A 65,156-nucleotide genomic window follows, 5' to 3' on the forward strand; every position below is an offset into this window, starting at 1 on the left:
AGAAAAATCTCTTAAGGCAAGAATGCAGGAGGAGATCAAGAGGCAAGTGCAGCTAGCAATGAGTCAAATGTAATGGCAATCAATGCCGGGAGTCACCATTAGCCCCGTTGGTCAGATGAAAAGCAGTTGTGCTTCCACGGAGCTGCCAGTTATTCAAGGTGACGCTGGGTTGTGCTTCCCTGTTGATGACATTACCGAGCCTCTAACAACATGTGAGCTGCACATTCCAGATGGTAATAATGCATCAATCATGGTGGCTGTCGGGGTTGTATCTCCAATAGACCGAACGAAGACACCAAGAATCCATGGGTCAGTTATTCAACCTGGATATGCTAGCGTCTCGGTCGATAGAGTGCTCAAAGGTTACAACAATGTTCCTCTTGACATTGAAGGCGGTGATAGGGAGAAGACACTAGGAGAAGCGGAGAAGACATTTATTCAATGGCGCAAATGCTTCATCATCATTCTTGGGGCGCCACCGCTTCCCCTACCTCACCCTAGGTACGAATGAAAGTGAATGAAATATTATTTTCCATTAATTTTATATTGGCTTCAAAAATAATTGACCCACAACTTGTTTTTGTAGCAGGGTCTCCCCCCAGCCTAGCACAATCATTCATTCTCCATCTCATCATAGCGTCGTGGGGGGCGAGACGACTTCATCCCCACGGCGATCTCCAACTCCTACACCGGCCCCATCGCCTCCACAACGATCTCCAACTCCTACACTGGCCCCACCGCCTCCACAACGATCTCCAATGCCTCCACGTCGGACTCCAACACCGGCCTCATCGCCTCCACGCCGGTCTCCAACACCGCCCCCCACCCCTCCACAGCGACGCACTACAAAGACGTCTAAGGTCCCTGCGGTAAAGAAGACCCAAAAAAAAGAGTTATTTCTCAAGAAATACTTCCTGAAAAGACTGATGAGCAAATAGCAGCTGAAGAAGACAAAAAAGTGAAAGATTTTTTTATAGATATCCAAAAGCAGAGACAAGCGAAGCTTAAGGAGAAGCCATACTTTTACATACCACGAGATCAGCTGAGGCAGAAGCTTGAAGCTCACAAGAAAAAGATGCTTGAAGTTCGTAAGCCTCCGCCACTATCAGACTATGACCGCTCCCTCGTGAAGTCACATGATGCACATAAGAAAAGGAAAAGAGCATCAGGGAAGGATGTCCCATAGCTCGGACAACAGAAGCAACCAATGCAAAATCTTGTTGTTGCTAATGAATATGATTCCAACATAGAAGTCTATCAACCAGATAACTCTGGAGAAGTGTCGGTTCAAGACCTTAATGCTTTTTTTGAACTAACTGGTTTAACCTTGGATCAATTGACGGGCAAAGCTCCAATCTAGAACCTAGAAGTTGATACCTGAAAGACTTATAAATTTGGCAAAAGTCTGTACAACCCTGTGGCTCTGAATGAATTGGGTACGCAAATGTACTTGCTCAACAAGTGGTACATGCAGGCGTGTGGCAGGGGTGAGCAATGGATCTTTGTCAGATTTAGAGACCATCATTATTTCCATGGCGATGACATCTTACATATTAGTTTCGAAGAATTGCATCAACTATACCACTTGGACGCTCTGGATAAATCAATCATTAGCTCCTTTTGTTTATAAGTGATTCTTACTTTTATTTAATAAACTCACTTCCATACGTACGTGTATATAATTATCCTCACATGTAACTTATATTTATATACAGATTCCAGATGTCAGAGCTCCAAAGAATACAAGACACCAGTGTTGGCTTCATTGATCCTTATATCGTATTCAAAACCGATATTATTGTCAAGGAGTACTGGGTATCTGAAGTACAGACGAATATCATGAGGTTCTTCGTGAAGCAGCACGACAAGACAACAATAATTTTCCCGTACAACTTTGAGCAAGTGTTAATAATAATGTAGTCTACACATTTTATGTAATATCAATACAACTTATATGCATGTACGTGTGTGTATAAACCAATGCAGATTTCACTGGATACTCATTGTCATTGAGTTAAACTTAAGTCGGTTACTAATCTTTGACTCATTGAGAAAAGAGCGGGCACTATACCAAGATATGATAGACATTATCTAGGGGTAATTTCGATCTCTCGCGCACAACTATTATTGAATAGACTTTGCCATAATTTATTAACGATCATACATTATTGGTCGCACAGGGTTTGGAAAGAGTTTATTTGGTAACACCGCAAGGATTGCAAGGCACCACTTAATGTAGTTGAAATACCAGTAAGTTGTACTATATATACTTCCCCACGTGTTTAATTACTATATCGTACTTCAATTTACGTGTGAGATGATGAGAATAATCTTCTTCTCGTACAGTGGTGTTTGCGGTAGCAACTAGGTAATAACTTGTGTGGATACTATATTTATGAATTTATCACTACACACATAAGAAGAACTCCTGAAGATGTCCTCAGAGTACGTATATATCAATTTTTTATTTATTTTTAAATGAATATATATATATATATATATATATATATATATATATGTATTAATACTTTTCCTTTTATTTCAAATGCAAGACTGAATGGTTGAAACGAAGGGTCATGCAAAAATACCATCTGAAAGCAGTTCAAGAGTCAATAGCAGGATTCCTTCTAGAAAAAGTGCTAAATCCCAACGGCGAGTTCTACTTTGATCCTAAGGAATAAATGATGTAAATTAAATGTTTATTGATATCGTTATTTTCGAGAACAAGATTATGAAAGTGTTGTATATATACATATATATCTATAATATATATAGTTTCATACTTTATTCGAATATAATAATGCTCGAGATGAGAATTATATGTAATTATATGCGTGCGTGTATTTATATTAGCAGCGTAGAATACGTACATAAAAACATATTATATATTAAATAAATATGTGTAACTGAACTGAAAACAAATTAAACAAAAAAAAGAAAAAGAAAAGGAACCTTTAGTCCCAGTTGGGGTTACCAACCGGGACTAAAGGGTGCGGCCACGTTTGCTCGGCTGGAGCACCAACCGGGACTAAAGGTCCCTCTTTAGTCTCGGCTCGATGACATACCAACCGGGACTAAAGGCCCATCTTTAGTCTCGGCTCGATGACCCAGGACTGAAGGTTCCACCTTTAGTCCCGGGATCGTTGTCCCGGCGCGATAACCGGGACTAAAGGCTGTTACCACCCGGGACAACAAGTCCATCATGTAGTAGTGAATATAATTTGAAAAACTATGTCATTGAAGACGTCTTATAGACTGGACCGAAGAGGGGCGCATATAATACAGTATATTCTTCTCGTTAGCCTTTATTACCTTGTCTCCATTCATAATGCGACCAAAACGTTGACACGTGAGCGAGTTCCAAGCTGCAGGGAGAAAAAGCTAGCCGTGCACGGTCCTTCTCGTTTTCAACAACCTAAACTTGCTTTAGGCACCATATAAGTATACTCCCAGGGGCGGAGCTCTCAGTATGGCAAGGTATGGTGCTCACCATACCTTGAATTCCCAACGATTTTTACCCCCAAATCACTCCATACCATGAACACACAGCACCAAGCAAAGGTGAAGTTTCACTATAATAAACTCCGAGTCCCGGCGTCGGTGAGTTACCGAGTTTCCTTAGGGGCAGACTCCAAGACTCTCTGAAAGACTGAAGACTGAATTTCTCATCAGTCCTAGGGGCGGTGAGTTACAAAGTTCCCTGTTTGTATAACTTTTTATTAGTTGGGATGTTTGATTATTACTTAATTACTAAGTTTGTTTAATTAATTTATGAATCGCAGTGAACATAAATTAATAGCGTGGTACATTGAACGAGAGATACTTAAAGGAATTAATCTTGAAAAGATTAAGAAATCACTTTAGAAAAGAGAAAGATAGGCTGGTGAAATTGCCTACGTCGCCTAGACGCAATTGAAGTTCATTGTCACTTGGTTTGTCTATTAACTTCACTTGTATCTTTTTATTTGTTCTAAATGTTTTTACTTATATAGTAGGTGACGATCTTCATATTTTGTATGTGTAAGAGCCAATTTAGTGAGAATTTTTTTGATATCTATGTTATCGATTTCGCAATACCTTAATTTTTTTCGTCGTCCGCCGCTGTATACTCTCGTAGTTGTACAAGAATATTTGCGTATATGCATACATTTAAATACATGTACATTTCTTGGGAAACTGGCTCGATGATTTCTGCACACAGATATATACTAGCTACCTTGTTTCGATCGAGAAGGCGTACGTATGGCTTAGTGACTTACTACTTCTTTTCTAGGACGACATGCAAGATGATTCTTTATGGATGGTATTATTTATGTTTTGCAACTTATTAGTTTATGTTCTGCAACCAAACGTATAACTTATTGCGTGGTCACTCAGACAACTTGTGACTCGAAAAATTATTCTACATGGCTGCAAATGCGTTGTTCTAACTTGTTTTAACATGTGTCATGAGTTAAGATAATGGTCGGGACAATGAGGTGCAGTGGTGCACGATGTGTGGTTGATAGTGAGGTGCGCGACAATGGCTCTTATCATACAATATACATGTAAGTTTAAACTAATTAGACTCTTATATATAATTTATCACGTATTACTGTTCTCGGAGGAGTGGAGGGACAGAGACGCATCTGGGCATAAACAGTGTTGTGGGCCCTGGCAGCCATCCCGTACCAGAAGGCGTGAGCAACAAGACTAGGCAGCACACGTATACACTCTCTCTCTTTCTCTCTGACTTGTAAGGCCATCCCTTTAAACTATAAAATGGGATGCGCTCTCTCCTGTAAGACACGTCTCTCTCTCTCTCTCTCTCTCTCTCTCTCTCTCTCTCTCGAAGACCATCTCGACGATTCGAGAACACAATAGCTCAACAGCTCTAGAGAGACACAGAGCATACGCTCCTCCGATCGGGCCTCTAATACTCTCTTCTCATTCATTACTCGTTTGTAACCCCACAACAAACTTCGAGCACCTGGGCTCAGGAATAAAGTCACCGACCGACCTCAACTGGACGTATAGGGTCTGTTGCCTGAACCAGTATAAATCTTGTGTCGTTGAGTGCTAGGCCACATCCGATCACAACGCACGACAAAACTACAAATATTTACTTCTCGCACCGACACCCAGACTCTCTGAAAGACTGAAGACCGAATTTCTCATCAGTCCTAGGGGCGGTGAGTTACAGAGTCCCATGTTTGTATAACTTTTTATTAGTTGGGATGTTTGATTATTACTTAATTACTAAGTTTGTTTAATTAATTTATGAATCGCAGTGAACATAAATTAATAGCGTGGTACATTGAACGAGAGATACTTAAAGGAATTAATCTTGAAAAGATTAAGAAATCACTTTAGAAAAAGAAAGATAGGTTGGTGAAATTGCCTACGTCGCCTAGACGCAATTGAAGTTCATTGTCACTTGGTTTGTCTATTAACTTGTATCTTTTTATTTGTTCTAAATGTTTTTACTTATATAGTAGGTGACGATCTTCATATTTTGTATGTGTAAGAGCCAATTTAGTGAGAATTTTTTTGATATCTATGTTATCGATTTCGCAATACCTTAATTTTTTTCGTCCTCCGCCGCTGTATACTCTCGTAGTTGTACAAGAATATTTGCGTATATGCATACATATAAATACATGTACATTTCTTGGGAAACTGGCTCGATGATTCCTGCACACAGATATATACTAGCTACCTTGTTTCCATCGAGAAGGCGTACGTATGGCTTAGTGACTTACTACTTCTTTTCTAGGACGACATGCAAGATGATTCTTTATGGATGGTATTATTTATGTTTTGCAACTTATTAGTTTATGTTCTGCAACCAAACGTCACTACCAGAAACTGGATATTTCGTGAGAGGGACGTTTTTTTCGTGAGAGTGAAAAACAAACTCTCATGAAAATAATATTTTTATGAGAGTGATGTAAATCCCCGCCACGAAAACATATTTTCATGAGAGTGATTCAACACCGCCACGAAAGTTATGATTTTCGTGATAATAGACACTCACGAAAATTGTTTTCATGAGAGTGTTCCACGCACCGTCATGAAAATTGGTTGTTTTCGTGAGAGTATTTAAATACCCCCATGAAATTATTTATTTTCATGAGAGTAATCATTTTCATGAGAGTCAGATTCCACCCCCACGAAATATGGTTACATGTTCTTAGTACAAAAATAATTGCTTAAATACTAGAAATTCAAGAACATGAACAAAGGTTTTCTTCTTTTAATCGGTAGCGAAATTTGGTAACTAGTCTTTCTCCCTCATGCTAACTCCAAATACGGTGATTCTTTTTCCTAAATGTTTCTAAAATCGTGCTCTATCAATCTATTGTGTTCTTACAACTATTATTTTGGCTGTTTTTTCATGTGACTTTGTTTTATCAATTGAAAATTTGAATTCCAAAAAAACACAACTTCAAACAACATTTTGGAGCAGTAAATGATTTCAGCTAAAAAAGTCGTGAACATAAAAGTTGTACAACTCGTCAAGATCTATAACTTTTATTTTGGTCATTTCTTCATCCAACGAAATGATTGTAACATTGTTCACAAAATTTATATATCTCTCTTATACTTTATGAAACCATATGAGACATATGTAAAGTTTATGAACAATGTTACTATGACTTTGTCGGATGCACAAATGACCAAAATAAGAGTTGTAGGTCTTGATGAGTTCTACAACTTTGTTGTTGATAACTTTTTTAGCTGAATTCATTTACTATTTCAAAATGTTTTTTAAAGTATTCATTTTTTAAAATTCAAATTTTAAATTGTTAAAACAAAGTCTTACGGAGAAATGACCAAAACAAAAATTGTAGATATTGATGATTTCTAAAATTTTGTAGTTGAGGAGTTTTTTATTTGAATTCACTTATAGTTTAAAAATTATGTCTTATTCTATTTAGAGTTCATAAAATTTTTGGAAGTGTAATTAATCCTATTACTATGCAGGCCAAAGCCCAATAGCAATGGCTTGGTCAGCCCATTTCTTTGGCCCGATGTATTGCAACCCTTGGATGATCCCCGGATGAATCAGAGCCGTTGGATCGAAAAGCAAAAGTATATACGAACCTCTTCATCCCTCCCAAACCCTAACCTCCTAATCTCCTGCTCTCGATCTCTTCTCCCTTTTCTCTTTCTCTTTTACTCAGGCATATACTGGTTGGTGACGGAGGTGGCACTCTCGCGGCCGTGCTTGACACGACGGCGGCGCGGGGTTGAGGCCTCCCTCGCGCGGCACGACCCCTCAGCGCGGAGAGCTGGGGAGCAGCGGCATCGCGTGCTCAGCTCTGGAGATGGTGCTCCCTCGAGCAGCGGCTCCGTACGGTGGCGGCGCCCCTTCCACTAGGACGACGACGATGAGCAGCCGGAGGACGGCGTGGGTCGAGGTCGGGGCATGACGACGGCTTGTGGCGCGGCACCGACGGGCGCAAGCGCGGGCGCACGTGCCGGATCCGCCGTAGCCTCGCGGGCTCCGTCGCAGCCTCTGAGCGAACGGCGCCTCCGCCGTACGCCAGGTCTTCGTCGGCCCCTGCGACAATGAAGCACAAGGTATGTCATCCCTTCCCTTTCCTTCCCTTCCTCCTGTGCAAAACGCACCAATTTCTGTTCGCTTGCAGATTCACTAGCTTGCAGCGACACCAATTTCTGCAGCTGCAAGTATCTATGTTTTTCTGAAGATTCATTTGTTTCCATTGAATCCTGGGAACTGTATGTATTTGCATAGTTGGGATTAGAGTAGGTTGAATAGTAGTCTCATGAGATGTGTACATGTACTCATTTCCTGGGATTTAGCCTAAACCATACGTAATTTGAGAGTAAGGAAAAACTTAAGCCTATATTACCTGACTCCATAGGATAAAAAGGATTACAAGGGATTTAGCCTGTGTTGGCCAGCGTCCGATGCATGAGTCCATGCGTAGACCATGAGTGTGTGTTGGGCAGGCCCAAGCAGAACACTCTTCTCCATAGGATAGAAAGGATTACATGCGAAAGTTGAAAAGTACAGTTATTTAATTAATTTGTTGAACAGACTGAAATATATTAATTTGAGAGTAAGGAAAAACTTAAGCCTATATTACTAGACTCTATGTTGTGTAAGCATATGTAGATCTATATCTCTATAGCTGTTGGTTGCTCGGCACTGCAAAGGATGCCATTATAAATATACAATATTGATTTTTGCATGATGATGATCTAACTGATAATGAATCTCTATCATATCTATAACCTGTCTGTTACTGAGCTATTCCTCTTACTTAAAAAGTGGATTATCTGCACCTTTATATGATATATTGATTTGATTCATGAACTATAAATATGAACTGGTAGAGCCTTTGTGATTTCTGGTATTCTGCTGTGCATCTTTGGAGGGACTGGAAATGCACTTGTGCTTGTGCAAAAACTGTATTTCTTTACATATTTGATTTGGCACTAGCATGATAATGTCTTTTTTTACATATTTGATTTGGCACTTCAGTTGGACGCATATGCTGAGATGAAGTTTGGATCCAAAAGGGGTACAGGGCCTGGATCCGGGATTAGAGTAGGTTGAATAGTAATCTCAAGAGATGTGCTACAAGACGACAGAAACCTGAAGAACACTATCCTGGAAAAAAGATAGAAAGGTACTCATCCTTCATTTCTTCCATCTTATAAGCCCAGCCTGCAAAGAAAAAGTTCTTTTTTTTCCTAGATGAAGTATTCTGACTTTGTAGGCAATAGCTCTGACAACTGCAAGTCTTTACATGATTCGAATAGAAGATATAAAGGGCCTGTGTCTTCTCTGCAACTGCAAGTCTAAATCTAGTGTGTTGTGTGCTACTGCTAGCGCCTTCTGGAGATAGTTCATAGTATTCCGTTGTTTTTTCAGAAGTCACTGAATTCATGTTTTAGTTGCAGCCTTCTCTCCTATTAATTTCGAGGGTAAATTCTTATGCACTATCCTTTCCCAATTACTTGCAGTGTCTCAAGTTTTTTTGGTGATGAGATGGCTACTTTCCTTTTGTGTTATGGTGGACCACTGCAGTCCACTACGGAGTACCTTGGTAAAGATCTGTTCTTAACTTTTCTAATATTGTTCTTAGCTATGTAGTCTCTCTAAAGTTTGAATTCTGCAAGTTAACCAAACATGTAGTCTCATTTTTTTAAGTCCATAATTAATTTAGCTACTGTATAACATGCACTTCCTGATAATTTGAAGTTTGTTAAGAAATAAGAACATCAGGTTACTATGCTTTGAAGCTATATGTTGTTCTTGATTTTTTCCATATTCTAGCTCTTGATTTGGAATGATTAATTTATCAATTGTTTATGTTTACATATGTAGTTTGTCTCCAACTTTAAGCTTTGAACCAGCTAGTGATTGGGGGGAAGGCTCTCCTTTCATGATTGGTTTCCTTATCAAATAAATAACTAATGCATGTAGAGCTGTTTCTGTTTATTACATGCTGAAATACTCGATGTGTTGATTGAGTGATTTTTGTTCATACTTAGATTTCTAGAACAGCTGGTTGCTATCCATTTGAATTCAGTTTTGGTATTTGATTTTGTTGTCTTGGACCCTGTTTTTCATTAAAGGGAAAAAACTTCCTGCTACCATTCGGCTGTGGCAATGAATTTGAGATAAATCTACATTTTTAGAATTTTTTCTTATACTCTTCATTACAGCTCTGTGCAGGTTGGTTGTTAGATATGGGCACCACCAAAGTTATCGCCACCATCTGTTATGGCTAGGAATGAGACAGGATGTGCTGGAACTTTTGTTGGATTGCTTAGAAGTCTAGGACTATGAGCTTTTATTGTAATGGTTGGACAATTGTGTTGAAATCGGAATATATATATCTGTGTGTGTGTGTGTGTGTGTGTGTGTTGTATTGACATTTGGACCATATATGTGCAATTGGAATTTGGATTGAGATGCTCTTGTTGGGTAATTTTCATGGTGGTTGCTCTCAGGAAATAACTTGTTTTCGTGGTGGTGTTCTCATGAAAATATCAAACTCTCACGAAATCAATCTGTGATGGTGAACTCTCACGAAATAACCAAACTCTCATTAAATCCATTCGTGAAGGTGAACTCTCACGAAATAACCAAACTCTCACTGAAATCCAATCGTGACGGTGAACTCTCATGAAATAACCTGACTCACGAAATCCATTCGTGACGGTGAGCTCTCACGAAATACCACAAAAAACTGTCATGAAAACACTGATGCAAATCTGGTGGCAACATTATTTTCATGAGGGTGGCCGTCACGGTGAACTCTCATGAAAAGAATCTGTGGCGGTGAACTCTCATGAAATTATGTATTCCGTGAGTCTAATATAGTGAGAGGTGATGCGTGATGGTGTACCCTCACGCATTATTTTCGTGAGAGTAAAACCGTATTTCGTGACTGTTTTTCACTCTCATGAAATATAAGGATTCTGGTAGTGCGTATAACTTATTGCGTGGTCACTCAGACAACTTGTGACTCGAAAAATTATTCTACATGGCTGCAAATGCGTTGTTCTAACTTGTTTTAACATGTGTCATGAGTTAAGATAATGGTCGGGACAATGAGGTGCAGTGGTGCACGATGTGTGGTTGATAGTGAGGTGCGCGACAATGGCTCTTATCATACAATATACATGTAAGTTTAAACTAATTAGGACTTTTATCATACAATATACATAAAAAAAATCCACAAAGAAGGATACTTAGCACTATCGTCATGTGCTGGCTTTGTTCATCAGTACCGTTTACAAGGATTTCCGAGCTACAGGGAGAACAAGCTACCGTGCACAGTCCTCGTTTTCAACAACTTCCTTTAGGCGCCATATATTTTTTTTAGAAAAAGGCGCCATATATAAGTAAACTGTAGTAGTTGTACAAGAATATTTGCATACTAGTTAGTTCCCCGAGCAATGCGCGGGGAGGAGCGCGCGGGGAGGAGCGAGAATAGGAACTGATGACCAGGAGAAATACATGAAGTATCATGTGAAGTCAAAATATGCAGCCAAAAATAACCTAATACAGAAAGCATTATGTAAATGCTAAAATGTGGACTCCAAAATTGTTACAGATTAATTAAATCTGTGTAGGCATTCATAATACAAAGAAATAATGAGGCTAATAGCAGGCTGCAGCTGCCTTTTTTTGTCAAACCATTCATATAATGGCATCACACAACGTGTAAATGCATTATTGTGGAATGTTCCTACAAAAGAAGACCAAAAGCGTAGATCAGATTACTGTTGAAGAAAATCTAAGGCTGCATAAATTTGTAGTAGCCCGTATTGCAATTAAAAATTGTAAGAATGGGATCATATGTTGGCAAAAATTCGTATCATATGCAATAGTAATCTACACATGTTGGGAAGAACATTTGGATTGCCAAAAAATATGAAGCTGCACAAACAAAACTGAAGGTATAGAAAATCACTATAGACACATATGTGGAAAAGTAATCGAAGTGAACCTCAGAATTGAGGCACCAAGTAGAATAGATGCAATCACATCCGTGCACATTCCCGTAGTCCAACTCGTTGTCACTTCCCGCTGTAAATCGGATAGCAGCATAGATCATCAGAAGTTTACATGGATAGGCAAGGAAAATTAAAAACCTACAAAAGCTCATATAAGAACAATTGACTGGCTGGTACATAGTCAAATAAATTCAATATTGATTGAAACGCTTCATGAGACCTTACCTGGATGGGCAACAGCTGCATAAATTTGTTGTAGGCTGTATTACACTATAAAATTGTAGGAATGGGACTGTATGTTGGCAAAAATTCCAAGCCTCTGCAATAGTAATTTACAAATGTTGGGAAGAACATTTGGATTGCGAAAAAATAGGAAGCTGCAGACACCAAATGAAAAGTTATAGGAAACCACTTTAGACACATATGTAGAAAAGTAATCGAAGTGAACCTCAGACTTGAAGCACCAATCTGAATAGACGCAACCACATCCATGCACATTCCCCTAGTCCAACTGGTTGTCACCACTTCCTACTGTAAATCGGATAGCTGCACAGGTCATCAGAAGTTTAGATGGATAGGCAAGGAAATCTAAAAACTTACAGAAGCTCCTATAAGAACAACTGATTGATCGGTACACAGTCAAATAAAGTCGATATTGATTGAAACAGTTCATGAGACCTTACCTGGGCAACAGCCGCATAAAATTCTTGTAGCCTGTATTATAATATTAAAGTGTAAAAATGGGACCACAGTAATTTACACATGTTGGAAACAACACTTGGATCACCAAAAACTATGAAGTTGCACATACCAAATCGGGAGCTATAGAGAATCACTGTAAACACAGATATGGAGAAGTAATGGAACTCAGAATTCAAACACCAATCAGAATAGACGCAACTACTGATAAAGTGACAGACAGGGGCACTACATCAGCAGCTGCGCACTGCAAATATAACATTCACGGTATTAATACACGACTGTACGAACCAATCAAGCAATAAGCAGAATATGAAATTACGCAGCAGCAGAACAGGTACTAAAATGAAGGCATACATGCCCATTCCAAATACAAACCATGACCAGTACCACTACATTGCTGTTGGGTAACGAATCGTGCAATAGGCAATGTTCCCTATACTTGGAAAGTGTTCTTTGGCTTTCACGTGTATTTTTCACTCGTTATTTAAAAGTGTATTTGTTGACTGAACCCAAAAGAAAATGAACCAAAAGAACTGCTGAAATCATGGCAGGCAAATAAACACAGCATTATATACATGGGAAACTTTCAATTTTGAGGTATGACTTGCTTGAATACATGTAGGCTTGCTGAGGTAGCCATAGAGCCATCACTTGTTACTTGTTCCTAATTTTTATATTAGGGAAAAAAACAAACTCATAAGAGAATCCAAACATATAAGTACATTTAATCAGATGTAGTACACTAAAGCACACTACTTACCTTAGCTGTTATAATCTGGACCAGGTAACATGTGAAGAGTATATCCTCACTGAGCATTTAAAAATGATGTAAGCAAACAACATCACCATTTTCTTCTGCTGAAACGATTGGCCCGCAAGAAATCAAGATTACTTTTATGGCTACCAAAAGATGTGGCACAATAGATGAAACAGAGGACGAAAATTCATTCATATCAATGAGATTATGTAACTGGGAAAGAAACAGAATTCACCTATTATGTTAATAGGAACCACAAACCATCTCAAATTATCTGTGTAGCACATGTAGTCAGAATGAAGCACCTGGGCAGCAACAAAGATAATTTGAGCCATTACAACACAGGGAAGGGTTGCAGCAGCAGCAACAATTCTGTAACTACACATCTGGTGAAATAATTTATATGCATCAGAATTCATACAGAATTGTTGGCTGTTTTATTTTGGACTACAAATACATGCGCGTGTATACAATTAGGAAATCACAAAATCAAAAACCAACTGGTCTAAACTGATGCATGAAAATACCCCAAACACACAAAAAAAATGGATTCTTCAGGGAAAACAGATTGCAAGGAGGGACCAAAATCACCAGGGCAACTCTTTTAGGCTATGTAGAAACCACATTACAGCAAATGGAGCTGGGGACGCCCGGCGACCGCGGGCACCCGCGTTGGCCGAAGGCGCCGCGCCGTACCGGCGTGCGGCCTGCGAAGCGCGCGGAGGGAGGCATCCCGCAGCGCCACCACGTCGGGAGAGGGGGGCTGCAGCGGGGATGCGAGCGGCGCAGAGGCAGCGGCGGGGAACGGCGAGGGCGGGCGCGGCGGAGGCGCCTAGGGTTCAGAGAGGACGAGTCGAGGGCTGGAGGGGCGTTGGGAGAGGGATGGAAAAATCGTACGACACAGTAAGGGGCGACGTGGCAGTGGAACATGTGGCTGAAATTTAGCGGAGACGTGGCTTGCTGAGGTGAAAGTTTTGGTATATAGGAATAAGGATCTATATTGTAGATATGCATATACTAGTATACATGTACATTTCTTAGGAAATTGGCTTGATGATTCCTGCACATAGACAGTGGCGGATCTATGATGAAAATCTAGGGGGTTTAAGTTCACACGAGGACAAAGACATCAAGCTCAGCTCAACGCTCCAGCATCGTCTTCAACCTCAGCTCAACGCTCAAGCTCCTCCTTTCTATCATCCAATGGCAGACAAATTTAGGGGGAGGCTGAGGGGGGCTCCACAGGCTCAGCCATGGTAGGGGGGGGGGGGGGGGCTCGAGCCCCCCTAGCCCCCCTGGCAGATCCGCCGCTGCACATAGATACTCTTGTCTACCTTGTTTCCATCGAGAAGGGTATGACTCAGTGACTCGCTTTTTTCCCCTAGGACAGGAAAAGCTGATTCTTTGTGGATGACATTATATGTAGACTAGCAAACATATTCACACGTTGAAATAGAATGTATAGCTTATTGTGCTATCACCTAGAAGATTTGCGGATCGAAGATTTATAACGGTCGAGTCATCTGTTCTAATACATTTATGAACCAGACTGATTGGAAATATGTTGTTCTATTTTGTTTGAGCATGGATCGTTAAGTCACATATACATGAGGTGTGAGAGGGCTCTTATCAAACAATACACATGCAAGTTTAAACCAGTTGGGACTCTTATCTTTGATTTGTCGTACTCATAGTAAAAACGAGTATGACTCTTAGATGGAGAGAGAGAGACAGAGTGATGGACTGAGGGACGAAAAAAGAAGAAAAAATCCTTTTAATATTATAGGTATATAAGGATATTACTTTCAATGGTTGGTTCCTGATGTAGCGCTCTCACCGTCCCACAAAGAAAAAACTTTTTTAAAAAAATCCACAAAGAGAGATACTTAGCACTATTTGTCATTGTGTCGGCTTTAATTTTTTTTCATCCCATCAGTACCGTTTATCATTGTCTACTAATATTTTGAGGGTATCCGAGCTATGTTGCGTGATCCTTAATTTCTGTTTTGAGATTGGGCATGTTCAGAACGTGGGAAATTTTGTCCGTTTCTGTGTGTTTTTTATATGAAATTAAGGATCTATTTGGTAGAGCTCTATCTAATTCTGATTCTCCGAGAAATGATTCTATAGTTGAAAGTGATTCTCTTTGATTCCTCTGTTTATGTGTTTTTTATATAAAATTCCTCTGTTTATGTGTTTTTTATATAAAATTAAAGGCTTATTTGGCAGAGCTTCATCTCATTCTGATTTTCTATGGAAGCTGATTCTCCTATAGAAGTGATTCTATGGTTGAAAGTGATTCTCTTTGATTCTTTAGCATAAACTCTTGAAATTATGATGGAGAATCACTTCACAGAATCAGGAGAAGCTACTTTTTTCACCTCTCAGCCTTCTAGTTCATTTTAGATAATCACTTTACGAAATCAGCAAATAATTACTTCTCTCTAAAAAACTATTTGGCAGAGTTCCTGCAGGATTCGGCAGAGAACCAGCTCTGAGAGCTATGCCAAACAAGCCTAAACTCTATGAAATTCCTATTCTAAAAAGGCCTTGAAAATTGAAAACAGATTGCAGGGTGGATGTCGGAGCGCTCTTCCAACTAGTAGGAGCCCAAACGATCGCTCTCTCAGGCGAGGCCTGCTAAGGTCTGGGTGGGCGGACCATCAGCCTGATCGGTTGGCTGGTTCGTATCGTTGCGGGTTCATGAAGAAGTATTACTGACTAATTTATATGAAAAAATACTATTCCAACTAAAAATTTACGATCATTTACAACAAAACCACGTCCAAACGAAAAGGCTCCTTAGCCTGACGCCGATAGATTTTCCTGCCCACGCGCTCCCGCCAGCGCTCGTAGGTCCCACGCCTGCCTCCCCGCCCATGCGTTCCCACCACCGCTTGAAAGTCCCACGCCAATGATAATTTCGCGACTCTGGCAACACGCGCACGGGTGGGCTGAATACTGGACCACTTCATTACTCGTGCATGGAGCCATGCAGAATTCCAAATCTGCTGACATCATCGTTCATGCAACTTTTTAAAAAGTTAAAAATGTCATATTAGCCAAATTGAGATTCTAAATTAAATTCCTGTTGCACCATTATATTTCTTATAATAAATCTTCAAAACAAGATCTCACTTAGATATGTTTAGATAAAATTTTATTAATGAATATTTTTTATATAATATGGAATAAATTTTATTGAGCAAATACAATGTTGAAAAGATCTAACAATGCCTAGAGAGGGTGAATAGGTGTATCTAAAAATTAACTGTAAATACTAAGTTCAAATTTATCAGTCAATGTCGACCCGACAGTTTGGGTCGAAACTCCCGATGTTGTCAGAAGTTTCGGCACAAACTGTAGAAGTCCCAACGCCTACGTGAACTACAAAAGTAGTGTTAAATTTAACTTTGCGGATAAATAATCTTACAACCCCACTTCCTAGTGGTTTAGTGAAGATGTTGGGTCACTCTCTTGACGCCAAAATGCCTCCAAACTATAGATCGAGTCCAAACCCTAAAATAAAGTTGGAGAGAGAGACAAACAAAGACAAGTAATCCTGAGCAAACACAACAACATGAACACGGGACACAAGGATTTATCCTGAGGTTCGACAACTCCACAAAGGAGCTCCTACGTCCTCATTGTTGAGGTGACCACAAAGGTCGGAGTTGAAAGCATCTAGACCCCTAGTTGGGTTTCGATGATTAGTCCCCGAGCTTGCTGGAAGGCGAGGTATCAGCCTTGTAGCAAGGTCTAAGTGAGAAAAATAAATGCCTCTCAACTGTATGTGAGTACAAATCATATGTAGCCGAGGAGAGCAGTCTCCGAGCAATGGTCGAAGAGTGGTCGGGGCAGTCCCCGAGCACGAGAGTCCCCTAGCACGATGGTGGTCTGGACAGTTTCCGAGCACGAGGATAGTCGCGACAGTCCCCGAGCACGAGGGTGGTCTGGTATATCCCCAAGCTTGAAAAGTGTGGCAAAAAATCATATGCCACTTGTACTATTATTTTATGTATTTATTTACATGTTCCGTCAAGTCCAATCTGACACGTCTGGTCAAAAAAGTAGACGGGTATAGCACGTCATACTGCCTTTTTGTCTTGTCAAGCAAACAGTTGCATGGCACCTGTCAGTAGGTGCGTCAGCGTGGGCCCTTCCACACTGGCAACGAAGAGACGCATATATTGGCATAGATCTCGAGGCTGTGAAAACAACCGTCTGCGGCGCGTGCGCACGTCTCCCAAGAATTCCGGGCAGACGAAACAGCGTAACTCTTGGGTTAAATACGGTATAGGATAGGTAAGTTACTAATTACTGAACCCCATTGCCATTCGCAACCGCAGCTGTCTTCTTCCTCTTGCCAACCCTAATACATCCGAAATCGCCACCAATCAATCCGCCGCCATTTCCCCGTTCACCAACAAGGCCAGCGTCATGGCGAAAAGTGATGCACAGAAGAAAGCAGGGATCATGGCGAAGGAATGGTGGAAATCAAGAAGCAATGAGCAGACCATTGAAGACCTCGTCACCATGGGGGTACTCCACAATAAGGAGCTCGCAGGGTGGCATGCGCCGGAGGGCGAAGGGTACCCCGATCCACAACCAGGTGAGATCGTGGTGTTCGAGGACTTCTTTAAACGGGGATTTGGGGTTTCGGTACACCCTTTTCTTCAGGGGCTCTGTCTTTACTATGAGATTGGGATTTGCAATCTGCATCCCAACTCGATCCTCCTTGTCGCCACTTTCATACATCTCTGCGAAGCATATGGCGGCTTCCAGCCCCATTTTGATTTTTTCCGCCATCTTTTGTCTGCGGAAGAAAGGAAGCGGTGGTTCGAAGATAGCCAAGGGTGTGTACCTCAACCTCCGTGACGGCATGAAAGCTAGTACCTGCACTGCCCATGGAACACGTCGCTAGACAACTGATACAAGAAATGGTTCTACATCCGCGAAGAGCCGAACACGATCACGTTGTGCGACGTGGAGTACATTCTAGAGAAGATGACAAGCTGGTCAGAGAAGCCTGAGCACCTGGAATAGATTCTAGAAATATTTGGGATGATCCCATGGAAGAAACTGGACGGTCCGAACTTGACCACGACAAGCCTAATGAGAATGGTGGATGCACACTTGCTACTCTCCTTACACTAATGAGGCCTTAATCTTGGATTCTCAAATCTCAATCACCTCACTAGGCTTTTGCTCTCCTTTACACTCTCAAGGGTGTTTCTCAGCTGAATAAATAGGCAAGAGACCTCTCTTGGACGAGTGGAGTAAGTATTTATACCCCCTCATTCAAAACATAACATTTGGAGGCTGAGTCATCACTCTGCGGGGTGATCGGATGCTTCGGCCAGTTATCCCCGTCACTGTGTCAAAAAGAGCTATTAAGTTCAGACTGGACTCTGGCCTGCGTCCGATCATCACTGGTCGGACGCGTTCGGTCACGAAAATTGCTCTCTAAAACCTTACTGATGTTGACCGGTGCAAAGGTCTCTCCAAAATCCAACCCTTTAACTTGAGAGAACCCCTTTGCAACTAGTCTTGACTTGTTCCTCACTGCAATGTCTTGATCATCTTGCTTGTTGTGGAACACCCACTTTGTTCCAATGACTCTTGCACATTGTGGTCGCTCTTCCAGAGTCCAAACTTCATTGCGAGTAAAGTTGTTCGACTCTTCATGCATGACATTTATCCAATCGGAATCTTGAAGAGCTTCTTCTACATTCTTAGGTTCAACACAAGAGACAAAAGAGTGATGTTTAATAAATAAAGTAAGTTTTTAAGAGCGAGTCATTACACCCTTTGAAGAACTCCCTATGATAAGATCTTATGGATGAGCTTATAGTAGAGGTGAATTTCTTCTATCAACCACTTGAGGGGGAGGTTATGGAGCATCAACATCTTGAGCTTGTGCCACCATTTGATCATGAGAGACATGAGTATCTTCATTTTCTACTCTCCCATCTTTATCACCATCTTGTGGCATATTTGATGAGGAAGGTGGATCAATCACTTGTACATCATCTTCATCATCTTTGGGATTGATGTCTCCAACTGGAATGTTCTTCATAACCTTCCTCAATGGTTCATCACCTATATCATCAAGATTCTCATATGCTCCTTAGGAGCCGTTAGATTCATCAAATTCCACATCATATATTTCTTCAACCAAGCCGGTGGCATGATTAAATACTCTATATGCTTTGGACTTTGATGAGTAACCAACAAGAAAGCCAATATCACAACGTCTTTGAAACTTCCCTAGGTGTTGCCGCTTCTTGTAGATGTAGCATTTGCATCCAAACACCCAGAAGAATGAGACATCCGGCTTCTTCCCATTGAGCAACTCATAAGGTGTCTTGACAAGAAACTTTTGAAGGAATAGGCGGTTGGATGCATAACATGCGGTGTTGATAGCTTCCGCCCATAGAGCTTCGGGTGTGTTGTACTCATCAAGCATTGTTCTTGCAAGTGTGATAAGTGTCCGGTTCTTTCTCTCAACTACACCGTTTTATTGAGTATAGGTTGCGGAGACCTCATGCTTGATTCCAACTTCATCACAATAAGCTTCAATATTTGTGTTGTCAAACTCTTTTCTATTATCACTTCTTATCTTCTTGAGCTTCACTTCAAACTCATTTTGTGCTCTTTTGGCAAACTTCTTGAAACATGATGCAACTTCGGTCTTGTCATGAAGGAAGAATATCCATGTATATCTAGAGTAGTCATCAACAATTACAAGATAATAGAGATTTCCTCCCAAGCTCTTGTATGTTGTTGGTCCAAATAGATCCATGTGAAGGAGCTCTAGCACTCTTGTTGTTGACATGTAAGCTTTTGTAGGATGAGTGTTTGCAACTTGCTTGCCGGCTTGACATGCACTACAAAGCTTGTCCTTCTCAAATTTCACATCCTTCAACCCTCTCACCAATTCATTCTTCATAAGCTTCTTGAGTGAGCTCATCCCAACATGAGCAAGTCTTCTATGTCATAGCCACCCAAATGATGTTTTGGTGAATAGGTATGTCTTCAAGTTAGAATCTTCGGAGGTGAAATCCACTAGATATAGGTTGTTGTATCTAAATCCCTTGAATATAACTTGATCATCATCTTTCTTAGATACAACCACTTCCTTCTCGGTGAACAAGCATTGAAAACCAAGATCACACAATTGATCAACGGATAGCAAGTTGAAACTCAATGAAGTAACATATAGCACATTTGAAATTAAATTTTGATATTGCCACTTTGTCCAATCCTTGAACTTTGCCCTTTGAATTATCACCAAATATTATCCTTTCTTGGCCATCTACTTCTTCATCTAGTGAGGTGAACATACGAGGATCACCAATCATATGTTGAGTGCAACCACTATCAATTACCCAATGACTTCCACCGGTCTTGTAGTTCACCTACACACAAGAGATCAAGCTTGTTTAGGGACCCAAACTTGTTGAGGACCCTTGACTTTCTCAACAAGTGATTTTGCAACCTAAATTTTCTTAGGCCTATTCTTGTTGGGAGGTCATAAGAACATGACTTTTATTTTTCCACTAGAATCCTTTCTAAGCATGTAATGAGCATTGAAAGCAAAAGGCCTAGCATGCTTGGGCAAGGGTTGTAGTGGTGGAGTTTGACACTCATGGGCAAAGTGACATTCTTATCCACACTCAAAACACCTCTTTGGCTTTGGCTTTGACTTGTGTTGTTGTTGGTGTTGAGCTTGAGCTTTCTTCTCTTGATGTGCCAAGTACCCAATGCCACTTCTATTCATCTTCATTACGGTATTCATGAGTAGCTCACTTTAAAGATATTGACCTCTTGTGAACTTGCTCAAGCCGGTCTTGAGATATTCTTTTTTCAACTTGAGCTTCTTGTTCTCTTCTTTGAGTTCATCATGATTTTTCTCCATCTTGAGTTTCTTGTTCTCTTCTTTAAGCTTCTCATTCTCAAGAGCTAGATCACAATCATGGTCAATGTTCTCTATCACAATAGTGTTGGTGGTTGATAGCTTTTCAAGATCTTTCTTGAGCTTCTCATTCTGATTCTTTATCTTGACATACTCATCATAGTTGTCGGACTCAACCACTTGCTTGCCTTTGCTACTAGAACTGTGCTCAATGCTCTCAATAATCAAATCATCACATGATGTAGCTATATCAATCTTAATAACATGGTTAGTAGCATCATGTGGCTCATTGGATAATAACTCATGAGAGACAATAAGATTATCATGATTAACCTTGAGATTTGTATACTCTTCTTTTAGCATATTATAGCTAGTGGTGAGCTCATTATGTATCCCCTCAAGTTTATCATATTTTTCCTTAAGCTCCTTTTTAGATGATTTGAGCTCATTGAGTTTGGATGACATAGTTTTATTTTCTTCTCTAAGCTCAACACTAGATTTTTTCACTATGTCATGTTTAGCTAAGAGTGAGTCATTCTTAAGTTCTAGCTTTTCATTTTTAGCTCTTGTCTTTCTAATAATTTTAGTATATTGATTTAGCAACCTGACAAGATCATCATATGAAGGTGATTCAAATTTATCATCACTATCACTATCATCATTGCTAGCATGATCATCACCACTACTATCATCATCATTTTGTACCTTTCTTTCACCCTTGGCCATAAGGCATAGGTGTGTAGAGGATGATAGCGGTGGTGTCGGTGAAGATAGTGAAGAGTCAATCACAATAGCGGCCACCTTTTCATTCTCACTATCATCATCGAATGAGCAACTTGATGAATCAATATCCGTGAGCCAATCACCGACGATGTATGCCTTGCCATTCTTCTTCTTCTTGTGGAAATCCTTCTTCTTGTCATCTTTCTTCTTGTATGGCTTATTTTTCTTCTTCTCATCATTATCTTCATCACTTGAGTCATCTTTCTTACCCTTGTACTTCTTCTTGTACTTGTCTTTCTTGGGCTTGGGGCATTGATGAGCTAGATGACCAAGTTCTCCACAATTATAGCAATCCATCTCGGAGATTGGCTTCTTTCTATTGCTAGTGAAGAACTTCTTTTTCTTGCCATCAAACTTGACACCGTTCTTGTTGAGCTTCTTAAGCATCTTGGTGGTTCTTCTCACCATGAGAGCAAGACTTGCATCATCAATTTCATCATCACTTGAGCTCTCATGTTCAACTCTTGCTTTGCCCTTGTTCTCTTGGCTAGCCTTAAATGCCAAGTCTTTCTTCTTGGTGGAATAAGAGCCATCTTGTGGTGTGATGTGCATATACATCTCATGTGCATTAATCTTTCCTAATATTTGAGTTGGTGTAGCGGTGAAAAGATCACCTTGATGAAGCATGGTCACAATATGCCCATATTTGTCACTAGGAAGGACACTCAAGATTTTCCTTACAACATTGGAGGGTTGCATTTGTGTAAGTCCTAGCCCATTGACTTCCTCTACAAGAACATTTAAGCGTGAGTACATCTCATTTGCACTTTCTTTAGAAAGCATCTCAAATGAATTAAGCTTTTTCATAACAAGATGATAGCATTCCTCACGCTCACTCTTTGTTCCCTCATGGAGCGCACAAATGTCCGACCATAGTGCATTGGTGTCCTTATGGTTCCGCACACGGTTCAAAACATCTTTGCAAAGGCCTCTAAAGATGGTGTTTCTAGCCTTTGCATTCCATTTTTCGTAATTAACTTCATCGCCTTGAAGGTTGGCGGGATCCTTAGGTTTTGGGAAGCCATGTGAGGCGGCTCTAAGAATTCTAACATCTAAGGCTTCTAAATAAGCCTCCATGTGGATTTTCCAATAAGGAAAATCATCTCCCTCAAAGATAGGAGGAGGTCTATCCTCGTAGGACATCTTTCTCTAGACGGTTAAGCCTAATTTAGTAAGCACGAGGCTACGATACCAATTGTCATTAATCACCAAAACCCAACTAGGGGCCTAAATGCTTTCAGAAGTGAAAGCCCTTCAGAGACTGAAATCATCCAGGCTGCAATGGAGGCAAACATTCATGAATTCATCAGTGGTCTACCAGAAGGGTATGGCACTGTTGTTGGAGACAAAGGGAGCCAGCTTTCAGGAGGGCAGAAACAGAGGATTGCTATTGCAAGAACAATACTAAAGAGGCCTGCCATTCTGCTTCTTGATGAGGCAACCAGCGCACTTGACGGTGAATCTGAGAGGGTGGTTATGAGCTCTTTAGGGGCCAAAGTGTGGAAGGACAAAGATGAGCAAACCAGTATGATTACAACTATCACAGTTGCACACAGATTGTCCACGGTCATAAATGCAGATACGATAGTTGTGATGGAAAAAAGGAAAGGTTGTTGAACTTTGTAATCACCAAGCGTTGATCTCCGCTGAAGATGGCGTTTACTCAAGATTATTCCACTTGCAAAGCAACATGAAAGATTGACCACCATCTATTCAAGTTCCAATGTGGCCAAAGACCAAAGACACTTAGCAAGAATAGCTTTAGGAGATTAAGCATCGCTTAAATGCACTTGCTGTCACTTCACAAATTGTAATAACATAGCTATCTCATATACCGATGATGCATAGTCCATCAGTTAGGGCAAAAAACAACTACTATTTATTACTTGAATGATATCTGTTTGGAGCGCCTCCACTGCCATATGTTTAACCTTATTCTTCCTATGCAATATAAGGCTAGCCAAAATATCGAAGCTAGAATAACAATATTTAAGCCAGGAAAGGGGTTCAGTAATATACTAATATAAGCTGGTTCCCCTGCATGCGGTCCATCAACTAGTTTAACCATCTTTTAAGGTTGAGGACAACTTGAACAAAGCTCTCTACAAGAAACTAGCTGAATATCTATTTTTTTGTAAATAAATAGGCAAGAAATATAACATAGAAAGAAAGAAAACATCATGAACAAAAAAAATTGAGCTACCTAAAATATTACATGCCAAAAATAGAACTACCCAAATTCGGTACAATGGACATTACATAAAAAAAGTTGAGATGCTTTATTTCCAATGAACTATTAATTAACTATGAATCTATAAGATACAGCAAGTTCACATAATGATCATACTATTCACCCAAATCAAAACTGAAATCAGAGAATCAGGCTGTTGGATGACTATTCACTATTGTGAAAGTTCTAGGCACTAACATGATGGCATGTGGTTTTAGAGGACGTAATAAGACTTGCAGCAGAAACTACCTTGTTTATTACTGGACACCTTGCTCTTGTAGTCTTGATGATGCAATTTCCCTTTTTGTATGCAGCAGAAACATCAAACACATTTAGCAAAGCATCATGTATACGTACGAGGAAATAACCGGTGTATTTATTTGGAATTTGGAAGGACTAAGGAATATGTAGACTAAGATCGGGTTCCAATAGCAAAGTGGCATTGCTTTTTTTTTAACGGGAAATATAGCAGGGGAAGCCCCCACTGTAGGATTTTATTAAATAAAAACAGAAACATGTACAAAAGATAGAGAAATAACAACAAACCAACCAGCCAGAGGGCTGAGGTAGCCACGGCGGGAAGGGAACCGCAGGCCAAAAACCAGGGAGGCCCAACAAACCAACCATCCAGAGGGCTAAGGTAGCCACGACGGGAAGGGAATTGCAGGCCAAAAACCAGGGAGGCCTAAGAGAGGAGATCTAAACATAGAAGAAAAGCTACACGTTTATCATCTCTCATTCTAAAAGCCTGAAGTTTGGCCTCTTCGTAGAAGAGGTTTTTCCAAGAAGAGAAAGAAGGCCGACCTCTGTCAAATATGAAGTTGTTTCTCTGCTTCCAAATATGCGAGGCAGCAAAGTGGCATTGCTATTCTGGATTAGACTTGTAGCTGGAGTAAAGTAATGTAACGTGTAGATGAAAACAATGTTGCCGCATGCCATATAATATGGTTACGAGGACAAATGACTCATGCTTAGTATTTCCCAAAGGTGTGACTTTTACTGCAAAACTAAAGTCGGAGACATCATCAAGAAAGTTTACTTTCATGGCCCCGTTCGCTTCGCTGAAAAAATAAGCCAAAACACTGTTCCAGTTGATTTGTTGTGAGAGAAAAACACTGTTCCGGCTGAAAAAACAAGCTGAAAAAGACGAATTATAAGAGAAGCGAACATGGCCATGAGCAATATATAATCTATTTTTTCGAGGCAAAGGAGTCATGAACAAAAAATGAGCAATAGATAATCTGTTTTTTCGAGGCTGGAGCTGGAATAATTAATTATGAATCTTGATAGTATCATCCGTGCAAATTTGTAGCTATGTGGTTGTTATTGTGTGTACTAGCTACTAGTGCTATAAAACTCAGTGTGCCGGCTACTCACTTTTTTGCAAATTAACACAAGATCCGGGAAAAGCAATGCCACTCATCCAAGAGAAGGATAGGCCCACTGAGTCATCTGAACCTAACATTGCAGATGGCAAGAAAAGCACACCAGCAGCATCTATGGCGCCAGAAACACAGGCTGAAGACAGATAGTTTCCATTCTTTGGCCTGCTTTGCTACGCGGATGCACTAGATAGGCTGCTCATGGTATCAGGAACCATGGGGTCCTTCATACATGGCATGGGGCCTTCAATGTCGTACTACATACTAGGGAAAACTCTTGACGTGGTCGGGAACAACATGGGCAATAACGAGGCCACAGTCCATGAACTCTCTAAGGTTACCTCAGATCTGATTTATTTTCAAGCTACCCTGTTAAATGCCATTCGATTCTGCTGATTGATTTTTGTTTGATTTTAGTGTTGTTTCACTAACATTATCTACTTTACATGTTCCTGTTCGCAGTTAATTCCATACATGTGGACCTTAGCAATTGTTACCCTTCCTGGCGGAATGATTGGTGAGTGAAGTCTTCAATTTCTAACTTTCCTATGTTATCAACAATGTAAGACAAAGAAAGCAAACCGGTAATTATGCCTTGTATGAAGCATACTGAAGCTCTTTGCAGGACGGATGCAGTAGTATTTAACCAAACATCATTTATTGGACACCTAAAAAATAATTGGCCAAAAAACTATCTTTGAAGTTTGAATACAGTAGCAGGCAAGCAGCAAATTGAAAAAGAAATAAGCATGCAAATAAAACAATTCATTTGGTGGTAAGAAAGAGGAATACATAGTAATTATAATGTCATTCCCTATGTAACTACTTGTCCACACATGCAGCAAGAACACAGCATCGTGGGAATTGAAATGATATGAAATAGCTTAAGTATTTTCCATGAATTCTCTAATCTTTTCGTCACGAACTCACAATGGCCCTGCTATAGAAACTGCAAGTTGGATGTATACAAGTCAGAGGCAAATGGCACGCATGCGGATAGCATATCTGAGATCAGTGCTCAGTCAAGATATTGGAGCTTTCGACACTGACTTAACCACTGCAAATATCATAGCTGGGGCAACCAATCACATGAGTGTCATACAAGATGCAATTGGTGAAAAGGTATTAATTTTCCTTCTAGTATATCACTGCAAGAGTACTAACCCAAAGAGAAGTACCAAAAATTTGCTCGATGATAACCAATCTTAAAAGTTGGCTTACTATTTTCTTCAGATGGGTCACTTTATGTCAAACTTCTCCACATTCTTAGTTGCTATCATTGTTGCCTTCGCGTGCTGTTGGGAGGTTGGCCTGCTCTCTCTGCTAGTTGTACCTATGCTCCTCATGGTTGGAGCATCTTATGCCAAAATGATGGTCCGCATGTCCCTCACAAGAACATCTTTCGTGTCTGAAGCAACCACTATTGTAGAACAGGTACCTATGCAAATGAATGCCTTGTTAAAGTTAAGTAGGTTTAAATTGAATTTGTAATCACATGATATATTTGTCCACAGAATCTTGCACATATAAAGACCGTCTTCTCATTTGTTGGAGAAAAGTCAGCTATCAAATCTTTCAACAATTGCATGGATAATCAATACACATTAAGCAAGAAAGAGTCGATGGCGAAAGGTCTAGGTTTGGGAATGTTACAGATCGCAACATTCTGTTCATATTCATTGGTAATCTGGGTTGGAGCAGCTGCTGTAATTGACAGAAAAGCAAAACCTGGTGAAACAATTGCAGCCGTCATTAATGTCCTCTCCGGTGCAATGTAATACTGAGAAATCTCCTTTCAGCAATGTAGGATATTGCATGATTATCTTGTACTCGAATGTTCAAATATATATTAATCCTATATAGTTGTCTGTGATTCAGATATCTATCGAATGCAGCACCAGATCTTCAGGCCTTCAGCCAAGCAAAAGCTGCTGGGAAAGAAGTATTTAAGATTATCAAAAGAAATCCAGCAATAAGTTACGAATCAAAGGGAAAAATCTTGGAAAAGGTCACTGGAGATATAGAAATACAAGAGGTGCACTTCACATATCCATCCCGTGAGGATAAGCCAGTTCTCCAAGGTTTCTCACTGGCTATACAGGCAGGCAATATTTTAGCTCTTGTGGGGAGCAGTGGATGTGGAAAGAGCACAGTGATTTCTCTGGTTCAAAGGTTCTACGATCCTATATCAGGTAACATTATAGGGCACATGCTTATCATTGCACAAACATTCATTTATGGATATACTATTCAATCAGTATATATGTGGTTGTGTCCAATAGTTCTTGACATTATGAGATAGAGTTTTTGAGGTTACAACCTTACATGACCACTTCACATATTCAATTCTACACAAACATAGGAATGAAATGTGGGTATATCAAACAAAATCCAATACTCAGAAACAAAAAAAATGGAAAGGAAACTTATGCATAGAATATAACGGTCAAATATTGTGGCTGCTAGTTTTCTTGCAAAAATCTTTTTGTGAATAAGTTGTTATAAAATGCAGGCGCGATTCTCATTGATGGCCAAGACATTAAAACACTCGATCTGAAGTTCCTGCGGACAAATATAGGTTCAGTTTCCCAAGAGCCATCACTATTTTCAGGTACCATCATGGACAACTTGAGAATTGGCAAAATTGATGCAACTGATGAAGAGATAATTGAAGCAGCCAAAACAGCTAATGTGCACTCTTTTATATCCAAACTTCCAAACCAATATGCAACTGAGGTGAGATTTTATTTTATTTAAGCAAAGACCATTGAACACCTCCCGAATCTCGTTTCTTTTATTTTCCATGGTTGTGGATGAAATTATATCAAATTATTAATATATTTAATAGCCAGAAAAATTAAGCTGGACACTGAAGAATTTATTTTGTTGTCAGCTAGGAAGCTCAGTACCAAGAAATCATGTGGAAGCAGCAATATGCTGCGTATGCTCTTTATTAATTTTCATAAAATTTTATTAGACTCCAGAAGTAGAAAATAGCAATCATCGCTTCTTTGATTAACCACTACAGGTAGGAGAAAGAGGTGTACAATTATCAGGAGGTCAGAAACAAAGAATAGCAATTGCAAGAGCCATTCTAAAAGATCCACCAATTCTACTGCTTGATGAAGCGACAAGTGCACTTGATTCTGAATCTGAGAAGATAGTTCAGGAAGCTCTTGACATAGCTATGCAAGGAAGGACAGTTATCTTAATTGCCCACAGAATGTCAACAATCATAAATGCAGACAAGATCGTTCTTGTGGAGAATGGAAGAGTAGCTCAATCTGGAACACATGAAGAATTGCAGGAGAAAAGTGAATTCTACTCAAGTATATGCAGTATGCAAAATCTGGAGAAGGATTCTGGCAAGAGCAAGACAAGGTAGATGCAATCAATTGACCACTTTTTTTTCCACATAGTAAAATGTTCTCGCATTGAATCCATCATGGCACTGTACTGAAAATGCAACAATGTAACACCGAGAATATGCTTTTCTGCAACTAGATCGATGATACCTAACTTGGTTTACATGGAACTGGCGTACAGTTTACTCATTTGTTTATTTGATTGGTAAAACAGATTTATTGATCAAGTCAAAGAAGAAAAGGAAAAAGAAGAATCACAAGATGGAACATACAACAAACCATCTTTCACTTCTAGTGAACAAGAAAAAACACTAGAACAGACCGAGCAACCAAAGCAAGCAATCAGAAAGAGAAGATCAGCTTTCTATAGAATATTCCTTGGAACTTTTAAACTGCTCCCGGAGAAGGTTCTGCTGGGCTCCACAGCAGCAGCAATCTCTGGGATTTCAAGGCCTATATTTGCTTTCTACATCATGACAGTTGGCATAGCATACATTAAACCAGATGCAAAGAGTATCGTCAGCAAGTACTCAGTAATTTTATTCCTCATTGGACTGCTCACATTTTTCAGTAACATCTTCCAGCACTATATATATGGCCTGGTTGGTGAAAGGGCAATGAATAACCTAAGGGAGGCCCTCTTTTCAGGTTTGTTGACGACCATAACTTTGTGTCTCTCACAATTGCAATTAACAAAGAAGAATATGATTTGTTGTTGTTCGGAATCATAACACCATTTCTCTTCAATGAACGCAGTCATTCTTCGGAATGAAATAGGTTGGTTTGAACAACCAAAGAACAGCGTCGGCTTTCTAACCTCACGTATCATCGGTGACACCTCCATGATTAAAACCATCATATCTGATCGGATGTCTCTCATTGTCCAATGTATCTCTTCAATTGTAATAGCCACAGTGTTGAGCACAGTAGTGAACTGGAGGATGGGTCTTGTTGCATGGACTTTGATGCCATTCCACTTCTTTGCTGGCATTGTACAAGTCAGGTCTGCAAAAGGTTTTGCCACTGACTTCTCTACATCTCACCGGAAGCTAATTTCCCTTACTTCAGAGGCTGTCAGCAATATTCAAACCGTGGCATCGTTTGTTCAGGAAGATGAAATACTAAAGAAAGCAGACTTATCACTCCAAGAACCAATGCGTACAAGCAGAGTAGAAAGCATCAAATATGGTGTAGTACAAGGGACTTCCCTCTGTTTGTGGCATATGACACATGCCATCTCATTGAGTTTCACCATCATGCTACTTGATAAGAACCTATCATCATTCAAAGATTGTGTACGATCATACCAAGCATTTGCAATGACAATATCTTCCATCACAGAGCTATGGTCATTGATCCCTCTAGTCTTGTCCGCTATCACAGTATTGGACCCTGCGCTTGACATACTTGACAGAGAAACGCGGATTGTACCAGATGTTCCAGAAGTGCATTCTGAAGAAAGATTAGCGGGTGACGTTGTGTTTCAAGATGTCAGTTTCAGCTACCCTTCAAGGCCAGAAGTGATCATACTAGATGGCTTCAATCTAGATATTGAACCAGGGCAACAGGTGGCATTGGTCGGCCCAAGTGGTTCAGGAAAATCCACAGTGTTGGCTCTTCTGCTAAGATTCTATGATCCTTGTGAAGGACAGGTGCTTGTGGATGGTAAGGACATCCGAGACTACAATTTGAGATACATGAGAAAGCACATAGGACTAGTTCAGCAAGAGCCAATCTTGTTCAACTTGTCTATTAGAGAGAACATCAGCTATGGTAATGAAGGTGCATCAGAATCAGAAATAGTTGAGGCTGCAATGGAGGCAAACATCCATGAGTTCATCAGTGGCCTGTCAAATGGATATGACACTGTGGTTGGGGACAAAGGAAGTCAGCTTTCTGGAGGTCAGAAGCAGCGAATTGCCATTGCAAGAGCTATACTAAAGAGGCCCACCATAATGCTATTGGATGAAGCGACAAGTGCTCTAGACGGTCAATCTGAGATGGTGGTGATGAGCTCCCTGCTAGCAAAAGAGTGGAAAAACAAAGGTGAGCTTTCAAGCAAGATCACAAGCATCACAATTGCACATAGAATGTCCACAGTCACGAGCGCAGATGTGATTGCCGTGATGGATAAAGGGCAGGTGATTGAATTGGGCAGCCATGAAACATTGATCTCGGCAAACAATTGTGTTTACTCCAGACTGTACCATATGCAAAGCAAAGGAGTCAAAGACTAATATCATGATGTGCCGCACAGAAAGTAAAAGCAACTGTGGAGTCAAGATCTGAAGGGAGGGAGGATCTCACTGCCAATACATTCATTGGCAAGCATTTGATGCCCCAAGAGATATGTAACTGCACTTTTGCTTGTGAGAAATAAGTTGGTTGAGTACAAATGCCATCGTATATGAACACTGTTCACTGTTCACTACGTATTTTGATAAAATTAAGTCTGCTGGCCTATTAGGGGCCGTATCGTTTTGTCAATTTCTGCAATTTTCAGAGCCCAAGTCTTCAATCAAGATCCTTGAAACCAATTTCCCAAGGATACCCCCATTCTTACTTCTTAGCATGCATATTCTGCTCGGAAATAGTACAGAACGCAAGATTTAGAGTAGCTGCATAACCAAATCACCCCCCCCCCCCCCCCCCCCCCCCCCCCCCCCCCCCCCCCACACACACACACACACAAAAAGAAGTTATGCAACGAGGGACAAAGTGTTTGGCCCAATCTCATAATTCTAACGATGTTTATTTGAGAGAGAGAACGGTATTAATCATGAGGTTGTGGTTGCATCAACATTTAACATCACAATCACAATCACAATTCACAAAGAAAACGAGGACTCTAACCCTATCCTCCACCAAGAGAAAAACGTCGTACAACCAAACTTACACCATACAGCAAGGAAAGTAGGAAACCGAAGTATTTTGAAGCTACTATTTTCAGGGAGACGAATGGGAAACCTACGCAGAGATTGCACTCACCCGCTCATCAGCCGTACCGCCTCCGATTCCCCTCGCCTCCTGTTTGGTCCCTTCCTGCGTCTCCCTCCGCGCTCCTTCAGTTGTTGCGCATAACAGCTACCCATCCGGAGGCTGGCGGGCCGCAGTCGCTGCTCCTGCTCCTACGGCGAGAGCGTGGCGACTGGCGACCATGGCGCCGCTTCCGTCGGGGAAAGGAAGGCGCGGGAAGAACGGGAGACGGTGTGCCGCCGGAGACGGAGCGCTCTCCGGCGGCGGGGCCAGTTGGTGCGCTGCCCAGTGTGGGCCTCCCGATCGTAATCTGACGGCCAGGAATGGGAACGGGGAGAGTGTGGGACTCGGACTCCCAGTGTGGGCCTCCCGATAATAATAATATATCATTGGAAAATAGATATTAATAAATATTAAAAATTACAAATATCGATAACTTAATCAATTGTATTAAAAAGCACCTATAAAATGTCATTAACGAATGTCATAATAATATTTTCAAAATAAAATTATGAGTGGCAGCTATTTATGATTCTTAGGCCAGCCTTTGGATTGTAGGAAAAACAAGAAAAAGAAAGGATTTCCAATGCTATGGATGAGTCAGAGAGTTAGTTTTTTCGCAGAAATTGCTTGCATAAAAAACGTAGGTAACTTTCTTTTATGTTTGACTTCACACAAAAATCGTGGAAAAACATCTATTCAAACCTCGTGTTATTATTGTGTTTTTCCTACCACGATTGATTCGAACACCTGATTCTCTGAAAAAATATTCTACAAAATTTATGTTTGTTTTTTCTGCTTTGCAATCTCATTCATGGGTTTTTTCCTAAAACCTAGATCCATATAAGGTATCAGCCAATAAATATCATGTGTCAATCATCCTAAGTTTTTAAAGCTTAATATGTATGGAAAAATCTAAAAAGTATTCATAAAAAACAGAAATATGATTTATGTATTCTTCACTTCTCTGTTGATTAAATGGGATTGCCTTAGCTAAATAATAACGGTCCAACCCATTATGGCTAAACCACACTAGCTTGTTGTTTTTGTTCATGTCTCATTTGGAACACAGGTATGAAAAGAAAGAAAAAAATATAGGATATACATATACCTTGACACATCAAATCGTGATGTAAAGGAAAGTTTAGAAAGAAACCTTTAGAAGCAACATTGGAAAACATAGAAAGCAAAACAATAAGGTTGAACCTAATTTCTCTTCCTCCAAAATCCTTTGGAATAGCCCAATCCAAAGGATCTGTTGGAAAGCATTATTTGTTCCAAAAGCTCTCACCGAAAATTTTTCTTTACGAATTCAACCCTCCAAAATTTCTACTCCAGAGCCTTCTTCACCTCAGAAAGTACGATGTGCCAATATATAGTATAATCATACTACCCGCGGTATATACAACTATGGCCATTGTGATATGATAAATTTGCACTGATATTGGCAGCCATCCTTTATCGTGAAACGGCCCACGGTTTTGTAGGACTCGCCCTCCACATTTGGAGGCAGGTGGTTAGAGCCCCGGGGCGTCCACATGGTGCCCCCCTCCTTTCTAGCTCTCGGTCTTTCCATTCCCGCACAGCAAGTGCTCCTACGGTCCTACCACATCAGTGGCAGTGGTGCGGGGGCGGAATTTGGCAGGTTGGGATGGTCATTATCTTACGACTCGCGGGATTATTCCTTGACACGGAGTGATTAGCATGTGGTTTACTGACTTACTGCGTGCGTAGGGTAGCATTCTGATGCTCACTCGTGGGCCCTGAAAGCTCTAGTTTGGTTTTGGTTAATTGATGAAACCCTAAGTGCTAACCTAGTTTATCCAAGTGATTAAGAGATAGGTAGCACTACACCAAGTGATGAAGCAATGGCGAAGATCATGATGATGGTGATGGCATGGTGATGATCAAATGCTTGAACTTGGAAAAGAAGAAAGAGAAAAAACAAAAGGCTCAAGGCAAAGGTAAAAATAGTAGGAGCCATTTTGTTTCGGTGATCAAGACACTTAGCGAGTGTGATCACATTTAGGTTAGATAGCCGTACTATTAAGAGGGGTGAAACTCGTATTGAAATGCGATTATCAAAGTGCCACTAGATGCTCTAACTCATTGCATATGCATTTAGGATCTAGTGGAGTGCTAACACCCTTGAAAATGTTTGTGAAAATATGCTAACACACATGTGCACAAGGTGATACACTTGGTGGTAGGCACATTTGAGCAAGGGTTAGTAACTTCACCGATGGAGTGTCCACCCGTAGAGTGCGGACAGTCCGACGGTGCCATCGGCGCCCTAGACAGAGAAGATGAAGGTCACTATATGTGACCGGACGCTAGTCTCGGTTTCAAGGGAGCATCCGATTAGTGGCAGTAGAGGGCACGTGTTTCGATCTTTGATCAGACGCTGGCACTAATAGTGATTGGACGCTGGTAGGGTGCGTCCGGTCAGTGCTGACGTACGCTGACATGAGGCGCACAGAGGAGACATTGTGTGACCGGACGCTGGGTGAGTCCGGTCGAGCATGACCGGATGCGTCCAGTCGTGAAATGTCACGTTTGGAACCTTACTGGAAATGACCGGACGCTGTGCTCTAGCGTCTGGTCACTTTCTAACTGACGTGTCCAATCATCTCTTGACCGTTGAAATCGGGCGATCGGCGTTTGAAGCCGATGACACGTGGCGCACATCGCACGACCAGACGCTGAGGTCCAGCGTCCGATCAATCTGACCGGAGCGTCCGGTCGGCCCATGTTCAGTGCAGTGAGGAGCCCAACGGCTCTATTTCGTGGGGGCTTCTATTTAAGCCCCATGACTGGTTCAAGCTCACTCTCTTGGCTATTTGCATTATCATAGCAACCTTGTGAGCTTAGCCAAAGCCCTCCCACTCATCTCCATCATTGATCCATCATCTTTGTGAGATTGGGAGAGAATCCAAGTGCATTGCTTGAGTGATTGTATCTAGAGGCACTTGGTGTTCGTGTTGCGCTGCGGATTTCGCTTGTTACTCTTGGTGGTTGCCACCACCTAGACGGCTCGGTGCAGCGGTGGAGGATCGGCACGAGTTGGTGATTGTTCATGGCCGTCTCCGGTGATTGTGAGGGGAGTTGTACCTTCCCCGGCAGAGTGTTGAATGGTAACTCTAGTAAATTGCTCGTGTCATTGAGTTACCTCACTTATGTGTAGGTTCTTGCGGTGTCCAATCATGTGGACGAGGTTTGCGAAACACCTCTTAGCTGCTGAACCACCAAGTGTTGGTCGACACAATGGGGACTAGCGTGTTGGCAAGCATGTGAACCTCAGGAGAAAAATTGGTTGTCTCTTGCCATTTGATATTCTCCCGATGATTGGTTTCATATACATCTTGTGATTGATTCATTCCTCTACACGGCGGTATAACCATCCTACTCACTCGTTTACATTCTTGCAAATTAGTTGTAGCAAGCTCTTTAGTGTAATTAGATTTGAGAGCTTGCTTTGCTTTTTAAGTTTGCTTAGTGGAGCTCTTTAGAGTAGAAAGTTTGAGAGCTCTTAGTGAGTAGTATCATAGCAAATTGTGTGTCTAGCTATCATTGCAACTAGAATTATTGGATAGGTGGCTTGCAACCCTTGTAGAGCTAGAGCAAGTTTACATTTCGCTATTTGTCATACTAATCAAATTGCTCTAGTTGATTTGTAGATTTTTAAATAGGCTATTCACCCCCTCTAGCCATATTAGGACCTTTCAAGTGGTATCGAAGCCGTGGTCACCGTTTGATTGAAGGCTTAACAACCTCAGTGTCAAATTATGGCTCAAGTTGTGTTCAACCATGTGGGGGGCAAACCACTATTCTTTGATGGCACATGCTATGATTATTGGAAGAGAAAGATGAGGATGTATCTTGGTTCAATCAATGATCAAGTATGGGAAGTGACCGAGAATGACTATGCTATCATCGATCCCGATGATCCCACCAACCAAGATAAGATCAACAAGCAATGCAATACAATGGCTCTCAACACCATATACAATGCCATTGATTCCAAGGTGTTTGAGCAAATCAAGGATTGTGAAAGAGCAAATGAGGTGTGGAAGAGATTGGAGAAAACATATGAGGGCACATCGGCGGTGAAGAGTGCCAAATTGTATATCCTCAAGGATAAATTGACAAGCTTCAAGATAAAGGAAGATGAGAGCATTCCGGAGATGTTCCATCGTTTGTAAGTGATTGTCAATGATTTGAAGGCATTGGGAGAGAAGATCAAAGATAATGATGTCTCTCATCGGTTCTTGATGTGCCTACCTCCAAGATTTGAGATGTTGAGATTGCTCATCATAAGAGGAGGATTAAAAGAGATTACCCTCAACCAAGTACTAGGTGATGTCATGACCCAAGAGACATACCATGTGGAAAGGGAGGGGGATGACAAGGAGGACAAGAAGGAAGAAGAGGACAAGAAGAAGAAGAAGAAGAAGAAGAGTGTAGCATTTAAGGCTAGCTCATCATCATCCAAGAACAAGGGCAAGTCAAAGCAAGAATCAAGTGATGATGATGATCTTAGTGACATTGATGATGAAGCCATGGCTCTATTTGTGCGCAAGATGGGCAAATTCATGAAGAAGAAGGGCTATGGTGCAAGAAAGAGAAGAGATCACACCAAGAGCAAAGAGTATGTGAGAAGATGCTACAATTGCAAGAGCCCCGATCATGTTATAGCAAATTATCCCTATAATAGTGATAATAATGAAGATGAGAAGAAGAAGCACAAGAAAGATAAGAATGAAAAGAAGGAGAAGAAGGAGAAGAGAATGACCTTCCAAAAGAAGAAGAAGGGTGGAGGCTATGTAGTCACTTGGGATAGTGATGGTTCCTCGGATGGTGATAGCTCTAGTGATGATGACAAGAAATCTATCAAGAGAGCACCAGCAAGCATCGCCATCAACAAGAAGCTCTCCATCTTCGACACTCCATCAACATGTCTCATGGCAAAGCCTACCAAGGTAAAATATGATGAGAGTGATGATGATGAATGTGAAAGTGACTCTTGTAGGAATGATAATGATGATGATGAGGATGAGGATGAGGAGTACACCAAGGAGGAGCTCTTGGACATGTGTGAGCAAGTGCACGCTTGCAATGAGATAAAGAGAAAGGAGTGCAAAGAATTGCGCAAGAAAGTAAAATTTCTTGAGCAATCCTTTGATGAGCTCAATGCTACTCATGAGAGGCTAATGGAAGCCCATGAGAAGCTTGGCAAAGCTCACTCTAAGCTTGAAAAGGCTCACTCCTCTCTTATTGAGCAAGTCAAAGTGGAGAAGGCCAAGAAGAAGCAAGTGATCATATCATGTGATGTGGGACTAACATGTGATCTTATTGATGAATCTATTTTTGTTGCTCCCACTAACACTTCTTGTAGCACTACCACTTCCACTTCACCTTGAGTGATGGTCTCACTTGTGAAAACTCACTAAAAGTGGAAAATGAGACCCTCAAGAAGGAGATGAATGAGCTCACTCGTGCCTTAGGCAATGCCTATGGTGGAGATGCCCGCTTGCTAAAGTGCTTGGGTAGCCAAAGATTTTCTCTCAACAAAGAGGGATTAGGCTATACCCCCAAGAAAGGCAAGGCGACTTTTGTCACTCCCAAAGTTAGCTTTGTGAAGGGCAATGGTCAGTTTTGCAATAGATGTAAACAAGTCAGGCATATAGAGCAAAATTGCAAGACTAATAAGAACAAGCTACCTAATGTATCCTCAATTAAATTTGATTCTTGTTACATGCTTTTCAAGGGTGCCAATGGTGTGAAGGCTAAGTTCATTGGTACACCAATTGTGGGCCCAAAGAAGAAGGCCATTTGGGTACCAAAGACCTTGGTAACTAACCTTTAAGGAACCAAGCAAGTTTGGGTACCTAAAAAGAATTGATCTTCTTTTGTAGGTAAACTATAAAGCCGGAGGAAGGTATTGGGTGCTTGATAGTGGGTGCACACAACACATGACTAGTGATCCAAGAATGTTCAATTCAATCAATGAAAACAAGAGCAATGAGATTGATAGTATCACATTTGGTGACAATGGCAAAGGCAAGGTCAAAGGGCTTGGTAAAATTGCAATATCCAATGACTTGAGCATTTCCAATGTGCTATTAGTAGATAGCTTAAACTTCAACCTATTGTCGGTAGCTCAATTATGTGATCTTAGTTTCAAGTGCATATTTGGTGTGGATGATGTAGAGATCATACGTGTAGATGGCTCTAACTTGATATTCAAAGGATTTAGATATGAGAATCTATACTTGGTTGATTTCAATGCTAGAGAAGCTCAATTGTCAACATGTTTGATCACTAAGTCTAGCATGGGTTGGTTATGGCATAGAAGGCTTGGTCATGTTGGAATGAAACAATTGAACAAGTTGATTAAGCATGACTTAGTTAGAGGCTTGAAAGATGTCACATTTGAGAAGGATAAGCTATGTAGTGCATGTCAAGCCAGAAAACAAGTTGGTAACACACATCCTAAGAAGAGCATGATGAGCACATCTAAGGCATTTGAGTTAATGCACATGGACTTGTTTGGACCAACCACATACACTAGCATTGGTGGAAACAAATATGGATTTGTGATTATGGATGATTTCACTAGATATACAAGGGTCTTCTTTCTTGGTGACAAGAGTGATGTGTTTGCAACATTCAAATCATTTGTCAAGGGCATTCACAATGAGTTTGAAACAACTATCAAGAAAGTTAGAAGTGACAATGATAGTGAATTCAAGAACACTGGAATTGATGAGTTGTGTGATGAATTTGGAATTAGACATCAATTCTCAGCCAAGTACACTCCTCAATCAAATGGCTTAGTTGAAAGGAAGAATAGAACTTTGATTGACATGGCAAGATCAATGTTGAGTGAGTACAATGTGAGCCATTCATTTTGGGTCAAAGCAATCAACATGGCTTGCTATTATAGCAACCGACTCTATTGTCACCCCATGATGGAGAAGACACCTTATGAGCTTTTGAATGGAAGAAAGCCCAACATAGCATACTTTTGGGTTTTTGGTTGTAAATGCTACATATTGAAGAAAGGCACTAGATTGAGCAAGTTTGAAAAGAAATGTGATAAAGGTTTCTTGCTTGATTACTCCACTACTAGCAAGGCTTATAGAGTTTGGAATTTGGCTAGTGGTACTCTTGAGGAGGTTCATGATGTGGAGTTTGATGAAACAAATGGTTCTCAAGAGGAAGATAAGAATCTAGATGATATAAGAGGCACTCAATTGGTCAATGCAATGAAGAACATGGACATTGGTGAGTTAAGGCCTAGAGTGGTGATTGATGTTGAAGATGACAAGAATCAAGTGCTCTCTAACTCAAATGTGCAAGCTAGTGGTTCTCATGATCAAATCCAAGCAAGCACTAGTGATGACAGTGTGCACGATCAACAAATGGCTAGTTCATCATCTCAACCAAGTGATCAATCAAATGCTAGCAATCAAGTGCAAGTGCTTCAACCAACCAATGTTGCAAGAGATCATCCATTGGACATTATCATTGGTGATATTTCAAGAGGTGTGCAAACAAGATCAAGATTGGCTTTATTTTGTGAGCATTTCTTATTTGTGTCATCCATTGAACCTAAGAAAATAGATGAAGCTTTGAGGGATGTTGATTGGGTCAATGCTATGCATGAAGAGCTAAACAACTTCACAAGAAACTAAGTATGGGATTTAGTTGAGAGGCCTAAGGATCATAATGTGATTAGAACCAAGTGGGTCTTTTGGAACAAGCAAGATCAAGATGGGATAGTAATAAGGAATAAAGCAAGATTAGTGGCTCAAGGTTACACTCAAGTTGAAGGTCTTGACTTTGGAGAAACATATGCCCCGGTTGCAAGATTGGAAGCAATTAGGATCTTGCTAGCTTATGCTTGTGCCCACAACATCAAGTTATACCAAATGGATGTGAAAAGTGCATTTCTTAATGGGTACATCAATGAGCTTGTGTATGTTGAGCAACCTCCTAGTTTTGAAGATGAAAAGAAACCCAACCATGTTTACAAGTTGAGAAAGGCTTTGTATGGATTGAAACAAGCACCTAGAGCATGGTATGAGAGATTGAGGGATTTCCTACTCTCTAAGGGATTCAAGATGGGAAAGGTTGACACCACTCTCTTCACCAAGAAGCTTGGAAATGACTTATTTATAATGAAAATCTATGTTGATGATATTATTTTTGGGTCAACAAATCAAGATTTTTGTGAGGAGTTTGGCAAGATGATGGTAAGTGAGTTTGAGATGTCCATGATTGGAGAGCTTAGTTACTTTCTTGGTCTTCAAATCAAGCAAATGAAGAATGGCACATTTGTGAGTCAAGGCAAGTACATCAAGGACATGCTCAAGAAGTTTGGAATGGATGATGCTAAAGCTATTAGTACACCAATGGGGACAAGTGGAAGCTTGGATAGTGATGCTAGTGGCAATATGGTGGATCAAAACATATATCGGTCTATGATTGGAAGCCTACTCTATGTGAAAGTGCATCTAGCCCTTTAGTGGGTTTTGGATGATTGAATGACAACGTGATTAAAGGACTAACCCATTTGCTTAGTGTGGACAGGTAAAAGGTTATCTCACAGGTACTTAATGAAAGCCAAAATAATGTGTTGTTGTATAAACAATCTAGTTCAAGCACAAGACAACAATGCAAATGGAATTCATGCTAAGGCTTAATTATTGTGGGATTTCCATGTACTATATGAAAGCAAGCTCGTGATTATTAGTTAATGAGACATGAGGGATTGTATATGGATTGGTCTCATATTTGAAGCTTGCTAGATTGAAATGAAAATGATAACAATACATGAATGGATGATTCAACACAAGATGTGACTTGATGGCTTGAAATGGTGAAGATAGCAAGGAAAGGCTTCGAGGTACTAAGCAAGGGTGAAGGGCAAGCGACGGCTTGGCGGCCGAAGAACCTAGCTAGGGTGAAGAAGAAAGTACTTGCATTTAGTTGAGGTACTAATCAAGCCAAGATGGTCATATTGATGTGAAGGATCAAATCTATAATGAAGTATTTGATGGAAGTGACTTGATACATTTGGGATTATTCAAACTTGATGAATGGAATCAAGTCACATGCTCAAGATGGCTACGCTCAAGTGAAAAGATCAATATCAACATGGTAGCACCCTTACTTGATAAAGATTGAAAGGGACGGCATCAATTCAAAAGAGAACAACTCAAGTGGTACAAATTCATATTTTCGTTTATCTTGAGTTTAATAGGTATGCCATACTATTAAGAGGGATGCATCATGTTGATAGATAATGTTTCATAAGTGCTCAAGCCAACCCATGTGAGTTTTGAGTATTTGAGCGACAAAAGTGCTAACTAATTTCTTGCTGGTCTGGCAATACCGGACGTGTCCGGTATTCATACCGGACGTGTCCGGTATTTGTCCAGCAGCTGTAAAACTATTATTCTCCGGGTTGGTTCATCAGGAGTCCCAGCATGGGTCAGGAGTTCTGACGTCTCGCACTTCAACTGACTTAGAGGGTTCACTGTCCTGGTCATACCGGATGTGTCCGGTATTCATACCGGACGTGTCCGGTATGGATGACCAGAGGCCAACGGCTAGTTTTCAAAAGTCGTGAGGGTCGGGAGTTCCGACGTGAATCGGGAGTTCCGATGATCAGGAGTTCCGATGTGCGTCGGGAGTTCCGACATCTCACTAACCTTAACTTAGTTACATGTTTTTCAAATATGCTGAGGGTCGGGAGTTCTGACGTGAGTCGAGAGTTCCGACGGTCGGGAGTCCCGGCATTCATCGGGAGTTCCGACACCTCACAACTTTACTATAACTTAGTTACCATTGGCGCAGTGTGAGTCATACCGGACGTGTCCGGTATGCATACCGGACATGTCCGATATTGCAACGGCTATAAAACGGCTAGTTTTTCAAGGGGGCTATAAATACCCCCAAGCCTCCACCTTTGGAAGCTGCTGATTCTGCTGAGATAGACACACGTTTTTGAGCCTTGCCAACTCTCCTAAACCCTCTCTTAGTGAGTGTGTGATCCAAATTGCAAAATCAATTTGTGGGTTGAGAAAGAATTTGAAAAAGAGAGCAAGCCACCACTTGAGCACTTGTGCATATTGTCAATCTCAGTGATTCGCATTTGTTACTCTTGGACTCTTCGGTCCTAGACGGCTAGGCATCGCCGGAGAGCAACCGAGAGATTGTGGTTGCCTCGGAAAGTTTGTAACGGTCAATTCCGCCGCCTCGGAATCATTTAGTGGAAGGAGGAAAAGGAGTTGGTAAAGACTCCGGCTAGAGTGACCTTCGTGGTACCCTCTAGGGCTGACCTTCGCTGGGTCGCCCGCAGCCCCCTCAACGGAGAGTAGGACTCGAACGAGTCCGAACTTTGGTAAAACAAATATCGTGTCTTAATTCACATTTCATTTGATATTTGTGTTGCTCTAGCTGTGCTGCAGGTTCTCTGTGTATATTGTCATCTCTATTAGGTGCCTGCAGTTTGGTTTGAAGATAGAAATCGAAAGGAGCAAGTTCGGGGCTGATCTGCAGAAATCGTGTATACCGAACACGTCCGGTATTCATACCGGACACGTCCGGTATTTCCTGCCTGCACTGAAAATATTTATTCTCTGTTCTAACTTGGTGTTGCAGGGTTGTAGCTTCTAGATATATTCTTTATACCTTGTTTACTTTGCAGCTAACTTGTGAGGGGTGGTAGTACTCTTAATTTGGAGTTTCCATTTGAAACTCCCCTTTCTATTTCCGCATTTAAAGGTATTAATTTTCAGAAACGCCTATTCACCCCCCCTTTAGGTGGCATCCTAGGTCCTTTCAATTGGTATCAGAGCAAGGTTCTCACCTAAAGCTTCACCGCCGTGAGAAAAGGATGTCGACGCCTATCGAGTTGGAGCCGGTGCTTCTCCAAAATGATGGTTCAAACTTTCTACCTTGGTCAATTAATGTACTCAATGCTTTTAGAGATATTAGTTCCTCTTGTTGAGCATATTGTGGATGCAAGCATACCTCTTCCTATAGTTGAGTGGAGCAACTACAAAAATTTGTCAAAAGAGGAAGAGATATGCGTGCAACTCAATGCTCAAGCTATTAATGTCATTTTGAGTACATTGAGTGTAGAGGTTCAAGATGAGGCAATATTCAATGGACAACCACCTCCGGAGAGTGCTCATCTCATTTGGACTAGACTTTTTGATTTATATGGAAAATCCAAATGTGATGATGCACTTGAGATCGAGTCAATGGAAAGTATGTCCATTGTGTCTTCATACAGCGAAGAAGCCTCACAAGACCTCAAGAATGCCGAGCCGGAGCAAGAAGTGCAAGCAGCGCATGACCTGCTGTCTGCCTACATGTACCGGACGTGTCCGGTATGCCTGCCGGACGTGTCCGGTATGGCCGAGGCAGCAGACCAGCAAGCAGCTGTTTGCAACGATGCTCAAGCACAGTGGCAACCAAGTGATGAGTCAATCTCAGTATCTCATGATACTCATCACTTGTGTCTCATGGCCAAGAAAAGCAAGAAGAAGAGTAACAAGAAAGATCAAGAAAAGGAGAAGGCTCAAGTGGATGATCAAGATAAGAGTGATATTGAAGTTGAAGACAACTACAACCTTGATCATCTCAACCATAAAGACAAGTTCATCATCATGAAGATAGTTGAAAAGAATGATGAGCTTGAAGAAGAGATTGAGAAGCAAGAGCAATCGCTTCAAAATCAAGAAAAGTTTCTCATCTCCAAATTGCAAGAGCTAAAGGCAATAAATGAGAGGTATGAAAAATTGTCAATTGAGCATGCTTTAGTTACTAACTCCTCTTCTAGTGTTTCACAACTAGAGAAGGAAAACTTCGAGCTCAAGGCAAGGCTAGATGAACTATCAAGCAAGTATAATGAGCTACAAGCAAATTATGTTCATCTAAAGTGCTCTCATGAGGAAGTAGTAGAATCAAGCATCATGCTTGAGGTGGCTCATGAGGTTGTGATTACATCGGTAAAACTCTCTCAACCTCTCACACATCCGCTCACTAGTACACCGTCTCAATTAAATATTTCTTGTACTAATGAATGTGCTCCTCAAGCAAGCCAATCTTCGATTGAGCTAAATCTTATAGAAAACATAGAGCTCAAAGAAGAAGTGCAAAGATTAAAGAAAGATGTGATTCGGTTGAAGGGTAAGGAGAAAGCACAACCTTCTCAAGATAACCGTGATAACATGGTGAAGAAGCTTGAGAAGGGTTCAAACCTTGCTTCCTCCAAAGCCCAACAAAAGAATCACATCTCAAGCAAGGCCAACACAACCAAGAGCAAGAAACATGGAAAAAGGATGTGCTATGGTTGTGGATTGTATGGACATGAGTGGGCTATGTGTCCACACAAGAGTTGGGCCGACAAGGTTGAAGCCGCAAATCAAAAGGCTTCTACCAAGAAATGCCCAATGTACAAAGAGGCAAGAAAGGAAGCCCAAGTTGCAACAAGAAGATGCTATGGATGCAATGAGATGGGCCACAAGGTTGATAGATGTCCATACAAGCAAAGCAAGCATAAAGCAAACAAAGGCCGCATATGCTATGCTTGTAAAAGAAAGGGGCATCTAAGCTATGAATGCCCAAATGGTAACTCACCTAAGCCGAACACATTTGTTTATAATGATATGCTTAGGAAGACCACAAATGGAGTTGGCATTAGCAAGGTGATGTGTTCACCACAAACTAGTGCTAAAGCCATTTGGGTGCCTAAGCACTTGTTGACTAACTCAAAAGGACCCAACAAGAGTTGGGTACCAAAGTGTGCTTAGGTTAATGATGTAGGTACTTTGTGATGAGATGAAATCTTCGGGGTGGTTGAGCAAGCAATTTGACTATATTCACTCAATCTATCAACCAATTCTTATCTTAATCCCTTATATGGTTGACCCGAAGATAATTCAATGAACATCTCATATATTTCATCCTCACCATTGGTAACAAGTACCTAAACCTTTTAGGATAGCCACCTTGTTCATTTCATGTTCTATAGTTCACAAATAGGTACATTTGTGAAATAATGAAAGTGGCTAATTAATTTCACTTGAGATTTATCATGTTTGCCATATGATGCTTTTGATCGCTCTCTAGTAGAGTAATTTATTTGTTGAGATGCTAGTATACAATAAATAATAAAGCTAAACAAAGAATCACAAGCAGCAACTTAATTGGTTCTGTCTTTCACCTATCGGACGTGTCCGGTATTACTATCGGACGTGTCCGGTATGGCCAGGGACAGAAAGTCAGTGTTTCTTTTCTGTGTATTCCGGACGTGTCCGGTATACTACCGGACATGTCCGGTATTGCATGGACCAGAACACTAATTGTGTTGCAACTGAGTATTCGATCCATACATTTTTTATATATCCCTAACTTACTCAGAAGCTTGTGTTTTATCAAATCTAAGTGGATTGTGAGCATCTCTTAAACTCACTTTCAACTATGGCATTCTTATTTGGTTTATGGTCAAAATGAAAATTGGCTCTCAATTTCTTATTAGAATAAAAGTGCTTGTTGAAAGTCATTCAAAATACTTGAAGCACTTATTTAGGGGGAGCTAAATTTCTATTTTGCACCATTGTGGACTAACAAATTTATCTAGCACTCTTTGTAGTCCTTTGGATGAAAAATTGAATTTGTATCAAGCATGATTACTTGGCAATCAAGGTCAACATAAAGATTATCATGCCATGTATCTTTTTAGTGGTATTCTTGTGGGCTCAAGGCAAAGGTATGTGTTTACATACATACATTGTAAGTGCATCTAAGGCCCTTTATATGTTAGAATGTGCATTTGTGTGACATAGGAGAGATGTTTTTCAAAACCCCTAACTAGCATGAGTAGGAAGTGTGAATTTGAAAAACTATTTGAATCTTGGTCTTTGTGACCTAGCCTTGCCATGTGATGATTATAGCTCTCCTTGATTGTTTGATCAGCTAATCACACATGACATGGCTCTCTTAAGTCCACAATCTACTTTGTCTCACTTTATCTCTCTCAAGCAAGCAAATTATTGATTATGCCATATATTTGGAAAAGAGAAAATAAATTGATGGCATTCGATAAGAAAAGTGATAGTACTCGGTTTGGATCAAGATCATACACCTTTTTGGACTGAGCAACAACAGAGAAAGGGTTTGGAAGAGTGAGAACACATTTTGGAATTATTTGGGCCAGCCCAGTGAATACCGGACGTGTCCGGTATGATACCGACATGTCCGGTATGAGCGGGACTATAAAAACAGAAGTACCCCTTCGGCCCAGACTTGTCTGTCTCCTTCCAACCAACCAGCCGATGCCCTTCTTCCCACCTAGGGCGACCGAGGATTTCATCAAGGAAAAGAGAGAGAGGGAGATTGCATTGGAGAAGGCTTGGATCAAGGATTGAAGGCCCGTGGATTTGGATTTCACATCGCATTCTCATCTCTCTTCTCAAGGTACCCTAATCACGGACCTCGTCCGATCTACTTGGTCAATACATGATTTGAAAATTCCTTCGGTCAATATGCTGCATTGGTGATGGAGAAGCTATGCCCAAAGTTTGGTATTAATCCGTGTTGGTTTGAATCAAGGAACCCTGGTTAGGGTTGCTGGTCGCCCATACCGGACGTGTCCGGTATGCTACCGGACGTGTCCGGTATGACCCAGCAGAGCAGGCTCTCTGCTTCCTTTGATTCAAATGCTATCCTAGAATTGTATATTAGGCACAGTTTCTTCTGTATCTATGTTTTGCAAACCTTGTGACAATGGTGTGTCGAGGTGATTGTAAAACCTTGGATAAAAGAATCTATGTCTAATTACAATTCAAGAATAAGCTATGGGCATGTATCTAAAAATCTTTGGAAATCTTTGGATACAGGACAGCAGCCATGAGTGGACGACAGGAGCCGAGGTCCAAGCACAGGCATGATCCAGCACTTGAGAAGTACAAGAAGGCGAGACAGGATATGCATCCTGGATTTCAGCCGACCAGCAGGAGGTCCACCCAGGCTGCCTCTAGTGCAGCAGCTCAGTATGCAGAGGGGTCCGGGAGCTCTTCTTCTGACACAGACACTGATGAGTTCAGAGTGGAGTCTAGAGATGAAAGAAAGAGGAAGAGCACTGACAGAGGATCAGATGGTGACAGCTCAGATGAGGAGCAGGAGATTGAGGAGGAGGAGTCAGTTCCTCCAGTTCAGCACCAGCCTGGTCAGGGGATGCATTATGGTCTTCTTGAGACACGTCTGCCCAATGTGCCCTCCTATGTTCCCAGAGTTGACTACAGGGGAAAGGGTATGACCAGGAAGGCTAGAGATGAGCGAAGGGTTGATCCGAGGAGCTTACCTAAGGTTCAGTACGATCACCGCTTCCAGATAGCCTTTCACCTGGACTTCTACTCCAGTGTGATTCTCACCAGGAACCCTATGATTGCCAGGTCTCAGTGGATTGACTGGCAGTACGTCAGAGAGTTGCAGAAGGCCTCAGTTGATCATGCCATTGCTATTTGCCAGCGCACTGGGGTTTATGAGATCATGGAGTTCCAGCATGACTGGAACACAGAGGTAGTAGCTCAGTTCTATGCTACTCTGTTTGTTGAGGAGGATGAGCGGCGGATGCACTGGATGCTTGAGGGCCAGTGGTATAGTGTTGACTATGATGTTTTTGCCGCCCAGCTTGGCTTCTCAGAGGATGATCTCCAGAGGGACAGGATCCACACCGAGCAGGTGTTACCCCCTGAGCAGCTCGCATATATGTATCCTCCTAGGTGGTGAGAGAGGAGCTGTGGGGAAGGTTCTAGGTCTTCACCCTACCTACAGATACCTGGACAGGATGTTCAGGAAGACTATTGACTGCAAGGGTGGAGACAAGGGCAACATTGCAGATTATTCCAGGAACCTACTCCACAGGATGGCACCTGATGCTCGGCCCTTCAGCGTGTTTGACTTTATTTGGTCTGAGATCAGGAGTGTTGGAGAGAGGCCCCTCAAGGGCTGTGGTTTTGCTCCTTATATCATGCATATGATTGAGCAGGTGACTAGGGCACACATTCGAGTATGATAAGATTCACAAGGCCCTGAAGATTATTGCAGATCTGCCTGAGACAGGGTTACCTCCAGCAGGACCAGGAGGAGCAGCCGCAGCACCAGAGGCAGATGCACCTGGGAGTGGTGCACCAGCAGGAGCTTCACCTTCACCACGTGCTCCTTCACGTTCTACTTCACTGCCGTGGCAGTCCTCCCTCGCCTATCCGCAGGCTTTTCAGCTCCATATTTGGGATGTGCCGTGACATCCAGACTAGGCAGCAGAAGGAGAGGGAGGCTAGGAGGAAGGACACTCGAACCTTGAAGCAAATTGCTTCTAATCTTGAGCTTGATCCTCCTAGGTCTCCTCTATCAGATGAGGCAGCCAGTGAGCCTGAGACTGAGGAGCAGCAGCAGGCTAGATATGATAGAGAGTATGTTGAGTTCATACAGTGACAGCAGCAGCAGCAGGCACCTGAGCACCCTGACACTCTACCACTTTAGGCTCGTGTGACTACTCACTCTCAGCCATGTCCCAGCACTGCAGACGTCTATGCTACATATTGGTGGAGTGACCTGACAGGTGGTGGTGGTTTCTACGGGTCTGGTGGCTATGACCCGTCTGGTGCGGGTGGTTCTCGTCTAGCCGGTGTTGCACGCTCAGATGATGAGGATGCTGGTCGAGATGATGATGATGATGAGTGATGCCAGAGATTAGTGATAGCTTGTAGCCCCTTTGTCCTTAGTATGTCATTGTTGGACCTTTGTGGTGATAGATGACAAAGGGGGAGAGAGACTGATTAAAGCTTCAGGATAGTTTCATTTACTTATCTTTGTACCTGAAGATATGTACTGCAGGCTGTAGTTTGTTTTTGAGCTTCATTGATGTATCTTGGATTTGAGATAGATTGTATCATGTGAGAGATGAGACTTACTTATGCTTTATCTATGTATCTCTTGAGACATGATCTTTATCTATATATTTCAGTGGTTTCTGGACTTGAGAAAATTTGTAATGAGTGCTATGTGTGAATTACATATGTCATATTTATTTTCATAAGGACTATGCATGCTAGAATGAAAATATTTGATGTGATGCTTTTATATTTATTCTTGTGTGATATATCTTGTCATATGCATCACGGTTTCACTTTGTCACACACACATGCACCCCACGGATGCAATGATTTAGGGGGAGTCTCCTATATGTTTTAGTATGTGCAATTGACAATTGAGGTCATTTTGGGAATTCTAATCATAAGCACATATTAAGGGGGAGCCTCTCATAAATCATTGAACCCAAAAGTTTAAATGTTTATATCTTGTGTAAGCTTTAATCAAGTTGTCATCAATCACCAAAAAGGGGGAGATTGAAAGTGCATCTAGCCCTTTAGTGGGTTTTGGATGATTGAATGACAACGTGATTAAAGGACTAACCCATTTGCTTAGTGTGGACAGGTAAAAGGTTATCTCACAGGTACTTAATGAAAGCCAAAATGATGTATTGTTGTATAAACAATCTAGTTCAAGCACAAGACAACAATGCAAATGGAATTCATGCTAAGGCTTAATTATTGTGGGATTTCCATGTACTATGTGAAAGCAAGCTCGTGATTATTAGTTAATGAGACATGAGGGATTGTATATGGATTGGTCTCATATTTGAAGCTTGCTAGATTGAAATGAAAATGATAACAATACATGAATGGATGATTCAACACAAGATGTGACTTGATGGCTTGAAATGGTGAAGATAGCAAGGAAAGGCTTCGAGGTACTAAGCAAGGGTGAAGGGCAAGCGACGGCTTGGCGACCGAAGAACCTAGCTAGGGTGAAGAAGAAAGTACTTGCATTTAGTTGAGGTACTAATCAAGCCAAGATGGTCATATTGATGTGAAGGATCAAATCTATAATGAAGTATTTGATGGAAGTGACTTGATACATTTGGGATTATTCAAACTTGATGAATGGAATCAAGTCACATGCTCAAGATGGCTACGCTCAAGTGAAAAGATCAATATCAACATGGTAGCACCCTTACTTGATAAAGATTGAAAGGGACGGCATCAATTCAAAAGAGAACAACTCAAGTGGTACAAATTCATATTTTCATTTATCTTGAGTTTAATAGGTATGCCGTACTATTAAGAGGGATGCATCATGTTGATAGATAATGTTTCATAAGTGCTCAAGCCAACCCATGTGAGTTTTGAGTATTTGAGCGACAAAAGTGCTAACTGATTTCTTGCTGGTCTGGCAATACCGGACGTGTCCGGTATTCATACCGGACGTGTCCGGTATTTGTCCAGCAGCTGTAAAACTGTTGTTCTCGGGTTGGTTCGTCGGGAGTCCTGGCATGGGTCGGGAGTTCCGACGTCTCGCACTTCAACTGACTTGGAGGGTTCACTATCCTGGTCATACCGGACATGTCCGGTATTCATACCGGACGTGTCCGGTATGGATGACCAGAGGCCAACGGCTAGTTTTCAAAAGTCATGAGGGTCAGGAGTTCCGACGTGAGTTGGGAGTTTTGACGTGCGTCGGGAGTTCCGACATCTCACTAACCTTAACTTAGTTACATGTTTTTCAAATATGCTGAGGGTCGAGAGTTCTGACGTGAGTCGAGAGTTCCGACGGTCGGGAGTCCCGGCATTCATCGGGAGTTCCGACACCTCACAACTTCACTGTAACTTAGTTACCATTAGCGTAGTGTGAGTCATACCGGACGTGTTCGGTATGCATACCGGACATGTCCGGTATTGCAACGGCTATAAAAATGGCTAGTTTTTCAAGAGGGCTATAAATACCCCCAAGCCTCCACCTTTGGAAGCTGCTGATTCTACTGAGATAGACACACGTTTTTTAGCCTTGCCAACTCTCCTAAACCCTCTCTTAGTGAGTGTGTGATCCAAATTGCAAAATCAATTTGTGGGTTGAGAAAGAATTTGAAAAAGAGAGCAAGCCACCACTTGAGCACTTGTGCGTATTGTCAATCTCGTGATTTGCATTTGTTACTCTTGGACTCTTCGGTCCTAGATGGCTAGGCATCACCGGAGAGCAACCGAGAGATTATGGTTGCCTCGGAAAGTTTGTCACGGTCGATTATACCGCCACGGAATCATTTAGTGGAAGGAGGAAAAGGAGTTGGAAAAGACTCTGGCTAGAGTGACCTTCGTGGTACCCTCTAGGGCTGACCTTCGCTGGGTCGCCCGTAGCCCCCTCAATGGAGAGTAGGACTCGAACGAGTCCGAACTTCGGTAAAACAAATATCATGTCTTAATTCACATTTCATTTGATATTTGTGTTGCTCTAGCTGTGCTGCAGGTTCTCTGTGTATATTGTCATCTCCATTAGGTGCCTGTAGTTTGGTTTGAAGATAGAAATCGAAAGGAGCAAGTTCGGGGCTGATCTGCAGAAATCGTGTATACCGGACACGTCCGGTATTCATACCGGACACGTCCGATATTTCCTGCCTGCACTGAAAATATTTATTCTCTGTTCTAACTTGGTATTGCAGGGTTGTAGCTTCTAGATATATTCTTTATACCTTGTTTACTTTGTAGCTAACTTGTGAGGGGTGGTAGTACTCTTAATTTGGAGTTTCCATTTTGGAAACTCCCCTTTCTAATTGTTTCCGCATTTAAAGGTGTTAATTTTCAGAAACGCCTATTCACCCCCCTTCTAGGCGGCATCCTAGGTCCTTTCACTATGTGACCGCATCAAGACCGGATGTGATGTTTAGTGTATGCATGTATGCTAGATTTCAAGCCTCACCAAGAGAAAGTCATTTGAAGGCAACTAAGAGAATATTGAGGTACTTGAAGCATACACAACATATTGGATTATGGTATCCCAAAGGAGCAAGATTTGAGTTGATTGGATATTCGGATTTCGATTATGCATGATGCAAAGTTGAGAGAAAGAGCACATCGGGCACATGTCAACTATTGGGAAGATCACTTGTATCTTGGTCATCAAAGAAGCAAAATAGTGTAGCACTTTCAACCGCCGAAGCAGAGTACATTTTGGCCGGTAGTTGTTGTGCTCAATTACTTTGGATGAAGGCTACCTTGAGTGACTTTGGAATTAAGTTCAAGCAAGTGCCATTGCTATGTGACAATGAAAGTGCCATAAAGCTCACCAACAACCCGGTTCAACACTCAAGAACAAAGCATATAGATGTCTGTCATCACTTCATAAGAGATCACCAACAAAAAGGGGACATTTGCATAGAGAGTGTGGGCACCGAAGATCAACTTACCGACATATTCACCAAGCCACTTGATGAGAAGAGGTTTTGCAAGCTAAGGAATGAATTGAACATACTTTACTTCTCCAATATGTGTTGATGCACCCCCACTATATGACATGCCTCTCCTTCGAGCCAAGCAAGGTAAAGTTGATTGACATATCATCCATCCATTGCTAAGGACTTGTTTAGTACATCTAGACATATTTCACATTTGAATAGGCTCATTCATGAAAATCAAATGAATTTGATGCTTGTATGGTACCACTATTGCTTGTATGCTTGAAATGATCTAGTGGTAGCATATGACATGTTTGTGGGCTTGTAAACCTAGTGTTTGATTTAGAAAATGAGCTATAAGTGTTTAACTCAATATGGTACAAGATAACCCTTATTTGGAGGTATGAAGAAGCTTGTCCTTGGATTAAACCGAGTTAAATATCTTTTGCAAGTAATCTAGATTGAACAAAATTGGGAAAATGATCCTCATTTCACATGGTTTCACTCCAACCTATCTATAATTTGAGCTCACCTTTTGTGCTAATTGTTGACAAAGGGGGAGAGAAACAAAGATATGAGTGATAGGGAGAGATATGATAAAGGAAAGGGATCAATTGAAAATTTGACCACACAAGTAGGGAGAGCAAGCTCATAAACTTGTATGATGCATTTGAATGAACATTTCATTTATTTGCTTACATGGTACAAGTTCTTACTTTCAATATCCATGCTTGTGTGATGTATGCTAGTTATAGGTTTGAATGATGAAATTGAAAACTACCATACATAGGCTAAGTAACTAGACTTATGTTCATTTTATGGAAGCTAGACCCTTGCATGTAATGTTGATCTCACGGGGTATTCTAGTTTTTGTGTATGTCTAGTTACTAATGATGCTAAGGATGGTATAATGGTGCACTCCGATTGGTATCATGCTTCAAAGGTCCATCTCTTATACCTTAGCATTATTTGGTAGACATTGTCTCCTATATTTCCTATCTAAGCATATGTGCAAGCTACAATCCAAACTCTTAGCACATATGTAGGGGGAGAAATTGCTACCATTTGGGATTCATGAAACTTGTCCATATCCTTTACACATGGTAAATATGCTTGGGCAAGCAACATGGATTCAATTAAATTGCAACTCATATCTTTGTGAAAGGGTTGTCATCAATTACCAAAAATGGAGAGATTTAAAGCTCTAGTTTGGTTTTGGTTAATTGATGAAACCCTAAGTGCTAACCTAGTTTATCTAAGTGATTAAGAGATAGGTAGCACTACTCCAAGTGATGAAGCAATGGCGAAGATCATGATGATGGTGATGGCATGGTGATGATCAAATGCTTGAACTTGGAAAAGAAGAAAGTGAAAAAAAACAAAAGGCTCAAGGCAAAGGTAAAAATAGTAGGAGCCATTTTGTTTCGGTGATCAAGACACTTAGCGAGTGTGATCATATTTAGGTTAGATAGCTATACTATTAAGAGGGGTGAAACTCGTATTGAAATGCGGTTATCAAAGTGCCACTAGATGCTCTAACTCATTGCATATGCATTTAGGATCTAGTGGAGTGCTAACACCCTTGAAAATGTTTGTGAAAATATGCTAACACACATGTGCACAAGGTGATACACTTGGTGGTAGGCACATTTGAGCAAGGGTTAGTAACTTCACCGATGGAGTGTCCTCCCATAGAGTGCAGACAGTCCGATGGTGCCACCGGCGCCCTAGACAGAGAAGATAAAGGTCACTGTATGTGACCGGACGCTGGTCTCGGTTGGACCGGAGCGTCCGGTCAGTGGCAGTAGAGGGCGCATGTTTCGGTCTTTGATCGGACGCTGGCAGGGTGCGTCCGGTCAGTGCTGACGTACGCTGATGTGTGACGCACAGAAGAGACATTGTGTGACCAGATGCTGGGTGAGTCCGGTCGGGCATGACCGGACGCGTCCGGTCGTGAAATGTCGCATTTAGAACCTTACTGGAAATGACCGGACGCTGTGCTCTAGCGTCCGATCACTTTCTAACTGACGCGTCTGGTCATCTCTTGACCGTTGAAATTGGGCGATCGGCGTTTGAAGCCGATGACACGTGGCGCACATCGCACGACCGGACGCTGAGGTCCAGTGTCCGGTCAATCTGACCGAAGCGTTCGGTCAGCCCATGTTTAGTGCAGTGAGGAGCCCAACGGCTCTATTTCATGGGGGCTTCTATTTAAGCCCCATGACAGGCTCAAGCTCACTCTCTTGGCCATTTGCATTGTCATAGCAACCTTGTGAGCTTAGCCAAAGCCCTCCCACTCATCTCCATCATTGATCCATCATCTTTGTGAGATTGGGAGAGAATCCAAGTGCATTGCTTGAGTGATTGCATCTAGAGGCACTTGGTGTTCATGTTGCGCTGTGGATTTCGCTTGTTATTCTTGGTGGTTGCCACCACCTAGATGGCTCGGTGTAGTGGTGGAGGATCGACACGAGTTGGTGATTGTTCGTGGCCGTCTCCGGTGATTGTGAGGGGAGTTGTACCTTCCTCGGCGGAGTGCTGAATGGTAACTCTAGTAAATTGCTCATGTCATTGAGTTACCTCACTTGTGGGTAGGTTCTTGTGGTGTCCAATCGTGTGGACGAGGTTTGTGAAACACCTCTTAGCCACCGAACCACCAAGTGTTGGTCGACACAACGGGGACTAGCGTGTTGGCAAGCACATGAACCTCGGGAGAAAAATCGGTTGTCTCTTGCCATTTGATATTCTCCCAGTGATTGGTTTCATATACATCTTGTGATTGATTCATTCCTCTACACGGCGGTATAACCATCCTACTCACTCGTTTACATTCTTGCAAATTAGTTGTAGCAAGCTCTTTAGTGTAATTAGATTTGAGAGCTTGCTTTGCTTTTTAAGTTTGCTTAGTGGAGCTCTTTAGAGTAGAAAGTGTGAGAGCTCTTAGTGAGTAGTATCATAGCAAATTGTGTGTCTAGCTATCATTGTAACTAGAATTGTTGGATAGGTGGCTTGCAACCCTTATAGAGCTAGAGCAAGTTTACATTTCGCTATTTGTCATATTAATCAAATTGCTCTAGTTGATTTGTAGATTTTTAAATAGGCTATTCACCCCCCCCTGTAGCCATATTAGGACCTTTTAGGCCCGCACCGCCTGCCTGCTTGTTGTACCTAGGGATTTAGGGAAGCTGGAGGGGCACGGGCCCTGAGGTGGATCGCGCGGGTGAAACGGTTGGTGGGCAGATACGGTTGCTTGCCCTTGACCACAGGTGTATGACTTGGCATGCAGAGCGAGGCATGCACCTGGCAGCACTTCATATCCCGTGGGAGTGTTTGTGTTTCTCGTAGGAGGTCGTAGTTGAGGTAAGGCTAAGTCGAGTCATGTTTGATGAATGACTTCATGCTCATGTTATGTGTCGTCGCTTGGACCTCCATTCTTCGTTTCCGTTTCTGTCTCCACATACACTTGGATCAATAGCTTATGTAACAATTGGAGGAAGACTCCAGTCAGAACGAGATCTTGATCTTGATTGGACCCCATCTTGGCGAGTGTATCTAGCTACTACATTGTTGTCTTGGCGGAGAACATGTGAAATCTTAATTCCATCGAACTTTACCATCAAGGTTGTGTATCTCTCGGTGGCATGCTTCCTTCCTCATGTCTCGGGCATAATGATTCATCCATGATCTGATTGAGCACCATAAGATAAAGGACAGTCTCAATATCATATTTATGATGGTTTCTATCTATTAATTGTCTTGACATTTCAATTTTTTTTACTAACGTGGCATAGGAATTAATGAAAAAGAGAGGACAAAATGGAGAAATGATTTCTTCTCAAGGGAATGACGTCGACGCTAGCACCGATGCACCAAGAAACCAAGCAAACGCCATTGGAGAGACTCGAGTAGTTTTGATCCGGATCTAGTGTGCCGCCGCCGCCAAACAGATGGCGCACTCGCCCACTCGCTCCGCGCGCGCTCAACTCTTCCGCGCCATCGCTCCCACTCCCGCTCCCGCTTTTCCGCACGTGGTCGTCGTTCCTTCCTTTCCCCCGCGCTTCTCCCATCGCCGCATCGGCATTTTCTCACGCCTGCTCGCCTGGCTCTCCCGCGCGTGCTCACCTGGCCTCAAATTGTCGGTCTCTAAGCCCCCAATTCCAAGACCTAGCATCATCCACCCCCAATCCTTTCGAAAATCATAGAGAACATGAATCCACTTCGGCCGCCATCCTCAAGTTCCAGGCAAGGTAGGGCAAGGCAAGGCAGGGGTGCTTCTGCCGCCCTCGCTGCCCGATCTACTTTGGTCGCCGGTGCTCCCGCCGCCTCTGCTATTGGATCCACTTCGGCCGCCTGTAATCTCACTGCCCTGGCTGCAGCAGCATCTCCACCACTTGGAAGTCTTCAAGCGGCCGGTTTTCCTGTGTGGTGGACAAGTTCTCCGATGGGCTCCAATGAAGGGTATGTTTACTTAACAGGTCTATCGTCCACCACCTAGACCACAGGGTCCGCCTCCAGTGACTCATCTAGATCTGAGGGCCATCATGGCCAAGCAGGTGCAGCAGCTCAGATTTGTGGAGTTTGAGTAGTGGTTTCCGCCGAGGCGAGATGAACGTGCATCAGAGGGCTTCTACACACCACTGTAGGAGGATTTTCTACAATACATATTTTAATAGTGGAGCTGTTTTCAGATCTTAGAGGGTGTGCCATATAGAGTCTATTGTTGTGGCAGCTAGAGAGCAGATTCGCCCCTACCTTTCTTACCTACCAGGGCTGACTAATTTACTTGGATGGACAGGATTGTATGTTCCATCTTGGATCTGTTAGTTCTATGCTTCTCTCTGGATTGACCCGCAGCACAGATTCATACACTTCGCATTCAGTGGCAGAGATTATAGGCTAACAAGCACTAGGGTCAGAGAGATACTCTGGCTTCAGGAATAGCCTGTCCAGCTACATGAGGTTTGCTATAGACAGACAATGCCCCCAGACGTCCTCATGGTGGGATGGTGCCCCCTACAGATCTAGTCCGCCACTGCTTCACAGAGCCATTCGGCGAGGGGTCTAGCAGGACACTCAGTGATCTTACTCCCACTGCTAGAGTGCTTATTGCCATTATGAGGAGGACACTGCTTTTGAGGATGGGGTATCATGAGGGCTTGACTCGCATATAGTTGTGGCTACTGAACTGTCTGATGCAGCAGACAATGTTTGATATTTGGGATCTCCTTCTATCAGAGATAGAGGACACTATTGCTGAGGGGTTCAGAGGTCACCGACAGTTGTCCTATGCCCACTGGATCATGTTTCTTATTCATAGGGTAGTTATAGTGAGGCCGCTTGAGATGCTAGCTGAGTACAGTGGTGCTACGACAGAGTTCTCTACATATAACTTGACTCAGATGATCCGTCATAGTACACTGACTTCACCTAGCCAGCCACGCCGTCGTCTAGAGGTGCCAGAGTCTACAGCCTAGCAGGATGCTACTATCAGGGGCATAGCAGCTATAGAGGAGGAGCAGTTGGATGCTCAGCAGGAGGGGATGGTCGCGAGCGACCCCAGTGACAGCTCAGATGAGGACTACCATGAGATGCCTCCTTGACAACATGGCCATGAGGCCGGTAGCTCTAGTTTAGCTCCACCTGCACCGTAGACAGACCCCACTCTACTTGCCATACTTGAGAGGATGAGGCAGGATTAGGTTCGCCAGGCTCAGGAGACTGCCGCCATGTTTGCACAATTCCAGACTCGATAGGATGAGTTTCAGCGGCAGCAGCAGGCCATACAACAGCAACTCCTCATGCAGCAGCAGCTCCTTGGATTTATGTAGCATGTAGTGACAGCTATTGGGGTTCCACTGCCACAGCCTTCACCCTAGCTTGGTCAGCCTGCCACCACTTCTATGACTTCAGCATTACATCCTAGTGGGCTTCAAAGTCAGGGACAACCACCAGCATAGTTTGTTTCACCTATAGAGCAGGTGTCCCAGTGGTTTGCTTCTCCCATATTAGCCCCACAGTTCACACCTCTTCAGACGGGCTTCACACCGGCTCAGACTTCCTCGCTGCTAGTGACAGAGACTATAGTGTCTAGGAGCCTTGGTGCCTCTTTTAGTGAGTTGATAGGGTAGCCTACTCCACCATATTTGCATGTCTTAGGTCCTTCTATAGTTGCACCTATTACCGGGACTATAGAAACGCTCCCTTCCTCAGTGGCATCATCAGAGCTGGCTGCTCTAGTCATACCTACACAGTCTATAGCAGCTCAAGTTGTTGATCTAACCCAGACCGCTTCAACGTCACTTCTAACTACAGAGGGTCAGACAGCTTCGAGTTCTGGCTCAGATGATGATGGCACTCAGTTCCAGCTTGCTCCTCGTACCTCAGCGCTCGACTTGTCCGCTGCAGCCCCGCCGATCGATCCTTAGGTTTTGGTGTTTGACGCCAAAGGGGGAGATGGATCGAGTATGCTAGACTTAGGGGGAGCGACTTAGGGGGAGCTTAGTTTACTTAGACTATCTATTATATTTGATTTTTATGTGTGATACACTATTATGCATTCGTCGTGTGTTTACCTTTATGCATTAAACTTTTTATGTGATAGTGATATCTACGCGATTGTGATATATGACATGTGTGCTCTCTACTTTGAATATTTACATGTCATATCAGTTGTGCTAAGCTCATTTGCTCTTGCTTCCACGTTTTACTCCGATGCGAATGAGTTGTGTTACTTATACTCATGCTTATTTCATATCTTTTGAGTACATCATGTTGGCTTGGGTCATATAAGCTTGCCTAACTTTTTGTTCTTATTGCCAAAATCTTATATGAACCAAGCATATTAAAAACCTCATCTCTTTCACATACTCGAGGTAGTATTGTCATCAATCACCAAAAAGGGGGAGATTGAAAGCATCTAAGCCCCTAGTTAGGTTTTGGTGATTAATGACAATACGTGATTACTGTGAGTCTGTGACTAACGTATGTTTTGTAGAGGCAATTAAGTTAGATCATGGTAATGGAGATCGATTGGGCAATCATGGTGGTCATGCCCCTACGATAGAAATCATTTTGGTTTTCAAAGGATGAACGGCAAGGTTAAGGATGTACTAGTTCTAAGTGTCGATTGGAGTTGAAGAGACACTTAGAGTAGTTTATGACTTTGTTTTTCCTTTGGCCGTACTATTAAGGGGGTATGGACGGATAGCTTGACCTAGGTGAGTCTAGTGGGTTAGGTGTAGTGCACACTTGCTAATCCTAGCACTAGGTAGCTCCTAAAAAGCCCTTAGATCCATTGGAGCAAACTTTATTCACGTACATTCGAAAGTTGGAAGTGAATGGAGGATCAAATACTAACCGGACGCTGGCTCAGGGTCCGGTCAGTTCATTTGACCAAGGTGTTTTCGTCTGGTGCGACCAGACGCTGAGGGCCAGCGTCCGTCTGGTGCGACCGGACGCTGAGGGCCAGCGTCCGATCGACTCCAGTAAGGTTCCAGAGAGGGAAAATCTCGGGGTGAACTGACCGGCGCGTCCGGTCAACATGACCGGAGCGCCCGGTCACCCCGTAGAGGCACATAACGGTTCGTTTTTCAGCCCATGTTATAAATACTTCCTCCATTCGTGTGTGGGGGGACTTTTGCTCATTTCAACAGCTGAGAAACACCTTTGAGAGTGCCAAGAAGAGCAAGGTCCTAGTGAGGTGATTGAGATTTGAGAATCTCAAAGAGAGCCCTCATTAGTGAGATCAAGAGTAGCAAAGTGTGCATCCACCCTTCTCATTAGGCTTGTCGTGGTCAAGTGAGAGTTCGTGCTTGTTACTCTTGGTGATCGCCCCCCCTTTTGGGTATCTTGATCCTTTCATCCTACCATTCTGCTTCTTCATGAGGCAACCAACGCACTTGACGGTGAATCTGAGAGGGTGGTTATGAGCTCTTTAGGGGCCAAAGTGTGGAAGGACAAAGATGAGCAAACCAGTATGATTACAACTATCACAGTTGCACACAGATTGTCCACGGTCATAAATGCAGATACGATAGTTGTGATGGAAAAAGGAAAGGTTGTTGAACTTGGTAATCACCAAGCGTTGATCTCCGCTGAAGATGGCGTTTACTCAAGATTATTCCACTTGCAAAGCAACATGAAAGATTGACCACCATCTATTCAAGTTCCAATGTGGCCAAAGACCAAAGACACTTAGCAAGAATAGCTTTAGGAGATTAAGCATCGCTTAAATGCACTTGATGTCACTTCACAAATTGTAATAACACAGCTATCTCATATACCCATGATGCATAGTCCATCAGTTAGGGAAAAAACAACTACTATTTATTACTTGAATGATATTTGTTTGGAGCGCCTCCACTGCCATATGTTTAACCTTATTCTTCCTATGCAATATAAGGCTAGCCAAAATATCGAAGCTAGAGTAACAATATTTAAGCCAGGAAAGGGATTCAGTAATATACTAATATAAGCTGGTTCCCCTGCATGCGGTCCATCAACTAGTTTAACCATCTTTTAAGGTTGAGGACAACATGAACAAAGCTCTCTACAAGAAACTAGCTCAATATCTATTTTTTGTAAATAAATAGGCAAGAAATATAACATAGAAAGAAAGAAAACATCATGAACACAAAAAATTGAGCTACCTAAAATATTACATGCCAAAAATAGAACTACCCAAATTCGGTACAATGGACATTACATAAAAAAGCTGAGATGCTTTATTTCCAATGAACTATTAATTAACTATGAATCTATAAGATACAACAAGTTCACATAATGATCATACTATTCACCCAGATCAAAACTAAAATCAGAGAATCAGGCTGTTGGATGACTATTCACTATTGTGAAAGTTCCAGGCACTAACAAGATGGCATGTGGTTTTAGAGGACGTAATAAGACTTGCAGCAGAAACTACCTTGTTTATTACTGGACACCTTGCTCTTGTAGTCTTGATGATGCAATTTCCCTTTTTGTACGCACCAGAAACATCAAACACATTTAGCAAAGCATCATGTATACGTACGAGGAAATAACCGGTGTATTTATTTGGAATTTGGAAGGACTAAGGAATATGTAGACTAAGATCGGGTTCCAATAGCAAAGTGGCATTGCTTTTTTTTGGAACAGGAAATACAGCAGGGGAAGCCCCCACGATAGGATTTTATTAAATAAAAATAGAAACATGTACAAAAGATAGAGAAATAACAACAAACCAACCAGCCGGAGGGCTGAGGTAGCCACGACGGGAAGGGAACCGCAGGCCAAAAACCAGGGAGGCCCAACAAACCAACCATCCGGAGGGCTAAGGTAGCCACGACGGGAAGGGAATTGCAGGCCAAAAACCAGGGAGGCCTAAGAGAGGAGATCTAAACATAGAAGAAAAGCTACACGTTTATCATCTCTCATTCTAAAAGCCTGAAGTTTGGCCTCTTCGTAGAAGAGGTTTTTCCAAGAAGAGAAAGAAGGCCGACCTCTGTCAAATATGAAGTTGTTTCTCTGCTTCCAAATATGCGAGGCAGCAAAGTGGCATTGCTATTCTGGATTAGACTTGTAGCTGGAGTAAAGTAATGTAACGTGTAGATGAAAACAATGTTGCCGCATGCCATATAATATGGTTACGAGGACAAATGATTCATGCTTAGTATTTCCCAAAGGTGTGACTTTTACTGCAAAACTAAAGTCAGAGACATCATCAAGAAAGTTTACTTTCATGGCCCCGTTCGCTTCGCTGAAAAAATAAGCCAAAACATTGTTTCAGTTGATTTGTTGTGAGAGAAAAACACTGTTTCGGTTGAAAAAATAAGCTGAAAAAGACGGATTATAAGAGAAACGAATAGGGTCATTGGCAATATATAATCTATTTTTTCGAGGCAAAGGAGTCATGAACAAAAAATGAGCAATAGATAATCTATTTTTTCGAGGCTGGAGCTGGAATAATTAATTATGAATCTTGATAGTATCATCCGTGCAAATTTGTAGCTATGTGGTTGTTATTGTGTGTACTAGCTACTAGTGCTATAAAACTCAGTGTGCCGGCTACTCGCTTTTTTGCAAATTAACACAAGATCCGGGAAAAGCAATGCCACTCATCCAAGAGAAGGATAGGCCCACTGAGTCATCTGAACCTAACATTGCAGATGGCAAGAAAAGCACACCAGCAGCATCTATGGCGCCAGAAACAGAGGCTGAAGACAGATCGTTTCCATTCTTTGGCCTGCTTTGCTACGCGGATGCACTAGATAGGCTGCTCATGGTATCAGGAACCATGGGGTCCTTCATACATGGCATGGGGCCTTCAATGTCGTACTACATACTAGGGAAAACTCTTGACGTGGTCGGGAACAACATGGGCAATAACGAGGCCACAGTCCATGAACTCTCTAAGGTTACCTCAGATCTGATTTATTTTCAAGCTACCCTGTTAAATGCCATTCGATTCTGCTGATTGATTTTTGTTTGATTTTAGTGTTGTTTCACTAACATTATCTACTTTACATGTTCCTGTTTGCAGTTAATTCCATACATGTGGACCTTAGCAATTGTTACCCTTCCTGGCGGAATGATTGGTGAGTGAAGTCTTCAATTTCTAACTTTCCTATGTTATCAACAATGTAAGACAAAGAAAGCAAACCGGTAATTATGCCTTGTATGAAGCATACTGAAGCTCTTTGCAGGACGGATGCAGTAGTATTTAACCAAACATCATTTATTGGACACCTAAAAATAATTGGCCAAAAAACTATCTTTGAAGTTTGAATACAGTAGCAGGCAAGCAGCAAATTGAAAAAGAAATAAGCATGCAAATAAAACAATTCATTTGGTGGTAAGAAAGAGGAATACATAGTAATTATAATGGCATTCCCTATGTAACTACTTGTCCACACATGCAGCAAGATAATAGCATCATGGGAATTGAAATGATATGAAATAGCTTAAGTATTTTCCATGAATTCTCTAATCTTTTCGTCACGAACTCACAATGGCCCTGCTATAGAAACTGCAAGTTGGATGCATACAAGTCAGAGGCAAATGGCACGCATGCGGATAGCATATCTGAGATCAGTGCTCAGTCAAGATATTGGAGCTTTCGACACTGACTTAACCACTGCAAATATCATAGCTGGGGCAACCAATCACATGAGTGTCATACAAGATGCAATTGGTGAAAAGGTATTAATTTTCCTTCTAGTATATCACTGCAAGAGTACTAACCCAAAGAGAAGTACCAAAAATTTGCTCGATGATAACCAATCTTAAAAGTTGGCTTACTATTTTCTTCAGATGGGTCACTTTATGTCAAACTTCTCCACATTCTTAGTTGCTATCATTGTTGCCTTCGCGTGCTGTTGGGAGGTTGGCCTGCTCTCTCTGCTAGTTGTACCTATGCTCCTCGTGGTTGGAGCATCTTATGCCAAAATGATGGTCCGCATGTCCCTCACAAGAACATCTTTCGTGTCTGAAGCAACCACTATTGTAGAACAGGTACCTATGCAAATGAATGCCTTGTTAAAGTTAAGTAGGTTTAAATTGAATTTGTAATCATATGATATATTTGTCCACAGAATCTTGCACATATAAAGACCGTCTTCTCATTTGTTGGAGAAAAGTCAGCTATCAAATCTTTCAACAATTGCATGGATAATCAATACACGTTAAGCAAGAAAGAGTCGATGGCGAAAGGTCTAGGTTTGGGAATGTTACAGATCGCAACATTCTGTTCATATTCATTGGTAATCTGGGTTGGAGCAGCTGCTGTAATTGACAGAAAAGCAAAACCTGGTGAAACAATTGCAGCCGTCGTTAATGTCCTCTCCGGTGCAATGTAATACTGAGAAATCTCCTTTCAGCAATGTAGGATATTGCATGATTATCTTGTACTCGAATGTTCAAATATATATTAATCCTATATAGTTGTCTGTGATTCAGATATCTATCGAATGCAGCACCAGATCTTCAGGCCTTCAGCCAAGCAAAAGCTGCTGGGAAAGAAGTATTTAATATTATCAAAAGAAATCCAGCAATAAGTTACGAATCAAAGGGAAAAATCTTGGAAAAGGTCACTGGAGGTATAGAAATACAAGAGGTGCACTTCACATATCCATCCCGTGAGGATAAGCCAGTTCTCCAAGGTTTCTCACTGGCTATACAGGCAGGCAATATTTTAGCTCTTGTGGGGAGCAGTGGATGTGGAAAGAGCACAGTGATTTCTCTGGTTCAAAGGTTCTACGATCCTATATCAGGTAACATTATAGGGAACATGCTTATCATTGCACAAACATTCATTTATGGATATACTATTCAATCAGTATATATGTGGTTGTGTCCAATAGTTCTTGACATTATGAGATAGAGTTTTTGAGGTTACAACCTTACATGACCACTTCACATATTAAATTCTACACAAACATAGGAATGAAATGTGGGTATATCAAACAAAATCCAATACTCAGAAACAAAAAAAAAATGGAAAGGAAACTTATGCATAGAATATAACGGTCAAATATTGTGTCTGCTAGTTTTCTTGCAAAAATGTTTTTGTGAATAAGTTGTTATAAAATGCAGGCGCGATTCTCATTGATGGTCAAGACATTAAAACACTCGATCTGAAGTTCCTGCGGACAAATATAGGTTCAGTTTCCCAAGAGCCATCACTATTTTCAGGTACCATCATGGACAACTTGAGAATTGGCAAAATTGATGCAACTGATGAAGCGATAATTGAAGCAGCCAAAACAGCTAATGTGCACTCTTTTATATCCAAACTTCCAAACCAATATGCAACTGAGGTGAGATTTTATTTTATTTAAGCAAGGACCATTGAACACCTCCCGAATCTCGTTTCTTTTTTTTCCATGGTTGTGGATGAAATTATTAATATATTTAATAGCCAGAAAAATTAAGCTGGACACTGAAGAATTTATTTTGTTGTCAGCTAGGAAGCTCAGTACCAAGAAATCATGTGGAAGCAGCAATATGCTGCGTATGCTCTTTATTAATTTTCATAAAATTTTGTTAGACTCCAGAAGTAGAAAATTGCAATCATCGCTTCTTTGATTAACCACTACAGGTAGGAGAAAGAGGTGTACAATTATCAGGAGGTCAGAAACAAAGAATAGCAATTGCAAGAGCCATTCTAAAAGATCCACCAATTCTACTGCTTGATGAAGCGACAAGTGCACTTGATTCTGAATCTGAGAAGATAGTTCAGGAAGCTCTTGACATAGCTATGCAAGGAAGGACAGT

General features: G+C 41.6%; 1 protein-coding gene, 3 long non-coding RNA genes and 1 pseudogene across 11 annotated transcripts; 3 read left to right on the forward strand and 2 right to left on the reverse strand.

Annotated features, from left to right (window-relative positions):
- Positions 1-7,136: 7,136 nt before the first annotated feature.
- LOC136501784 (uncharacterized) lies at positions 7,137-9,895 on the forward strand. Its single transcript, XR_010770373.1, has 4 exons — positions 7,137-7,566; positions 8,495-8,642; positions 8,980-9,062; positions 9,685-9,895. It is a non-coding gene; the product is annotated as an uncharacterized lncRNA (long non-coding RNA).
- Positions 9,896-10,956: 1,061 nt separating this feature from the next.
- LOC136500668 (uncharacterized) lies at positions 10,957-13,834 on the reverse strand. Of its 8 annotated transcripts, none has more exons than XR_010770084.1 (9): positions 13,573-13,834; positions 13,179-13,248; positions 12,947-13,041; positions 12,296-12,850; positions 12,168-12,198; positions 11,933-12,030; positions 11,710-11,803; positions 11,478-11,557; positions 10,957-11,216 (listed from the first exon to the last, which is right to left on the reverse strand). It is a non-coding gene; the product is annotated as an uncharacterized lncRNA (long non-coding RNA). The 8 variants fall into 8 exon arrangements; XR_010770081.1 differs by having other exon boundaries at positions 13,535-13,834; XR_010770078.1 differs by having other exon boundaries at positions 12,296-12,430; positions 12,795-12,850; positions 13,179-13,834.
- Positions 13,835-26,371: 12,537 nt separating this feature from the next.
- Positions 26,372-31,893, reverse strand: LOC136501656 (uncharacterized). Its single transcript, XR_010770341.1, has 3 exons — positions 31,610-31,893; positions 26,985-27,184; positions 26,372-26,694 (listed from the first exon to the last, which is right to left on the reverse strand). It is a non-coding gene; the product is annotated as an uncharacterized lncRNA (long non-coding RNA).
- LOC136501847 (ABC transporter B family member 14-like) lies at positions 27,582-30,858 on the forward strand. Its single transcript, XM_066497374.1, has 5 exons — positions 27,582-27,627; positions 27,769-27,992; positions 28,285-28,637; positions 28,836-29,269; positions 29,378-30,858. Exons 1-5 carry the CDS (start codon positions 27,582-27,584, stop codon positions 30,856-30,858), a joined length of 2,538 nt encoding a protein of 845 aa, XP_066353471.1.
- A 30,099-nt stretch (positions 31,894-61,992) lies between the features above and the next one.
- The window catches only part of LOC136501655 (ABC transporter B family member 13-like), a 5,560-nt pseudogene continuing 2,396 nt past the window's right edge, over positions 61,993-65,156 (forward strand).

This window comes from Miscanthus floridulus, chromosome 13, assembly GCF_019320115.1.
Source record: "Miscanthus floridulus cultivar M001 chromosome 13, ASM1932011v1, whole genome shotgun sequence".
Lineage (NCBI taxonomy): Eukaryota > Viridiplantae > Streptophyta > Magnoliopsida > Poales > Poaceae > Miscanthus > Miscanthus floridulus.

Coding starts and splice junctions, on each gene's coding strand:
- LOC136501847 (XM_066497374.1), top strand. CDS start 27,582: ATGACCACTTCACATATTCAATTCTACACAAACATAGGAATGAAAT. Junction 27,628..27,768: donor CACAAACATAGGAATGAAAT/GTGGGTATATCA, acceptor TATAAAATGCAG/GCGCGATTCTCATTGATGGC. Junction 29,270..29,377: donor AAGGGAGGCCCTCTTTTCAG/GTTTGTTGACGA, acceptor CAATGAACGCAG/TCATTCTTCGGAATGAAATA.